At 39.9% G+C, this 61,264-nt stretch overlaps 5 protein-coding genes across 6 annotated transcripts; 1 reads left to right on the top strand and 4 right to left on the bottom strand.

Annotated features, from left to right (window-relative positions):
* The first annotated feature begins 1,136 nt into the window (after positions 1-1,136).
* LOC108674558 lies at positions 1,137-3,890 on the top strand. Its single transcript, XM_018162522.2, has 4 exons — positions 1,137-1,469; positions 1,959-2,052; positions 2,477-2,704; positions 3,236-3,890. The coding sequence occupies exons 1-4, from the start codon at positions 1,243-1,245 to the stop codon at positions 3,359-3,361; spliced, it is 675 nt and encodes a 224-aa protein (XP_018018011.1). The 5' UTR covers positions 1,137-1,242; the 3' UTR covers positions 3,362-3,890.
* A 540-nt stretch (positions 3,891-4,430) lies between these two features.
* On the bottom strand, positions 4,431-5,989 carry LOC108674557 (rRNA N6-adenosine-methyltransferase METTL5-like). The gene is made up of 4 exons (XM_018162521.2): positions 5,923-5,989; positions 5,349-5,580; positions 4,949-5,153; positions 4,431-4,655 (listed from the first exon to the last, which is right to left on the bottom strand). Exons 2-4 carry the CDS (start codon positions 5,573-5,575, stop codon positions 4,446-4,448), a joined length of 642 nt encoding a protein of 213 aa, XP_018018010.1. The 5' UTR covers positions 5,576-5,580; positions 5,923-5,989; the 3' UTR covers positions 4,431-4,445.
* Positions 5,914-7,545, bottom strand: LOC108674535 (SOSS complex subunit C homolog). The gene is made up of 3 exons (XM_018162496.1): positions 7,518-7,545; positions 6,872-7,005; positions 5,914-6,096 (listed from the first exon to the last, which is right to left on the bottom strand). Exons 1-3 carry the CDS (start codon positions 7,543-7,545, stop codon positions 5,914-5,916), a joined length of 345 nt encoding a protein of 114 aa, XP_018017985.1.
* Positions 7,546-8,700: 1,155 nt separating this feature from the next.
* Positions 8,701-25,726, bottom strand: LOC108674534. The gene is made up of 21 exons (XM_018162495.2): positions 25,394-25,726; positions 23,707-23,832; positions 23,003-23,212; positions 22,730-22,825; positions 22,175-22,339; positions 21,601-21,756; positions 19,609-21,292; positions 19,164-19,257; positions 18,611-18,755; positions 18,015-18,210; positions 17,133-17,221; positions 15,956-16,247; positions 14,137-15,685; positions 13,657-13,883; positions 13,022-13,275; positions 12,208-12,213; positions 11,297-11,942; positions 10,949-11,025; positions 10,625-10,711; positions 9,883-10,246; positions 8,701-9,540 (listed from the first exon to the last, which is right to left on the bottom strand). The coding sequence occupies exons 1-21, from the start codon at positions 25,556-25,558 to the stop codon at positions 9,371-9,373; spliced, it is 6,798 nt and encodes a 2,265-aa protein (XP_018017984.2). The 5' UTR covers positions 25,559-25,726; the 3' UTR covers positions 8,701-9,370.
* Positions 25,727-42,732: 17,006 nt separating this feature from the next.
* On the bottom strand, positions 42,733-55,617 carry LOC108674556 (ubiquitin carboxyl-terminal hydrolase 5). Of its 2 annotated transcripts, none has more exons than XM_018162519.2 (15): positions 55,442-55,617; positions 52,164-52,289; positions 51,605-51,784; positions 49,844-49,990; positions 49,348-49,495; positions 48,785-48,897; positions 47,887-48,034; positions 47,424-47,610; positions 46,812-47,049; positions 46,137-46,300; positions 45,683-45,842; positions 44,939-45,098; positions 44,484-44,669; positions 44,037-44,280; positions 42,733-43,622 (listed from the first exon to the last, which is right to left on the bottom strand). In XM_018162519.2, exons 1-15 carry the CDS (start codon positions 55,535-55,537, stop codon positions 43,445-43,447), a joined length of 2,475 nt encoding a protein of 824 aa, XP_018018008.1. In that variant the 5' UTR covers positions 55,538-55,617; the 3' UTR covers positions 42,733-43,444. The 2 variants fall into 2 exon arrangements, with proteins under 2 accessions (XP_018018008.1, XP_018018009.1); XM_018162520.2 differs by having other exon boundaries at positions 44,037-44,277.
* Positions 55,618-61,264: the final 5,647 nt, after the last annotated feature.

Raw genomic sequence — 61,264 nt, 5'->3', positions numbered from 1 at the left:
ATATTTCAGACAAAAATAGGACTTTTCCAGACTAGCCCCTGGGGCCCTGGTCCATCCACATCTTGATCTTCTCTAGTTGACACTTGACGGCGTGTTCCACGCCACCAGAGGCGATTCTCGCCGTAATCTGGACTGTCCATCCACATTCCACATCACGGACCAATCCGACCAAAGAACCACTCGTCATCAGAGCTCCAAACGGAATCCACACGTCAGACTCAATCACTCAGAGTGACAGACGGTCAGTCGTCAACGTACAGACAGATATACAGAATAGTAAACAATTTTAGGTAAGATTATCACAAATTCCTAAAACACGGATTTATGTAAAATAATTAGAGCATATTTTGACCCACAGGGATTTTTGTCTTTCAGTTCAGCTTTCTTGCTACATCACGTAGATCGAGAAACGTAAACAATACCGTCATTCTCGTGACGGATTGGTTGTCTGGTTTAATAGCATTTTGGGGATTGGTTAACGCCCGTGTCATCACTGAGATCAGTGACGCCAAGGGCGAAAAACCAACTACATCCGCAAAAATGAGCTTCTCAAGGGTCAACCTTATAGAGGAACCATTAGCTCCACAAATATTCGTAAGTGATTACTCTTTCATGTTACTCAATCAAGCAATGAGGCCATTTTAGCATTGATTTTCATTGGAAAATTTGGATATAATTCTTAAAATATGGACAAAATACATATTAAAATTCAGGTTCACAATTTTTCTATACATATTATAAATTTATAATTAATTTAGCCGAGATTGTGAAATCAATCACCTACTATGTAGGTAGATTATTTTTACAGTCTGATAGCGAATAAAATTCTCTTAAAATAATTTTAAAAATAAAAATTTGTGAAATCCCCGTTGAGTCGGGTACCTAATACATATAGCGAGAGGTTTGACTATATTAAGCAGGGTATACTATATCGGTAATCATTTTGGTATGGCAGATAACAGGTTTCATTAGCAATTTCTTTTATACCGTATTTGCATAGAATAAAATATCAAATACTTCAATAAGCGTTGTTAAAAATCTGGCAAAATAGAATTTTAAAACAAAAAATACATTTCCATAAATCTGAATGCAGATACCGATCAATAAGTGCCTTCACGACTCAGTCGAGTCGCAACTCTTGACCGTGGTAGATGTGCAGCGCGTGGTCTCACAGTGAATAACTGGACAAAATTTTTTATCTGAAGTTGCATCGACGAATCAACACCACACCCGTTTCACACAATGTCAGATTTAGATATTTTAAAAAGAGAATGGGATAAGGCCTTGTCAGATTTTTGTAGTGCTGAAGTTTCAGATAAATGGTGGTCTCATGTAGTCGAAAAGTATTCCAGCGAAGACAGAAAGTATCACAATCATGATTATTTATTAAGAACATTTCAATTCGTAAAGGAAAACATAGAAAAATTAAAATCACCGCAAGCAGTTGCCATGGCCATATTTTTCCAGAAGTAAGTACATATTATAATCATTCATGTTTTTTTTAGATTCACAGCAGACGTTTTCATTTATTTATTGAAGTTGAACCATAGATAAACATCACCTTGAATAATTTCAATGGAATATTCAGTGAGCAGGCCGTCGATGAAATAATTTCTACCCATGCATAACGGTTTTATTTATATAAGATAGCTGTGCAACGCTAAATTGTTTCTTACGTCAATGACTTCGAGAGATAAACATCAGAGAAAGGAAAAAACGTACTTACGAACCGCGCACTAATTAGACCGAAAACCATTTATTGAAAATTAAAGCTGAATAAAAACCAAAGTTCACTTAAAGATTAGCGTGTAATTTTGAAGTTACGTTATGAAGGGGGAGTGGGATGTGTTCCTTTCTGTGTGGTTTTGAACATAGGCCATACGATGTGACGTGATGAAAAACATGTATTAATTCATGAATGATTCACTAATCTTGTGTCGCGTCTATCGTTCCCCCAGACTGGAGTACGACCCAAGCTCAGGCGACGGCGACGCTGCCTGCGTGGAGAGATACAAACAATTCCTGCAAGAAGCTCAGATCGACCACGAAGAGGTCGATCAATATTTTTTTTTCCAGATCAATATTCATAAAAAAAATATTCAGCTACGGGATGCCAGCGTTAAATCAGCTTAATACAAATGATACTTCAAAGTTTCTTTTTTAATAAGTACAGTGCAAAATTACTCTTGATTCTGTTAATCGCTCTTCAACTATGTATTACTAATTGTTATTAATGAAAGTGCCTACATTTTGCTAAGATATTTTGTTTCTGCAGTGAAAATGTTTCTTAATATGCAGGAAGTAAAATGTACATTAAACTTTATTTTAAACCTCCCATTCTTCAACTGGAACACTTCAGACCTTTTTTTTGCAAGAATTCAGGTATTATACCATATAAAATTTAATAAGATTCAATTCATGATGAGAAAAATATAGAAAAACCCACAATTTTCATTGGAATCGCGTTCTACTGCAGGACGAGAGAGCGAAATGCACCTTAGAGCTGCTGGAGGCGAGCAAAAGTAACCTGACGGAGGAGCACATGACGGTGGGGAGCAGCGGGGCGGAGGACCGCCACTACCTCCTGGACGCGCTCATCGCCGTGCTGGGGGCGCCGCCCCCCGAGTACGAACTGTATACGGCCAGGGTGCAGGCCGAGTATACCCATCTCTCTGATGCTGCCTACAAACAACTCAGGCTCAAGGTACAGGAACTACTTGCTTCCCTATACGAAATAGGTGTATATAAAGTATTGGCTTAATGTAATGATGTATGAAGAATGTATACAAACCATGAGAAGAGGTTGGAAAAGAAATGCTTATATGCGACTCTAAACTACCGTTTATTATATCAATGAAACATTAATTACATAGGCGCATGATCAAACTTTGCATCGGCAGCTGTTTCATTATTTATAGCCTTGACATGAACTTTCTGGTCCTCTTATTTAATATCTTCAGTGTTATTGGTAGATCAGCAGCTCAGGCGCATTTGCTTTTAATCTGAAGAAATCACAACAACCTGAAGATTATCAAAATTACTTGGCGTTGATAATCCCTGATAAAGAAGCTTGAATACAAATAATTACTGAGCTAACACTGTAATTAATGTAATTTAAAAACTGTCCAGAAAGCAACAATGTCAAAAAGAAATCATGGTGTTTGGATTATCATAAAATTTTCCTGCTTATAAAATAAAAATAACAACTCCTGTAACTGAAATGCTTTCTCCTCAGATTCTGCAATCTTTGCTGCTCATCCCGAATGTTTATGCCACGCGGGAATTCCAAGAGCGCTACGAGAAGCAGGCCCGAGAAAATATACGCAAGGAAATAGAGAAACTGAAGCAATCGCAACATTGAGATCGCAAGCGCAATTCCAGAATTGGAATTCAAGTCAACTGCAACGAACTCTACGCTTGCTATACTACCAATCACTAATTCAGTAGCATAAGTGAAAGAATTTTTATACTACGTTGAAATTTTTTCTAAAGAAGTTCAGATTTATTACCTCGAAAATATAACTGAGAGCATAAAGAGCAAAATTATCCGGCGAGTCAGCAAGCGTTTCGATGTCATTGCAATGAAACTGAATGAGGACTGCGCATGCCAGTCACAAGCGATAGTGAACAGTTTTTATCTGCCTAATCGCTAGGCTGTATTGACAATCCTTTTGATCATTTCTCATTCAGATTGACAGGGCTACATTCTGGGTCTAGCATAATGCAATGCTCCTGATTTCAAAAATTGTTTTTATCTTTACATCAAAGCATTAAAATAACGTTTTTAAACGAAGTGAACACGGTTTGAGCTTATTCTAGTGGTGGAAGGTCGTCTAGAATGATTCACGGAAACTTATTCATTTGAAAGCGCAATAAAAAAAAGAACTAGTTTCTTTACAATAAAAATTTTATTGGAAAAGACATTACCTGAATTTCGTGGTTTGGTGTATGTTGTTCTTCAAATGAAATAGGGTCCTTGGACAGTCATTGTCAACAATTAATTTAAGATAACCCCGTAAAAAATTACATAACGGCATAAAAAATCCAAATCGGGGGATCGGGCCGGCCAAAGAAGGTCATTTTTCAAAAGTGACATTCTTGACCAATACCACACGCGGGCACAGAGCATATGTGCAAGCAGTTGTAAAAACCACTCAATCATCCAGCACACAAATTTGAAAAATGGTGATTAATTCGATTTTTACTCATGGACACATAATAAGAAAATAATGCATAATTACCTAAAAGACGTTTCATATACTAGCCATCAAACCAATTTCGAACCAAAGATATGGATGCATTTCTAAATAATATAATTTATAGCACGTCCGAACCCTTTGTATACAAACGATAAATTGCCCAAAATCATTGCTAATTTTATTTGAAGGCATTATAACGAGAGCGTTCAGGAGGTTGAATGAAAAACGTGACGCAGAAATGTATCCTCAAGAGTTTTTGTGAGTGAACCTAATAAAGTCAACTTGTACATCGACGGAGGTTTTCTTGTGGAAGGCGTAGGTCTTGGGGAGATCGTAGCGCAGTTCCGCGACGACCTCCCCAGCGAGTCCCAGTGTAGAGGCCTTGCGGATGACGTGCTTCCTGGTAGAGCTTTTGTGCAGACTGTACACGGCCCCTTGGGTCAGAGCGCCCGCTACCTGTCCAGGTCAAGTGAGGTTAAATACATGAGGTTCTGGTTAGTGAGGATAAATACTAATGGTCACGTGAGAGCAAATTAGGTGAAGTGAAGAAATGTCCATGACGTAATTGTAATAGTCTGTCAATGCACTTATTCAAACTTTATTATATGATTCAGGAAATTTATTTTCAATTTATTGCTTATTCCAAATGAGTAATTAGGCTTGAGAGTAAGTAGTACGAAATGTTTCATGGCTTATTAAATTAAAAGTCATATGAAACTCATTGAAAATAATGATAGATTCCGACTCACTTCAAGAAATTTGAGATCTGTTCCTTGATTATTTTTGGTACCGAATGGAGGGTTAAGAATGACCGTATCGAAATGATTTCTCCAGCGAGTGCCGGCGTCGGTGAGCAGCTGAAGAACGTCGGTCTGGACGAGCTCGATACATGGCAGCTCGAACTCACTCAGGTTCTCCTGACACACCGCCAGAGCCGCACCGTCGATATCAAAACTGCAGCAAAACCATCAACATTGTAAACCTGGCCCGTAGAATACCGAGCATTATCTACAATTCACTGACATGTTTGACATTGAAACCTGCCCTTCATCGACAATGAGTCTATAATGCGAACAGACTAAAGAGAAATAGTTTTCGTAAAAGCTTAATGTAGGTGCTCGAGGTTGCGGCCATTCAAGAAGAACTAACCCAGTGACGGCAGCAGCTCCCAACATGGCTGCTCCAAGAGCCAGTACGCCGCAGCCACAGCCCAAGTCTGCCACAGTTTTGCGCTCGACGTCACCGTACTGCACGTGAGCAGCATGCAGGAGATGAGCAGCAATATGAGCCGGAGTCACGTACTGCTCCAGAGCCACCTTCGGCTCCTGGAAGCCCTGCACTTCTTGCAGGTGCGCCTCCAACTGCCTCAGCTTCATTGCACCTGATCCAAACAACGACACGAACGCCGTAAGAAGAAACGTTTCCAATATCAATGTAAATTGCCATCCCAATCCAGTGTAGAAACACTCATTAAAAGTCTAATGATAAATTAGCCTAACTATAATTCAGGTATATAGTACATAGAAATAGTTCAGGAATTGAATAAGGAGCGATTTACAGGTCAACCAGCAAGATAAGTAGGTTAAAAATTGGGATTGTGAAGAATTCAGAATATTTTTCTAGCGCGCACGGTACCTCCTTGTCAACTGGTACACGGCACCTCATGTCAACTGGTACACGGCACCTCATGTCAACTGGTACACGGCACCTCATGTCAACTCACCGGCTTGGCGGGTGGGGTAGGATCAAGTCTCGGCAGGACAGGAAGGATGAAGTTGCCGAAGGAGGAGTCCGTAGGAATGAAGTAACCGAAGCTGTGCGTGGTCGCGCTCAGCAGCGTGGGGCGTTGGCTGGTCGCCGTGCCGGCCAAGTGGCCGTCGGTGCCGGACTGCCAGCCCTGAGTTGCCGTATTCTCAGAAATAGTTACGAGTTCGTAACTATGATCACTGACAGCTTTTCAAGTTAAACCTACTAGTATCAGATAAGAAATCGGCCGTTACGAGTACTTAGAGCGCCACGTGTCCCACGTGGACTTGAGCGAGTTTTGATTGTACGGCCTCTGTTCACAAAACGCTATCCTGCGATAATGTAATGAGTAATTTTGTACACGTTCCAGGAAAGTCGTGTGTCATCATTTTTAAACTCGTCGAAGAAAACACACCAACTATACATGGATCATCAGTGCCCTCAATAGAACACGCTGAGACGAGTACAAATGCTGTGCCAGTTACAGACAATTTCATTCATTGCTTTAAATTTTGATTTAACAAATAAGAGATAACTCCAATTAAAACCCATCAATAGTATGGATAAATTATAGTGCATGAGCATAGCAGATTATTTAGTTGAGAATAAAGTCTTAAAGCAAATGTGCTCAATCGAATAAGAAATATAGAAGACTTGGACTTTGGATTTAGTATTAAATTGACATCGACAACAGACTGATTACAAGAGTTATACTATCCATTATCGTATTTTATCGAGTCTTCCATTAATAATTCATATCGAGTCCTCCGTGAAACGTCATCCCTGAATAATTCCTCTCGATTCTTCCACGAAATGTAATTCATGAATAATCCCTATCGATTCCTCATTGAAAAGTCCTGCCTGAATAATTCCTATATATACCCCAATAAATAATTTAAGAGTAAGTGGTAGGCTCACGCCCTAACCGTGCTCTGGTGGACAGTGGTGGCGGGAGCGAGGGCCTGCGACGCGCCCTGCTTCAAGAACATCTGCTTCTTGAACTGCAGGTCCTCTAAGATCTTGCGCTGAGGGTTGCTGGTGCTGCTACTGGTCACGCTGTCTGAAATTTACCAAGTTAGCAATACCAAATATTTCTCATTTACGGATCAATTGAAAATATATTTCAGACCTAAAATTTATTCGAAGTTTTCTAAAATCGCTGTTCAAATTAAAGTTATTCGTCCAAGAAAAGCTGCGTGGATAAAAAACTCATTTTTCGCAGTGGTTGAAGTACAAGATGAACGGCCCAAGCATCGAAGAATAAAAAGTGTCGAGTTTACTAAAACAGCAAATAATATTTGAATGAATGTGTTATTTCAAGATCGTAGACGCGTATGGTACCAGAAATAAATAATTTCTCCTTATCAGCTGGCATTGTAAACCGGTGAGAAATGAAAGCACCCTTGAAAAAATAAATCAGTTCGATGTTTCAAATTTCTTCAACTATCGACATTCAGACAAGGAGCCGAACCATGAACAGTTCTAAGGAGAAGCAAGATTAATATATCTGATCTTAATATTTAAGCATATATCCTGGGAGATTAGCAACGTATTTAGTCTGCATTTTCGTACCTCTGGGAGGGACGGTTGGGGCTGCCATATCAGTACGTGCGTCTCATGCTCGCAACACTAATTATAATATGTCGCTAAGAACACTATTTTTTGTGCTACTAAATAGACTTAATGTAATTTAAACGAGCAATGCAAATAATATAAGCAATGAAACCTAATTTATATGAGAAAATATCAATGTAATTTAATCAATTTAAGAAAATACCAAAGTAATTTAATCAATTTAAGAAAATATCAAAGTAATTAAATCAATTTAAGAAAATAGCAATGTAATTTTATATTAATCCAGCCAAAATTACAAACTTTGCACTCAAACGAGGAAAAATAGCATTAAAAACAGTAAAACAGACTCATTCATAATACGGTGCTCACAAAAAGTGACATCTTGGATAATTGTCTTGTACTGTACTAATAAAGTCGATTACAGTGATATGCTGTTTATGAGATCTTATAGGAAATCTTTCGCAGCGAGTCACTATCTCATCAAAAAAGAAATCGGTGGCTCAACAAACCATGTACTGTATGTTGCATTTCAACGGCACGCAAGTTACCTCGCCAAAAGTTAGCTTCTATCGACAGGCGAAGCTGATTCCTAGCAGCTCTTGGCAGTATGACAGGCAGAAAATTATACGAAATGAGTTTAGAGGAGATTTAAAAAAAAATTTATATCGCGCGGATAGCCCCAGTTTAACCGTCGCAATTGATCAAAGCTGATCGTCACTAGCAAATTGGCGCTCCGACCGCATCACTTGAATCAACTAGCGTGAACATTTACCTGGCATGAAATTTTACTCCGATTAATGAAGATTAGGCAATTGAACCTTGGGGTCTCCAAATCTGGGCAAAGAATAGAATAAACAACAATATCAAACTAATTCCTACGTTTGAGTCTTGATATATTAGTAAATATATTGATATACGTTGGAAATATTAAGGAGGCGACTCAGGACCGGGGGAAACGCCACGAACTTCCCCAAGCGAAAGCCGGTTTGCAGGCCTTCACATCGTTAGTGGAAGTTTAAAAAAATATGGTGAATTTTAAGAATTTAATTACAAATAAACCAAATTGCTTTAGTTCCAAAGTTACCGAGCTTCCACTAACGAGAAGACCATTGAACGGCCTTCACCCCATACGGAATGAACCAATTTCTTACAGATACTAATAGGTTAGTAAAAACGCTCAGAAGGCGAGTACTTTATTGATCACTCAATACAGGAAAATATGTACATATTAGGAACAGGAATGATTGCTGGTTTTTCAGAGCGACTTCTGATGGTGAAACAAAACAATGGAGGTCTGGTTTCTGGTAGCAGTCCGCCGCTTGAGGGCCAACTTGCTTCTAAATCAAGTGCAGTAGGGCAATGAAACGAACCAACGTAAGAAAATATGTCTTTAGTTGTGAGCAAATGTCGCAGATGTAAAATAACAATAAAATAAGCTGGTGGCCGGTCACAACTTCTAGAATTAAAATTAGGCAACATCTTCCCACGCTATAATACTGAAATTAATTCTGGTGTTACTTCTACTTTGATAAATGAAATTAGTCAAAAATGAAGAAACACCAATTTGTTTAGACAAAGTAAGATCATCAAGTTAAATTACTGGATGATTAAGATCAGCGGTAAAGAAGAAAGATGCTCAAATGGTTCGGAGTAGTAGATGAATGTTTATATACTCGCCTATATTTTACAACATTATTACAATTATTTCAATATTACACCAAACCAAAAGCTTTAATGATAAGCTAAAATCGATTATTTCAACCGATTCTCCGAGGACTACAGTTACAACGATGTACTCGAATAATTTGTACACTGAATCGCAGCTTTCGAGGCTCTTCATCTCACAGTCTTCACATAACAGAACAAAGACCTGACATTTCAAGCCCAGCGCGTCTGATGCCCTGGTCGTCAAGCTGCGCGTTTTCGAAGCGCGGATGCAACTTCAGGTCCGGCGTGAAGGGCGGCGGGATAAATTCGTCCCACTCGATGATGTCATCATCTGAATCGACGCCTTCAACACCTGAAACAAAATTAACGTCTTTTAATTTTAAATAAATCAATCTCTTATAATAATCAGAGCCCTGATATTTTTAATGAGATTTCATGACCGAATCGAATAGACGTTTCTTATCAATTCATATAAGTGTAGAACAAGAGTATGGAATGTGGTCATGTAAGTTCAAGATGTATCAAGACTAGTAATTAGTCAACAAAAATATATCGGAAGTTTAGAAAAATGTTCATGAAATCTATAACTAGGATTTTAAAACTGAACACACACAACTCGGGACTGGAAGAAATTCACGCCACTTAGCGCTGTCAATGATTTAAAAAATAGTTAAGTTAGCTAATTGTTACTAGCCTTCATCCTCCGCAACGCCGTTCTCATTTGCATTTGTGCTGCTATCTTTTCCGTCATTCGTTTTCTCTTGGGAAGTAGGGGAAGATGTGCCATCAGTGGCAAGATTGCTGTCATCCCCTATGACGGTGATAGCGGATTTTTCAGCAGAGTCGGCAGGGATGTCTTTGTTGGTGGCCTTGGCAAGCAGCCCTCCCAGGGCGCCACTGAGCCTGATGCGAGGTAGGGGCGCCGTCGCAGGGTTGGTGTCAGGAGCTTCGTTCTCTTCGACGTTGCCGTCTATGGTGGACGTGAGAAGTGTGCTACGGGACGCTGACATGTCCCCTGTAGTGTCGAGGATCATGCTCGCCTCGTCCTCTGCCGCACTCTGAAGTGAAATAAAACATCCAGGTGAATAATAGCTATCTGCTCGACGGCGAAATTTGTAAAATAGTCAGATTTATATCCATAATGATATTACATAAAGGGAAAAAGACAAATAATTTTTTATTGGAATTAAACATATTGGCAGTTAGTCGTAGTGGTGGTGCCGGCACAACCACTACAGCCAAACTAATAAATACCATATGCATTTTCTAGAATAAATAGCGACAGATAAGAAAAAAATGAGTAAAAAAACAGATGAAATATCACTGAAAAATGATTAAATTAGAGAAAATTAGGTGAAAAGATCAACAAAGAACATTTCCCAGAGTCATGGCGAGTAAATAGAGGAATTGTACGCAGAAACGACGGTCAACTGTACCTGGTCCATCACCTCGATTCCTTCATCCAGAGGATGCTCCTCGATCTCAGGCTCGTCGGGCTTCTCTTGCTTCACGAAGACACCGTCCTGCAAATCATCACAAGCTCTGTAGTCAATACGCTAAAAATACATCTATAAATAAGGCAAGCAAAAAGGTGAGGAGGTCGTGAGTTGGCAAATGAATGCACGTTGTACAATTTTAATAATATTAATCATTATTACTAACAAAAATAAATAAACCTTTGTGGCAAGAATAACTCACTACATATTTGAATTCTGGTTAATGTGTACGTGCAGATAGATTCAAGTGATTCAGTAACATACCACAAAAGATCCCGACTGCGTGATTTCTATGGCGTCCAACGGTTCTTCTTTGATGCGGACGGCCGGCACGTGCATTTCTGAAATTTATTCAATATAATTTTAAAATAAAACAATATTTGGTCGGTCATTAAAACTAGAAACCTCAACAGACATTTACAAACGACAAATAAATGCATATCAATGAGGCAACTACACTGAAGCTGAGATACAGTATGTGCCTCGAGCTAAGGTAGATCGAGAATTTTTGCAATCAAAATTCAATTAGAATCACAAATTCTACAACACTAAAATAGTGGCTAACAGAAATAACTTCGGCCTAGTATACTCTTATTAAAAGGATCCACTTACGAACAACAGGCTTCTTCTTCTTTTTCTTCTTCTTCTTCTTTGGCTGTGCCGAAGAATTTGCAGATTGCAATGAGTCGCCCTCAGCGTCTGCAGGAGTGGCAGGCGCCGCTACCGCGTCAGCTGATGCCGGGGTGCTGGCGGCGACACAATCAGCAGGAGACGTCGTGGAGTCGGTAGGAGGCATTGCAGGATCAGGGACAGGCGAATCAATGGCAGGCTCTGCAGGATCCTTAGGTGCTGGGAGATCAGGAGCAGCCACTGTAGGATCAGTGCTAAGTGATACAGGAGCAGGAACATTCGCAGCAGGATCAGTGACAGTCTTTGTCGGATCCAAGTCAGTTTTTGCAGGATCAGCCTCAGGTGCAGCCGATGACGCAGCGACTGCAGCAGAAACTATTCCATCTCCTGAGCCAGCCGAGGTGCCAATCAGGTCAGCAGCAGCAGCAGCAGCAGCAGCAGTAGTAGTAACAGGTTCAGAGTTAGAAGAAACTTCTTCTTGAGCTGAAACATCTGCCGGCACAACAACCTCCTTATCGTCGTCTTTAACGTCCTTCATCTCGTTCTCTTGCTTTTGTTGGGCTTCAAGTCTTTCCTTTTCCTCGGCCTCTTCCTTCGCCCTTTTTGCATTTTCTTCCCTCTCTTTTTGCTGCTCACAAAACGCGTTCATGGATAATTATATAAGTTTAAGTTGGATACAAATTCTTGAAAACTAACATATAACGTCGCATAAAACAATCCATTTAAATTCACAAATATGAAATAATCAAAATTCCAAATCGTTGAACAAAAATGCTCAGCCTTCAGCAGTCTTGATATACAAAACCCATAGACTAACTCTGACACGTCCAAATCATTAGAAATAAAGTAAAGGACAAATTTGAGTTTGCAAAGTTCAACGACAATCCACTTACCGTATCCTAGAACAGACATGAAAACGAAAAAATTATTATATGAATTCGCTTGAGCTTTACTAAGCAAAAAAATCATCACTAGCATATTGTAGTGGTTGATATGACATTAGTTAAGCCCCAGCAGCCAGGTGATCACCTCAAACTAAGATATATAAGGTATTCTTAATTATTAGCACATAACATGAAGTTCCAGTAACCAAAATATACCAAAAGCGCATTTAATGAACAGCGATTTTTCATGAAATTGGCGATTAACAGACTATAATCACTGACAAAAACGGACTCTATGGTAAAAGTCTCAGAATCAGAATATAGTAATTATCTTAGATTTTAACATCGAAGAATTTTGTTTGAGTCTAAATTCTAGGATTGCAGTGATGACCTTCAAATTCGGTAAGAAAACTTAATTTTCTACTAATATAGAATAAAAGTTCCTGGTGAACATTAATGGATACAGCCTAATTGGCGGGTAAAATCGATTTGCATTTACGTGAAATATGAAGTATTATTGCTTCTTGAAATTTTTCTGAATTTGACAACATCAATCTCAGTGTATAGAAGTCGAGCAAGGACAATTCCTACTAGAAGAACTCTCAAGAAACAGGATAAAACATGAAAACTGCCGTTGAGTTATTCCTTGCAATAATGTAAACACTAAACCCGAGTAGAATTCAAAACACGAAAAAGAACCTGAGAAGAATACGAGCCACGAAAAATGATGCAATGGTAAAATCAAAATAGTAAGAAGAGTTCAAGCAATTTTATATGCGGAATGAAAGCAGTTTAACTTAGTGAAGAGTTCCTCATATGTCACCTTGACGAGGTCCTGATAGCAGCTGGGATGGTAGTTGGCACCGTCCCTGGCGACGGCGTTCCTGTAGTGCCACTCGTCCGTGTGGTGCTGGAAGAACTGACTGAAGGTGTCGCGGCACACAGGGCACACACCCAGACCAGGCTCTTCACTGTCCACTGGCACACTGGCTTCAGTTTCCTCGTCCTCGTCCCTCGAAGTGTCGCGTAGCAATCCTGCACCACCAGCGCCACTCTCATTCTCGAACATACTAGGCACTGCAATGTAAACGAAGAAATTAATTTCAAAGGTTTGGCTAATATTTTGGGAAGCAACTGTAATGTTTTCAATTCATAAAAGGCAGTGTTGACTATAACGTTGATACAAACAGCAATACATTAGTAGTAGAACAATTAAAAATTTACACAGCAAGCGAGGAAATCATTGAAATTTAATCATATATACAAATTTGTGTAACATTAGTACAAATTTAGCAGATGTAATATTTATCTTATATTTATTAATCAGCATAGAGAATGAGCCTGAACTGGCCTAATTAAACAAAGTAGGAATTTGTTCACACTTATGATGGGGCAATCGTGCGCATACATGACAAATAATTAAAATATAATTCAACGGAAATGAACAAAGTAGCTTGCCTCTTTCATCGACGTCTTCGATTTCCTCATATTGCATCCAGTCGTCCAGTGGAATGTACATTTTCCTGGTATTGGCCTTCTTGGTGCTCTCTTGCTCACGCTTGTTTTGCCTGAAGTGCCAGTCTAGATGCTGCGAATAATGCACCGTCTGCTCAGCGGGGTACCGCATGCCGCATGACGAACATTGCATGCCACGGTACAAATATGCCACTAGGGGGCTGCTGCGCCTGCACAAACAATATTTCATTTTAACATAAACATCACATGACATAGCAGGATTAATGGCTGTTACGACGACTGATTGGGAATTATTTCAGAATTCGAAAATGTTCACGCAAATTCAAATGAATAAGAGTTCAAAGTGTGAACACTGGTCAATTCTAGAATTGAAGGAATGTTTCTAAATCAGTAAGTTAGTGAAGTATTAATAAGAAATTATCACTAAAGAAATCTAAAATTTAAATTTAGTGCGTGTATTACCTTCTTAATTGTTGTGATTTGAACAGGGAATCCATCTTAGCGACACTACTAGGTTTTGGCTCTGCTCCTTCTTCAGGCTCCAGCCAATCTTCATCGTTAACATCGATGGCAACAGGTTTCTTTGGCTTGGCCTTAAGGTCTTCCATCTTCTTTACTTGAATGCTTGGAGTTATACTAGTTTCCTTAGCAGAGCTAACTTCAGTAACGGAGCTGTCTTGGGTGGCCTTGCTCACACTAGTGACGGAGCTTTCTTTTGCGTCGGATGAAGCGTCTTTAGGAGGTTCAGTGGCGTTGGGCTTACCGATGATACCGACTTTGATGAGCGTCTGCAGCAGAGAAGACACATCTAGAGAAGGCAAGCCTGAAGAGGGTGCTGGCGAGGGTGTCACGGCTCTAGGGGTGACTGAACGCGGAGGCGGCGATTGGGAAGGTCCTTCGTTGGTGATGTAAGCGCCAGGGACGACTGCGGATGTTTTTGCTTCAGTCGCAGCTCCTTTGGGGCTCGGCGAAAGCGTGGGGAATGGTGGGGGTGCTGACATAGGTATGGAGGTTTTAGTCACGGGGACTTCAGGTGCGACGGGGAATGGAGGTTGAGGAGTCGAGGGAAGTTTAGAGAATGCAGCAAGGCTTGATGGAGGTGTTGGTGGTGGTTGTAAAGCACCTTTGTTGTACTTATTTGCGAGACGACCTGTCGTTTGATAAAGTGACCGCGTGAGGGCAGGGTAATTGGGAATGAGCACGTCACAGTCCATACCGATGACGGTTGTCTCGCCAGGTATGATATCGGGAGGCAAGGCAGAGAAGCTCAGGTACTTGCGAATCTGGCGCACACTAACACTTGTGGGTAGCCCGCCATAAGAGACGGGGAAATTCACTGTGTTGATATTGACGGTTAAAAATTTATTTACAAACTTCAACACGTGAATTTTTCCGTCAATAGTGATTCGTTGAGGCTTTGCGTCCAAGTACACAGGCATCATGCGTTTCGTGTTAGCATTAACCACAAGCGAGATTTTGCCAAGAAGGAAATCTCGATTGGTTTCTTTCCCAATTGTAACGCTGGGAGGTCTGCCATCCAAGCGGATAGTGCGGACGCGGCCAGCAAGGTGGATGGTAATGGGTTTGCCTCCAAAGAAGCACTGATAACCTCGGCCGTCGAGGAAAAGTTCTGCCGTCGGTACGCCCAATTTGACGCGATGAGTCTCACCCTCAATTGTAAATTCTTTATAATCGTCATTAGTATTCATGGGAATGACGAATTCGCCGCCATCGAATACGATGTTGCAGTGGCCCTCCTCAAACGCGACGGTCCTCGGGTCGAAGGCATCCATGAGGAGGATGGCGGTCTCGCCGTACGTGCGGATATCGCGAGAATATCCGTCAATATCAATCTTGCGAGTTTCCGACTCTCTGGTAACCTGCCGTAAAACTTCTTCAGGCACAACAGGCAAGTCCGGCTCTCCAGTCCATTCATCGTGGGCATAATAGTCAGGCCTGAAGCTGCCATCAACCGGGGGTAAGTCGCGGTGATAACTTCCACGATCTAAGTCTGCAAGAACAACACACACTGTGACTAGAAGAATTTGAAAGATGCCATGGCATTTCATTTCAAGACACATGCACAGGTGCATATAAGACGACAGTTCACCTGATGAAAATTTTCAAGCATCAATACGATGAAAATTTGTTGAGCAGTGTGTATTTTTTTAGTATTTCAATTGCATATCTTGTATATCACCCTTTTCCCACGCGTAGAACATAAAGAAATCAAAGCAGAACAAAAAACAAATATTCTAAAGAGGGCTTCAACTGTACTGACCAGGTCTGGGAGGCGGAGGCAAAGGACTTCTTCCCTTGTCAAGAGGTCCCCGCAGTTGAGGAGGCAGAGGTGGGGGTGGCAGGAGATTCGATTTCTCTGCAGGTGATCTGATGTGAGGGGACACGGCTTGATGGTCTCTGATGGGGGCAGGGCTGCAGCTCCTGTCTCGGGCCTGAGCGCGCCGCATCTTGTCCCTCTCATAGACAGCAAGCACCTGCTGCAGCGTGTTGTTGTACGCAGCGATGCTGATCTGGCCCAGGCGTAGCTGCTCTTCTGCTTGGGTGATGATCACCTGTGAACACAACCACATTAAAATACCGAGCACATCACACATGAACGTGCTTCACACCTAATTAATATTGATCATTGTCAGCTGGTTCGATTCTACGTAATTTTACTTGAATAGAAGGAAATGAGGTGTTTATAAAAGTTCTAATACTGATAGAATCTATATATAATATGAAACTCATAAATGTCAATACTGTGGGAAGCAAGGTGAAAGTCCTTTTCTCTAGCAAATATAGAGATAGCAGATGAAATTAATTTTCAAAGTCGAATCTTCGTGAAATTGTCCTCCGATTTCGCGGAGAAAAGCCGTCAGATAAATGTTCGGGCTAATAGGGCATCTCCCATGGCGAGCGTTGGTCTCAATATTTTCCGTCAGATTCGTTGGATCATTTGTTAGCAGCAATAAACTTTATCAATTTCTGTGGCTCTGTGAACATTTAATCTCCATTGTATCCTTGCTTTGTGACGTTATTAGTAGTTACTGATTGATGCGTACAGGTAGTTTCGGCATTCTGATCTAGAATTTATTTATGATGCTAATGCCACATACCTCTAGCGATTTGGTTTGTCAGTAGTGAGCAAGCCGGTAGCGACCTGAACAGCTTCGGGCTTGTTACAAAGTTATCTGATTGCCTAAACAAGTTCAAAATCACTTACCTAATTCCTAATCACTTATTCTACGGCTTGCATCATGCCAGGCTATTTCCCACTGTCGGTGACACTCCTCGTCATCTTAGTTCTACTGTCTCATGCATTCATTCGCCCGTTAAAACTCAATTGATTGAGCTCTGTTTTTAAAATAAAAAAACTAATTTTCTCTAGAGCTCGGTTAGTATTATCTTACTACGTTTGAATGCCAGGCACAATGACATTGAAGAATATTACTAACCTTGAGTCCGGCTGAATCAGCCAGCATGGCCTCGTTGGAGAGAAGTTGTCCGTCGTCATCTCCAAAAAGACTTTTCTTGATCGCGCGCGCTGATAGAGGCCAAAAAACACAGAGTAACCAGCGTTAGTTACATGAATATTAGGAAATAATAACCACATGTATATTTCCTAACAGAGGTTCGAAAATATATTTCCTAACCCGATGTATATTTGATGGAAATTTCCTAAATTTCCTGATGAAAATTTCCTAACCAGATGTATACTTCTTAATTATACATCCTAAGATGTATATTTCCTAGCAGAGTTCCAGTGTTAGTTACATGAATATAGTTTAAACAAATAAAATATAAATAATAGGCGAGTCATGAAAAATTCATGACCACAATTCATCACAAAGGATTCCACTGGTAAATGGGAAAGCTCCTTGCCGAACACTGAATGGTGGATTAATTATTAATCAAGTTCAATTTATTAGATTAAATACCTAAGTTGATGCTTAGGCGACGTTGTTATACAAATGTCATTCAATAACGTACGTCATAGTTTAGTCATGGTGATAGTTTGCTACAGTGGAGACAAGACCCACCTCTGGAGAAGCAGTAGTGCAGACAAGTCTCACCTCTGGAGAGGCAGTAGTGCAGACAAGTCTCACCTCTGGAGAAGCAGTAGTGCAGACAAGGCTTACCTCTGGAGAAGCAGTAGTGCAGACAAGGCTCACCTCTGGAGAGGCAGTAGTGCAGACAAGGCTTACCTCTGGAGAAGCAGTAGTGCAGACAAGACTCACCTCTGGAGAGGCTATGGTACAGACAAGGCTTACCTCTGGATAGGCTATGGTACAGACAAGTCTCACCTCTGGAGAGGCTGTGCTGCAGACAAGACTCACCTCTGGAGAGGCTGTGCTGCATGGCTGGAACACTTGTGTCAGGGAGAGAAGGAGTGCTGCACGAGCGCTGGAATTGCTTGAATTCTGGGTTCTTTTCTCTGAACTTGGCCCAGTTTGAAGGATGTGTCTTGTGCTCCACGATGAGAATTTCTGGGTCATCAGGAGCTTCTTTTGTAACATCGTTTACTGGTAGATCCTGTGAACAAGGCTCATTTATTTCAACAGACCACAGTCGGGTAAAGGAACTGAGACTCCGAGTAAACCTTCACTAAATTTAATGTATGAATAATGATGTAAATTCATGCAAAGAGTAGCTACAGGATACCAATCAACACAAAAAAAATAACCATTCATGACAGGAGCATCAGTTTGTCGGCGCTACATCTATACGTTATGATGGAAGATGTAGCAGTCACTTATTTCAGGCATCTGTTTTTTAGTGATGGAGGGCTGAATGAATAAGTGAAGCATCTGTTTTTTAGTGATGGAGGGCTGAATGAATAAGTGAAGCATCTGTTAGTTGATGAAGGAGGGCTGTATAAATAAGTACAGCATCTGTTAGTAGATGAAGGAGGGCTGAATGATTGTATACACACCGGCTTTACGACGGCAGGCCCTGGCTTACGAAGGTCCTGGTCCTCCCTGGCGACGGACAGCCCACCAGCAGTGACTGCGGCGCCCTCTTGGAAGGCCGCGGGCAGCACCTGCGTCCGCAAGTCCACGTCCGTTGAGCCGAACAAACTGACCATAAAAAAAATAACAGTTATCAACGTGGAGGCGAAAAATTTATTAGGTATGTCAAGCATATAAAAATATTATTTATACAGTGCAAGCTTTATACAACTGAATTTAAAAACACAAAATTAATAAATAACGTCAATCTTACAAGAATTGAATGCAACACACGTATAAATAGTGTTCACATTATCTGTGGAACAAAAACTCAACAGACGCAATTTGCACTCTGATAGTTATTCATGACATGGCAGAAAAAATTTATCACCATCTCAGTGTTATTGGACTGCAGGAAACGTGCACACTCTCTGGTGCTTGTTCATTATATTGCTGAAAAATTAAGCAACTCAAAGCTGTACTGCAGAAAATACAGATCAAAATACTGCAAATTGGCGCATCTGGAATGAAACTTACTCGTCGTCGGGTTCAGGGCCAGCCGCTGACGTGTCAGCGGGAGGCAAGCTTTTACCAGGAGCACACGCGCCCATCAGCCTCAAGTCGACGTCACCTGAGAAAAAATAATTTGCCATTACAATTCATTTAATTCATCGCAGTGGGTCATTACTGGAACATCTTTGTGCTTCCAACAAGCTGGGAACAAAAGAGGCAGAGCATAAAAATGTAATGTGATGCACAACTATGAAATTCCCATCTATTTCGACGATAACATTAATAATAATAATTCAATACCAAAAGGGAACAAGGTACAATGTATTGGCCCATGAAAGTTTTATAGATTTAAAGATGCATATTCGAAACTATAATAAAACTTCTAAATTAATTCAAAATGATTCTACTCGATGTTTGCACGAACTCTAATACACTAAGATTAAACTGATTAAAAGCACAATACAATTACCTTTTTTATCCATGTAAATCAGCGGGTTTGGTTTGTTGGCTTCATAGTGGTCACTCTCGTCAGAGTCAGTCCCATCTTCAGGATTTTCCTTCTTTTTCTCTTGGTTTTCTTTTGAAAAAATTTCAGGAGGTGGAGAGATTTCCATGGGTTCGGGACTGGGAGTAGCGCGTTTCCTGAGATGCTGCCGGTGACGCGACAAGGAACGGTCAACGTTGCGGAAAGAGTCTTTAGCGCTTGAGGTGGTAGATGGTTCATCAGGAATTGCTTTATTATCAGTGGACAACGCTGGTTTAGACTCCTCATTTGGTCCCGGACCAGAGGTGGTGGTGGTGGTGATACTTGCCTTGAGGTCCTCTGACTTGGAGGACCCTGCGTCGGACTGAACAGAGACATTCGACGCCTCGGCCGGCGTGACGTGTGTACTGGATGTTTTCAATGCAGAAGTTTTTTGAGAGTCCTTAGGAGGTCCTGTTTTGGAGTCATTGGTATCAACAAATGAGTTTGATTTAATCAATGATCCTACATTAGGGGAGTCTCGTTTCTTTTGTTCGTGGGTACTGGACTTGGAACTAGATCGTCCATCTTTACTTCTGTGCGCACTTGATTCACGGTGCTTCGTCGGAGACTGACTTCGTTCCACTTTATTAGATGAACGAGGAGAAGAAGAGCGGTTTTCAACACGTTGTTTTTCTTTCCTGTCAACTTTCTTCAGCTCACGCTGAATTTCTTCCCTACGGTCATTTGACTTATCCCGCATTTTTGAAGTATCCTTAGTAGCAGAAGCACTGGGCTCTTTTTTAGATGGCGCCTCTGAAGTGCTAGACGACGCTGGAACAGAGCTACTGGGTGGAAGGGTAGCGACCTCCGACGGCTTGATCTCGTCTTTGGGTGCTAGACGAGGATCCCGGGACATTATTCGAGGGTCTCTGTTCGAAGTCACCGGCACCTGAGGCTTACTTTTACTAGCATCAAAAACTTTCAGATCGATTTTTATTTTCGTGGGAACCTTAGTGAGGACATCAGGTTTGAAAAGCTGATTAGCTTCTTCAGCAATTTCTTTAGAGAGAGACCGCGAGGAAATATTGCGGCTTTTGCCTACAACGCGAGGGTCTCTGGATGAATTAGAAGATCTGGCAGTCGCCGACTTGAGCGGATGAATGGCGTGCATGCTAGAGGGACGCTCCACAGGCCGGGCAGTCCCCAAACGAGGGTCTCGACTGCTGGTGGCTGCAGGAATAGCGCAATGTGATGAGGCTCGAGGGTCTTGAGATGAGGCTCGAGGGTCTTGAGATGAGGCTCGAGGGTCATGAGATTGGGCTCGGGGGTCGCGAGATGGAGCATGTTTCTCGGCGGTAGTTGCGGGTGAGGCGTGGGGAGAGGCTCGAGGGTCTTGAGATGAGGCTCGAGAATCTTGAGATGAGGCTCGAGAGTCTTGAGATGAGGCTCGAGGGACTTGAGATGAGGCTCGACTGTCTTGAGATGAGGCTCGAGGGTCTTGAGATGAGGCTCTGGGGTCATGAGATTGGGCTCGGGGGTCGCGAGATGGAGCATGTTTCTCGGCGGTAGTTGCGGGTGAGGCGTGGGGAGCTAAGGTCGGGGTGGGGACTCGCTGAGGCTTGACTGGCGGTGTGGCTTGCGGGGGGCGCCGAGGCTCAGGGAGAGTCGCTAGGGGAGACTGGCTCGGCTGCAGAGACAAACATTGAAACAAGCACGAGGAAAAAACTATAAGCAATGATGCTAAGGGTGAGCTAACCTTGTAACAACATTAATATATTTTTGATATAATCTTGATTAGCAAATGATCACCGGAGATAAATCAGGTAACTGGATTAATTAATGCCCAAAAATTGAATTATAATAATCACAAATATAAAAATATAAATTGATTTAAATAGTACTTATGGAAGGTCTTTCATAAACTTCATGTATACCGCAACAGGGCCCATTAACTGATATTCTCGAAATGAATAGAACTATAATCTTTTAATTCACCTTTTGGGAGCTAGAAGAAGGCTTTTGTGAGGAGCTAGATGCATCGGAGTCGGTTGATTTCTTTTTAATTTTGTAACTTTTGAGCCAATGCTCACGGCTGGAGCTTTTGTCCGTACTGCGGGAGCTACTACCGCTACTGCTGCTGCTGCCAGTGGGCTAGAATGATGCAAAATAAGCATTAGGGAAAAAATGGGGAAGACTGAGCTAGAAGCCCAGTGAGGGCCTTACTACAGTGGTAGATTAAGGGAAAAAGCCATATTTAAAATTAAACAATTGATGCTAACGCCGCTCAAAGTTAGGACAATAAAGTCAGTTGCGCTATTGTGGTTTGTAATTAACATGAGCTTGTCAACTAACTGTTGAGTTTGCACTCTTATAAATGGCAACACATGTTGCCATTTATATTTTATGAAAATATAAATGGCAACACATGTTACCATTTATATTTTATGAAAATATATACATGTTTATATTTTTAAAGCTTAGTTCCTGAATTGCAATTCCCTTCTCGAATAATAATGTAGAAGGTTCACTACCACATTCTGGTCCATACAAACTGCAGCTACAATACTACCTTCCGGTCTATACGAACAGAAGCTTTAGCCGTATCAGGAACAGCAGGAGGAAACGCTTCAGAAGCTTCACTTGGCCAGGCAGTTGGCTTAGATAAGCTGCTGCTGCTGCTGCTGCTGATGCCAGAGCTCTGCTTCTCAGCAGGCTTCTCTACAGTTGCCATAGCCTGAAAAAATGAAAACACTTTTAATGTAAATATGATCAAAAGATTGATGAGGTAGTAAAAGTGCAACAAATTTACTCATTTTCCATTCATCCGTTAATTGAATGTTAACTTCTTGATGAAAAATTTACATATTCCCATTCTGAAGAAATGTTGCAATTTTTCAATTAAGATAAAATATACCTATAAATAATTCATGTTACTGGGATTAGAAAAAGAATGGTTTGCTTGAAATACTCAAATTTTGAAATTTTTCTGAAAAAATTCATAACACTCGAAAGTGAGGTAAAAAATTTTTGACAAAGATACAAGCTTAGAAATTATGGTGTCGAAGAGAATACCTACATAATTCAAATTGATCAAAGGAATGCAATGGGCAATCACTTCACAAACCTGTTTTTTTTCCAGGGCAAGCTTTTTCTTCAATTCCATGTCCAGCTCCTTTGGGAGCGCACCAACCTCAGCTCCTGAGGCAGACAAGCCCCGGCTCTGTAAAAATAATGAACTTTAAATATTCTTCTCACAAAAATAAATACAATTTTGCAAAGTGCTAAGTGCTAAGGTTAATCAAACTTTCAAAAGTGCTTTACAAACAAGCATTAATTAAATTAAAACTAGCAAAATTTGAATGCACTGTTTAGAAAATTTGTATTGCAAGCAGCCCACCTTAAGAAGGGTAGGGTTCACAAAAATAGTGCTTGGTTTAGCACGAGAAGATTGACTAGGGACTGAAGCTGAAGGAGTGGGAGCAGTGACTGGCCATGCCGGGTCCAGGGCCTGGACCTTCACATCTAATCCATAGAGAGTAGACTTGCGGAATATATCATTCCAAGTCTGGCGCAGTTCATACATCTTGCGACGAGTTCTTTCATCCACCTTGTAGAATGAGATACCATTAAATATACAAACAATCGTGGCCACAGATCATAATAATCATCAATGACAACAGCGTACTTTACATTCAGATATTTGCTTTACTGATCCTTCTGGACACTAGGTACCTATGGCAGTTTTCAATGCCAACAATTAGAGGAGTTTCTAAAAAGAAGAAAAATTAAAACTCATTTTAACACTATTACTGCAGAGTCATTATTTATGATGATATAGTGAATGATGAAGTATATCTCAATGGCTTTCCATTGTCATGAACAAAAATGTCAAAGGGTAAGCCAGTTTACATTATTAATAATGTCTTACCAAGTCCCTCAACTTCTGAGTAGTGTGACACAGGTATTCCTTGTGAATACTCTTATAAGACGAACAATGATAGGATACAATCCCTAAAATCCAACTCAATTATGTAGCAATAGATAACATTGTTACTAGACTGATGACCAACTGTAAACATTAAAATTATAGAAAACACTCACTTTTTCAAAAATGTGAGCAAAAAGATGATGCACTTTCAGCTGGAAGAGTTTGATGTAGTCTTCTTTAACATTTTTGATGATAGAGTCCACCAGGTATAAGCAAGGCAACTTCTGCACCTGGGGACACTGAAAAAAAAAAATGATGAGTTTCAGTGCTAGAGTGAATATTCATTAATCCTTTAGCAGGTGATTTAGCCTAAACAACAACTAAAAATCATAGAACTAGCTTTAAAATAGCATAATTAATCACATTGAAGTTAGATACTTTACCTTTACATTTGCAAGTTCAATATAACATTACATGAAATCTTTTAGGACAGTCACCATATTTGATAAATTTTTCAAATGTGATTTGTGCCTTTGATATGCAAAATATTTAAAGTGTTCATGAGACAGACCTCTCTGTCTCATGTAATTTATGTAATTTAAAGTAATTTTTAAACTTGGCCATACTTTCTAATAGTTAATACAATGTTCTTATAAAATAAATCATAACATAGTTTATAAACACACATTGCAGCATCTTAGCATCTACTGAACCAATAACAAGGCAGATAACCCCAATTATGTTCAGGAATGAAAATACTCAAATTTGAAAAGTTTTTGCTCAGATATCTGTATTAAAAATTTGTGCAATATAACCAAGTAATGTAACACAATAATACTAATTAATGTTAAGTATACAGGGGTTGGACAATATAAGGGAAAAGCCCAAAATTTTGAGATCACAATTTTTTATTTTTTGAACATGTTTTTAGCAATAAACTTGACATATTTAATGTTTATTGTTAATGTACTATCGCTGCTAATTGATATTTTATGCTATTATATATTTTTCAATAAAATTTCTGTGGCTAAAACCTAATAGAAATGGCAAGCCTCTCCAAGTTTCAAAGAGGCCAAATTGTTATGCCTGTATGGCAGGCGCTAGTGCATCAGAAACTTCCTAAATGATTGACTTGTCAAAAGGCACTCTGTCTTAAAAGTAATGACTGCTATCAGAAGAGATGGAAAAAAACATCCTAAGCAAAGCCTGGGTCTGGCCATAAGTCAAATTTGTGTGAAAGAGGTCTGTCTAAAACCAATTATTTGGCAAAATCAAATGACACTGGCTCTTAAAATTATAGCAAACAACTATCGACACCTACAGAACCCAGTGCAAATAAAAACTGTTTGGCAGGAGCTTCAAAAATCTGTATTCTAAGGAAAAGCTGTGCTTAGAAAACCTCCAGAATTGGTTGCTACAAGCAGTGGAAAACTGTGATAGGTACTCTCTGACAAATATTTGTTTGCCTTATACCGACCTCTGACCAAGAGTATGTTATGAGAAGGTTAAAAAAAGCTTGAAAGAGGGTTAAACTGGGTTTAGCTGAAAGAAGTTAAAGAGGGTTCAACTGAAGAATGGGTTAAATATTTTTTTTTGCAAGAATTGGCATTTCCTACCAATTGATAGTTGCCTATAACACTTTCAGATTCAATTTAAAAATGTGCAATATAGTTGCCTATAATACTTACAGATTAAATTCAGAAAGGTACAATATAGTTGCCTATAATAATTACAGATTTAATATAGAACAGTAAGAATTTTTTTCATTTAGTGACCAAACATGATAAGAAAATGAAGGACACTATACATTAACAAGAGCTAATTGAAATTAACTGGGATTAATTAAAACACTACACTTACCGAATGAGCATATTCTTGAATGGCAGAGACAATTACAGCTGCATGTTCCTTGTTCTCATCAGCCAGCATTGTCAAGAATGTTATTTGAGGCTTGGAGCTGTTCAGGTCAGCCAGAGCTTCTTTGTAGTCATGTGCTACTTCTGAGGCCTCAGGGTGGCTATCCATGACACCATTCATGATTGATACGAAATAATAACTAGACCAATCCTTAATGTATCAATATGTAAATTTGCAGTATTCACAAACACTCATCATAAGAGGCACACAAAATTCTAATTGGTTGGTATTCTAATTCTATCTGATTTGACAGTTTCAAATGTAGAACTGTTTCTGAAATTAAGAATTGATTGAAAAATTTCAAAGAGTGTCAACAAATCACACTGTACAGTGTTATGAATAGAATTAAATTTTTTCTAGAAACATTATAGAATAAAATATATGCTATCATGCTAGCATACATGTCAAGTGTACATCTAATAGAGGAAATATCTTAATAACCAGCTAAATGGTTTGGCAAGATTCTTTCTTTCTGCCAATTTTGTCTCTTGGACTAACAAGCCATGAATTTGTGTCTGATGGGCCTGCTCCCGGGTCCAGGGCCAGGGTGCACAGCAGGATAGAAATTTTTTTACTTATCTATGGAATATCCTGGCTCCAAAGGGACACATGTTCAATAAGCTTTGAATCTTGAAGTGTCATTGTACACTTTAGTCAACGATTTGATAGGAGATAATTCTTTGTTACTAATCTTTTTTTTTAGTGAATTCACTTGACCCAATTAATTGGTCTGAAATCCGTGTGGAATTCTGTATAGGTAATATATTCGCAAGTTAACATAAGAAAATGTATCGAAAAACCTACCACATTACACCTTCCACTGCAGTGAAAATTGATACACTGAGCTCATCAGAAACTGCCACGCTTCCGAAATATTGCGTGGTTTAAAATCCAATACCGTGTTGGCTACGCCTCTCTCAATCAAGTTTACTAGTTGTTTATCTGTAGTTGACAAATTTTTGCAATGAATATGTTCTAAAATAAAAAAAATTCATATCCACCTTTGCAAAAAATTTTCACGATTTGGTCAATACAATACTGTAACTCTTTCACTGCGTACGAGCACAGTGTGCTTCCATGAAAACATTTGACATGGCGGGGTCACACACTTCTGTTTTAGTTCTGTCTAGTTTAATTTCACAACAAATGGATTTGATCCACATTCCATACTGAGATTTAAATGATGGAAAGTTGTTTTAAACTATAAACAACCATTGGTATGCAACCAGATATGAATCTTTTCACATTTTTACCCTATTTTGTAGATATTGTCTAAATAACTTCACTTCATATTCCAGATGATTTCATCTCCCATCACGAGTTTTCAAACGTCTCATATCTTTTAGAACATGTTGGTTGTTTAGAAGCAGTAATTATTTTATTTTTTAAATCGAAAAGCATTTAGTCATGTAACATGTGGCGTATTTAAATTCAACAGCGGTGACGCTATTTAATCACAAAAATTTGTGTACAAGTATTTAAAATTCATAATTTGATATATGAACAATTTAATAGATAATTAGTTTTATCTATCATTTAATAAGATGCAAAGTTAATGATCAGTTATGGATACCAGGAAAAATTATTTTAACGGTTTCACAACTTAAAGGGAGAAAGTCAGTTGCGTTCACGGCGGAAGCACGTGTGTTATTTGAGCTCTCTAAAGAACCGGTGAATTTATTGTCGAAGGATAAGCATTTGTATTTACTTAAAATAATAATAATTTAAAGTTTGATACCTTATAAACACAACTGGCTTTCTCCCTCAGGGGTTTGCCATTCTGATTTGCTGAATTTTTTTTTTCTTTTCTTCTACCTAATTTATTTTGAGTTTATTTTATATTTTTCTTTTCTTTCTTTATCTGTATTAAAATTGTTATTTCTTTTATTAGTTTACTTTTTTGTGTTTTGTGCATTTGGCTTTGTCCTTTCCACAAGGAGTTGGAGTTTGGCTAAACATGGCGGATCCCAGCTACCTTGCTGGGTCTGGATTTGGTCCTCCAGGGTCATCTGGATCTGGAGTGGTGGAGACAGATGAGTCAGTTGCAATGGTGGAGAGGGGTGGTGCAGATTCTGGCAACCTTGTTATTGAAAACTCAGACCCTGACAGTGACAGTATCATTGAGGCTACCCCTGCTAATTCTGCTCGTGCTCGAAAGCGTAGGAACCGTAACTCAGACAGTTCAAGTGAGAGTCTTCCTGGCAGTATGGTGAAACGTGCAGCTGTGAATAGCAGAAAATTATCAGGTGCACCAGTAAATGGACATTCATATGGCAGCCAATGTCAAGTAAAGGCAAAGCAAACACTACCATCTAATTCAACTTTGCAAAGTGCTGGTTCTGGCCAGACCATCTTGGTGAAGCCTCAGGGACCCAATGCTCTGAGCTTTCTGAAGGACCCAATTGGCCTTGCCCAGGGTATCAAGAACTCAATTTTTGGTAAAATAGTGATTTGAATGTGCGCACTAATCCTCGGCGCCAGCTGATTGCCTTGGAATCACCCTCTTTTAGAGGAAATCAGATGTCCAACTTTCTAGCTGTGTGCACGATTGGAAAATGGGCAGTCCGATGCTACCAGCCTGGATCAGATATCCGTGTGTGTGGAGTTGTGGGTCCAATCGATCTCAGTGTGGTCATTGAAGATATATTGGAAATTGCTAACGCTGGAGACTCTGTCATCACTGGCATCACTAGGCTCACCAGAACTCGAAATGGAAAACGTGAGCCATCAGCTACTCTGAAGTTAACATTTGAGGGACAGACATTGCCTAGTCAGGTCAGAATTGGATATGTATCCTACCCAGTAAGACCATTTGTGGCTGCTCCTTTGAGATGTTACAGATGCCAAAGATTGGGACATTTAGCAGAGGGTTGTAATTCTCCTGGAAGGTGTCTTCTATGTGCTGGACCACATGAGCACACAGTTTGTAAATCAGATGAGAAGCACTGTGCCAACTGTAAAGGATCCCATGCTGCAAATTCCCGAGAGTGCCCATTTATTGTGAAAGCCATTGCAGTAGAAAAGCTGCGTGCCACTGGTTACACTTATGCTCAGGCTGCTAAGGAAGTAGAGTTGTCAGCACAAAGACAATCTCCTGGTCCAGTTGTTCCACGCTCACCTGCTTCCTATGCTTCTATTGTGGCAAACTCAAGCCCTCTTTATCCATCACCATTGGCTCTTACCACTGTGGAAATCCCAGTTGATGTTCATCAATCCCAAGGCAGCTGCTCAGGTGTTCATACCAAGCAGTCTCAGCCTCTTGTGAGTCAACAAGCTCAATCTGGTTCCACAGTTATTGCTACAGAACAGCAGGGGAGTGAGAGTGCCTTTGCAGACCTTAGAGGGATCATGAAGGAGGAGCTGGCCTCTAGTGAGAAATGACTGGATGACAGTATTCGTGCATCACTCACTGGGTTTTTCCATTTGTCTCTTGAATGATGGTAGCTTCCCCACTTACATTGACAATCGCTGTGGTACCACCTCTTGCCTGGACTTGGTCATCCTCAGTTCTAATATGTCTACCAGAGCCATCTTAACAAAAGGGCCAGACTTAGGCAGTGATAATTTCCCAATCTTTTGTAAGATTGGAACCAGGCTTGTTAAATCTTCTGAAAATGTCCCAGTGAGGTGGAAATTATATGAAGCTAACTGGACCCTGTATCAACAAGCCCTTGATGATGCACTGATCTCCTCTGAGAGTGGTACTAGGGATGCAGACAGTGGTAGCAGGGTGGCAATCTAGGATTATGGCAAGTCCTTCTTTAGACGCATTCAAAATTTCTCATACACTCATTCACATTTCCTCACAATCTCGTTCACATTTCATCATTTAAAAACCCACTTCCATAGTATTGAATTTGTTAGCAAGCGAATTCGAATGGAATAGTTCATTATTAAATTAGACACTGAACGACAGTCGGACAGCATATTCTTAAACTAGTCCATATCAAAGTGCCCGGTACGTATGTGGGAGCAGAATTAAAATCTCGGATTACATTTTTCACTTCCCGCGCTGCGGATGAAACTACGAAATTAATTATGATTTTTCAATATATAATTATAATTTCATTTGTCTTTTTATTTCTTTTTTCATTGCCTGGTAGACAAAAAAATTGTTTGAAAATTTTATTTATTTTTATTTTTAGAGGCTTCCTTTTCATTATGTCAGAACCCGGAACTACCTACATGGGTAACCGCAAAAATAAATTGAATATGAATAGATGTTTAATTTTAGGATTAACTTACAGGCAGATTTCTGAACAAAAGTTCTAACATTTTTTTTATTCACAGGCATTCCAGTGGACAAGATTGGCCGTCCATCAAGGTAGTGGCAATGGACATTCTTGCGGCACTCTTGACAACACTGTGCAGAGAGTGGATGAATATAGCTAGATCTTTGGCCACGTTTCAGTAGCAAAATTTATGCCTTCAGAAGATCTTGCCGACACATTTAGATTGAAATTCTTGCATTCAATATATTTGTCAGTCTTCGGCCACTGCAGCCAACTATTTAAAAAAAGTAAGGTTTCCGATATGTTGGATTGATCAGGATGCAGATGCAGTGAAGCACTGAAGCTTGTCTGGAAATCAGTTGCAATGAGTTCCTGCCCAAAAAAATGTAAACATCAAGCTTATGATTATGTAGTTGTGGTCACATTAGAGCAGTCAGACTGCCACTGCATTATCACATGTTCAGCTCAATCAATTGACACTCAGACACTTGCTGTACAATCAGACTGATTTTAGGGTAAAATTAGTTATTTGGGGTAACACGTGCATGCAACCTTGTAAATAAGTTTGTGGCTTGTAAATTGCTTTTCATTACTCAGCGTAAATGGCTTTTCATTGAAAACTACCTGGCAACGCATCTTAAAATTACACGGCGACTATGACAGTGGTACAGTGCGATCTCAAATAAACGTTTAGTTGATTTGTTTACATTACAAGGTTTAGGTATGTTTTTTCTGCAGGATATTTTGGCTGGTTACGGCAAAGCAATGCGGATTGTGCAAGTTGAAAATTTTATGAAATGACATGTTTGCGAAGTGCAAACAGCGATTTTTTCAATCAAACAAAAATTTGTGACATTCGAGCCGCGAGATTTCATACCTACTGAAATTATGATATTAGAGCCACAATATTTCAGACAAAAATAGGTCTTTTCCAGCCCTGGCCACATAGGCAGCAAAGCCTGTCAGCAGCCACTGAAGCTGCCAGCCTCAGCCTGGGCCAGCTTCTTGAAAACAAGTTGGTAAAGCCAGTAAATGAGTAATGACTAAGTAACTGTTGTGTTGAGAAGAGAAGCTTCAAGATGAAACAAAACTTCTGTGGGGTGTGCCGCACCGGTCATGGGCGTGTGCTTTACTCTGCTTCTGAATGGTCTGAACTCTGAGACTCAGAGACTGAAGCAGGACTTGGACTGGAGCGTTCAGCGTTACTATGCAATGCCGCAATGGCAGCAAATCCAGCAATGCAATATCAAAATTTAGCGTTTCAGTATCGGAAATTAATTATAATTAAAATCTGCCAATATTTTCTTTGAAACATTTTATCACTTTATTTAATACCGTCCAACAGAGGCAATACGCGCAGTCCGGTATAGAAGTCAGAACGAACAAATTTCACGCTTGTGGTGGTTTGGGCGGGTTATAGGTGCAGAGATGACCTCACTTCAGGCCAGCCGTTGCACCTGGACATGGCAGAGGTTGATGAAGTTTCTAGATTGTTTTCTTCACTTTACTTTATTTCTTCTGGTTCTTGTACAGCATACATGTCCACCACTGACATGATTCTTCTCGCGTTTTGTTGATCTTCTTCTGTTCTTCAGTTTCATAGGTTCTCCAGCCGCTTTGTACTTGTGAGATATGTGCCAACTGCTTTCATGATGTGGTGTTGTCTCCATTTTGGGTAGTCGCCTCCACCAAGCAGTATGCGAACTGTCAGGGTCTGTCTCATGCTCAGCAGGGTCTGTCTCAGTTGTTGGCGTGCTATGGTATATTGGCTGCACTCAAGCAGGTAGTGTTCGATAGTTTCTTCAACATTGCAAGCAGCACACAATGATGAAGGAGACATGGAGAATCAGTGTAGATATGTACCCACGCCTACGTGTCCCATTCGCAGGCATGCCAGTACAACCGAGATGCGTCGAGATCGTGTGTGTAGCCGTGGGAAAGGAAGTAAGTCATCTCGCACTGTGGCGAGGTGTCAACCCTTCCCAGAGTCTGCCACACTCTGTTGCCAATCAGCCTGCCATCTGGCAATGAGCCTCTTATGGAGTCGGTGTGCATGATCTGAGTATTCAACTGGATGTAGGGAGCTGTGGTCCAGATCGTGTCCCAACTTGGCTGCACGATCTGCCAACTCATTTCCTCGTATCCCAGCGTGTGCTTTCACCCACTGGAGAACCACTTGTCTATGAAGGTTTAGCTTTCTTAGCATCTCTCTTATACTTAGGACAACCAAAGAGCACTTGTAGAAGCCCCATGCAGATAGTATTAGGAGCAATGCTGAGCGTGAATCTGAGCATATGACCCAATTTGGGTGTGGATCCTCTTCAACTAAGATCAGTGAGTGGTAAATGGCGTATAGCTCTGTAGTCAGGGTGCTGCTTGCCGGGTGGAGACGCCAAGTGACTGCTTTATTTTGTGATGGGATGTAAATACCGCAAGCGCTGGCTTCCAGGTCTGGCAAGCGGTAGCCATCGCAATAAATAGTATTAAAATCGGGATAATTCTCCCCTATGGTAGCATTGAATTGTAGTATAGCATCCACTCCTGAGGCTGAATCCATACTGGCTTTAATGTTGTTATCCATTGTTTCCCACGGAGGAACTGGGTCCACCACAGGCACAGGCCATCAGCCATATAGATCATAAAATGCGTGCATCCATGTCAATCATGCTGCATCGTTCATGAAGCGAGTGTGTCGGCCACATCAATCGTAAAATGCGTGCATCCATGTCAATCATGCCGCATCGTTCGTAAAGCGTGAACGTTGGAATCGATCATTGGGCATCAGCCATATCGATTGTTAATTGCGTAAATTGCATGCATCCATGTCAATCATGCCGCATTCACTGAGAGAAAAAGGCCCCCCGTTTTGAAACACTTGGGTGTTTCAAAACCTCTCGAGTTTGACGCGCATATACAGTATTTGTGCGGCAAGCGTCGCATGGTCAGTGCGCTGAATGCTGTCAGAGGAGGTGGTTGTGTGGAGCCGCCGCTCATGAATGCCACAAATCTATACTGCTTACGGTTAATTGGCCCAACTCAATTCGGTTAATTGTTTCAACTCACTGCTGTTCTTTTGGCAATAGTAATGTTAACGAGCGACATCTATACCATTCAATCGCACAAGAAGTTGATCATAAAATCAAAGATTTATTCTGGTAGTACCGCGCGCAAGACAAAACAAACACGGCAGCTCTATTAGTATTAGGAGCAATGCTGAGCGTGAATCTGAGCATATGACCCAATTTGGGTGTGGATCCTCTTCAACTAAGATCAGTGAGTGGTAAATGGCGTATAGCTCTGTAGTCAGGGTGCTGCTTGCCGGGTGGAGACGCCAAGTGACTGCTTTATTTTGTGATGGGATGTAAATACCGCAAGCGCTGGCTTCCAGGTCTGGCAAGCGGTAGCCATCGCAATAAATAGTATTAAAATCGGGATAATTCTCCCCTATGGTAGCATTGAATTGTAGTATAGCATCCACTCCTGAGGCTGAATCCATACTGGCTTTAATGTTGTTATCCATTGTTTCCCACGGAGGAACTGGGTCCACCACAGGCACAGGCCATCAGCCATATAGATCATAAAATGCGTGCATCCATGTCAATCATGCTGCATCGTTCATGAAGCGAGTGTGTCGGCCACATCAATCGTAAAATGCGTGCATCCATGTCAATCATGCCGCATCGTTCGTAAAGCGTGAACGTTGGAATCGATCATTGGGCATCAGCCATATCGATTGTTAATTGCGTAAATTGCATGCATCCATGTCAATCATGCCGCATTCACTGAGAGAAAAAGGCCCCCCGTTTTGAAACACTTGGGTGTTTCAAAACCTCTCGAGTTTGACGCGCATATACAGTATTTGTGCGGCAAGCGTCGCATGGTCAGTGCGCTGAATGCTGTCAGAGGAGGTGGTTGTGTGGAGCCGCCGCTCATGAATGCCACAAATCTATACTGCTTACGGTTAATTGGCCCAACTCAATTCGGTTAATTGTTTCAACTCACTGCTGTTCTTTTGGCAATAGTAATGTTAACGAGCGACATCTATACCATTCAATCGCACAAGAAGTTGATCATAAAATCGAAGATTTATTCTGGTAGTACCGCGCGCAAGACAAAACAAACACGGCAGCTCTATGTAGTTGCCGTCTCCATAGCTGAGTGGACTAAGGCGCCTGCTTGCGAGCGTTTGGTTGCAGTCTTGGCAGAGGTTCGAATCTCGGCGGGCGACTCATAGTTTCTTCAACCAGAGTTCGATAGAGGTGAGAGCAAAGAGTGTAGTTTCATGCTGATTGTACATACCAATGTAAATTGTGTAATAAATATGTGCATAAAAGAAGTAATATGTGACTAATATCGCTGTGAAGGAGAAAAGCATTGAAATCAGATAGAGACGGAGAAATATAGTTTTCATTATTTTGGTATGGAGGCGGCCATGGATTAAACTGGGATCGACCGGAGGTGTAGAATATTAAAATAATTTCATCAGGCGCTGGAAGCTGGACAAGGATTTTGCATAAATTCTGAAAAGAAGGTTTCATTCTCCGTAGACTTCTTTCGGTGTTCTAACGTTGAAATACCTAGGTGTTTCAAAATCGCAAATTTTGAAACACCTGAACGTTTTTGAAACACACGGGTGTTTTGCTTTGGGCATGATCGCTCGGGGAGAATTTGAAACACCCAAGTGTTTCAAAACAGGGGGCCTTTTTCACTCAGTGTTGTTCGTGAAGCGAGAGGATCGGCCACATGGATCGTAAAATGCGTGCATCCGTGTTGATCATGCCGCATCGTTCATGAAGCAAGAGCGTCGGCCACATTGATCGTAAAATGCGTGCATCCGTATTGATCATGCCGAATCGTTCACGAAGCGTGAGATTCGGAATTGATCATAGGGCATCGGCCACATCAATCGTAAAATGCTTGCATCCTTGTCAATCATGCCGCACCGTTCGCGAATCGTGAACATCGGAATCGATCATTGGGCATTGGCCATATCGATCGTAAAATGCGTGCATCCATGTCAATCATGCCGCATTGTTCGCGAAGCAAGAGCGTTCACTGAGAGAAAAAGGCCCCCTGTTTTGAAACACTTGAGTGTTTCAAATCCTTACCGAGCGATCGGGCCCAAAGCGAAACACCCGTGTGTTTCAAAAACGTTCAGGTGTTTCAAAATTTGCGATTTTGAAACACCTAGGTGTTTCAACGTTAGAACACTGAAAGAAGTCTACAGAGAATGAAACCTTCTTTTCAGAATTTATGCAATATCCTTGTCCAGCTTCCAGCGCCTGATGAAATTATTTTAACATATTCTACTCCTCTGGTCGATCCCAGTTTAATCCATGGCCGCCTCCATACCAAAATTATGAAAACTACATTTCTCCATCTCTACCTGATTTCAACGCTTTTCTCCTTCACAGCAAAATTAGTCACATATTCATTCTTTTATAGACATATTTATTACACAATTTATATCGGTATGTACAATCATCATGAAAGTACACTCTTTGTTCCTACCTCTATCGAACTTTGGTTGAAGAAACTATGAGTCGCCCGCCGAGATTCGAACCTCTGCCAAGACTGCAACCAAACGCTCGCGAGCAGGCGCCGTAGTCCACTCAGCTATGGAGACGGCAACTACATAGAGCTGCCGTGTTTGTTTTGTCTTGCGCGCGGTACTACCAGAATAAATCTTTGATTTTATGATCAACTTCTTGTGCGATTGAATGGTAAAGACATCGCTCGTTAACATTACTATTGACAAAAGAACAGCAGTGAGTTGAAACAATTATGATCGTTCCAAGCTGTGTACAAAAATTAAAATTTGCTTAATTAAAAGCTTAATAGTTGTTAATTAAAAGCGTAATTAAGTAGTGTTCAATATTCATTAGTGTTCTAATTCAAAGCCATGTTGTATTCCAATACAGCTCACACAGCAAATGGAATTCGAACATGTGGATGACGGCATTACGTATCAGTAGAATTTGAAGCACGGACGGAATACGCCTTACCACGTGCCGAATATTGCCACACACAGTGACGGAATATAGGGATTTGGTAGGTTTGCATTCTAAAGGCTTTTAAATAAATATGGCAACATTTTGTGACGTTTCGTTGTTACTGACACATAGTGTGGTGTTTTGAGAGTCACATAAAGCAAACAGAACTTGAGTAATGCATACAGTTATTTTTTTATAGTTTTTCATTTCTCAATGCGTCCTTAATGTGACGGAATATACGCGTTTACCCTAACCCTTTCCCGGGCGGACATAGAAATACGATGAAATTGCAATATTTGATGATTGTACTTAAAAGTACGACCAATTCTAAGATATATCTACTCGTAAGCATTTTCAAAAAATTCCATATATAATTAAAAATCACAATTAATGAAGTGATCATATATGGGGCCTTGCCGGCTTAAGGTACAAAAAATTTGTGGATTTTGACATAGAAAGTTTACTGTTTAGATGGTAAAAAACATTTTGATTGCTCTTTTATACATGTATTATAACACATACAAAGGAAGAAATCAAGATGAAAAAAAATTATAGGTACATTTAGTATTTTATGGCAAGATATTTCCAGACCATCTATATAATGAGACATCCATGCCGTATGTAAAGATTCACATTCATATAGGGTAAACGTGGTATATTCCATCACATTGAGGACGCATCGAGAAATGAAAAACTATAAAAAATAATTGTATGCATTACTCGAGTTCTGTTTGCTTTACATGACTCTCAAAACACTGCACTACGCGCCAGCAATGATGAAATGTCACAAAGTGTTGCCATATTTATTTAAAAGCCTTTAGAATGCACACCTACCAAATCCCTATATTCCGTCACTGTGTGTGACTAAATTCGGCACGTTGTGAGACAAATTCTGGCACCGGCCGCCACATGGGACCCATAGTCAGGAAGATGTGCCAGGTGCGCGGGAATTTATTTTGTCATTTTAACAACCTGCGCAGTGCGCCGTACTATGCTGGTAAAAAAATGCGCCGTGCGCCGTACTTTAGAAAGCTAAAATAGTTCTACTATTTTAGTCAGAATAGTTCTACTATTTTAGTTGACAATATACGCTGTTGGGGGTCAGCCCCTCTAAAGGTCGACGGTCCGGCCAGTATAGTACCAGCACAGGGAACAGAATAAAAGCAAACTCAGGAGATCAAACAGAGGAAGAACCAGGCAACAATATATTAAATAGAATCAGTGGTACATGAAGGTGAAATATGACGGTCAGTAGGTTAGTGAAGATGGGACAGCCCAGGGCTATAGTCAAATGGGGTAAGACAGGATCGCAGCCTTCATGGGGTAAGAAAGGACCAGCCCATGGCCTGCATTCTAATTGCACTGAATTTAATTTGACAAAAGAATATGTTAGAGCAGTCATTACCTGTCATTTCAGTGCTTGTTTCAACCCTCTTCTGCAAATAATGAATTTCTGGCTAATTTTTAAAGAAAACCTATGTAAAGAAGGGTCACAAAATAGTTAACCCTGTTTGGGAAATAAGCTCTGTCTAATGACAAAAAATGTTTTGGCCAAATTTGTGGATGTAGGCAGGTAACCTCAAGTAATAAGCAACTTTAGAGACATACTAGGCATTCCTACCTGCTACCATTACTGCCTGACATGTATTCTGAAATGGGGTAAAAAAGGACCGGACATGGGGTAAGACAGGATCACTAAATGATCCTGTTTTACCACACAAGTGGTCCTATCTTACCCCACAAATGGTCCTGTCTTCCCCCACAAATAGTCCTCTGTTACCTTAGGTACAGTTTATCAAAAATAGTTTTTAAATTAATATATTATTGTGCAGTACATGGAGTATTTTGGTCAAAATTTTATCTATGGCTCAAACTTCATTATAACTTGTTAGCTTTTTTAATTAGAGAAATTTAGTGCACTATTTTAAATTGCATCAAATGGATATAGAAAATAGGGTTGTCTCTTCCCATTAGTGAGCTGCAGAACTATGTGCAAGATTGGCTGGGGGAAAAATCACTGTGTGAAACATGAAAAATAATTATTATCACAACTCTGTGAGAGGGCATGGGCTACATTAGAAGAAGTGCACCACAAATGCAGTTAGCAAGAAAACACATGACCTCTGACACTTAAGTTATTATCCATTGGTTTTATTACCAATTTGATAAATTTTTCAGACAATGACACTAATGGAATATACATGAAGCATTTAGCAGTGCTCTACAATGAACCAAAGCCAACCCACTATTACTATGCTTAACAAAGTTTTCTCATGACAAAAACTCCAATGTGACTGATATTAGAGTTGACTTCTCGCAACACAAAACAGTAACCAGTGGTTGTTTAATCAAATAATGTGTTTCTAGGTTGATAATATTGAATATCAGATTTGTACTTTTATTTAAAAACCTTGTAACATAAGAATTACCAGTTGGTCCTGTCTTACCCCAGCCCCGGTCCCATCTTACCCCAATGGGGTAAGATGGGACCAGCTCACTTTTTTTAACTTGTACAGAAAACTATGTTAGATGCAAAACGTTTGAGTTGTAGCTTAGAAGCCCATTGCATAGATACACCTTGTGATAGGTTTAGGGTTTTTTAGTTATTCATGGTATAGATGCTACAGGCTTGTTAGTGATTTCGGTCCTGTCTTACCCCATCTGACTATATGAGTGATGGGGTGAACCTAGCATGAGAACATAAATAACCAGCAGCCCACACTGGTTTGAACAGTAAAGAATAAACAAGAATACACAGTAAATAAACTAAACTGGGCCAGAATAATGATCAGTATCCTAAATCTAATCAAGAATAATGAAGCTAAGGAATCAAGAGCTCAGAACAGGCCCTGGGTCAGGCCTGGTCCAACAAGTGGCGTCTGCACCAAAGAAACAAGATGGCGGTGGTCTTACTTGAGAGTAGCAGTGGGGTTACTGGGGTAGACTCAACTGGCACGTTAAGGCAGCTCTGACATGAGTTGCTGGACAGGACTTAAAGAGGCATCAACGCTGGCCTCTAGTGTCAGCTCGAGTAGCTCAAGAGCAGCCCAAGACTCGACTGCAATGTAGCTCAGTGAGCCCAAAGCTTGCCTGTCACTCGTCCAGAACTGGTATCAAACTAGCTCAGTACTTGCCGGAATGCGCTCCAAATTGGTCCAGAATATGCCCCACATTGGCCGCCCTGCAAAAGTGCAGGAACAAGAACACATAAAACCTATCCAACAATAACACTTGGAAGTTGAAACACATAAGTACCCTAGGAACACATAAGAACAAATTGATCTACCTAATGCAAAACTGTAAAACAACTTTAAGGGATGATTGATTATATATGTACAAACATTTACTGATAACATTCAATAATTAAAATTTAGGACTGAGATGCGTGGCGAGAGTGTTCCCTTGACTTACCTATTTAAGAGCCAGGATAATCTTAGTAGGTAAGTGACAGAACAGCAAGGAAGTCTTCATTGCCAGAAAGCAGGCTCATGTACAGTAGGCAGTATGAGTGGTTGGCGAGTCAGTGTAAGCACCAGATAAGCAGGAACCCAGAAAATTGACTCGCTTCAACAATACTTATTCACATCATCACATGCATTAATTTAACTTTAACTTGCAGTCACTTTATTAGTTTTAAAGCACTGGGGACACAAAAGAGAGAATTAATTGAAACACAATAAATAATTCATTTGCCTAAATGCAGCCCCTAACATTCCTCCCCACCAAGTGTCTTTCACATACTGAAAGCACTTAAGTTAAGAAAAAATCGGGACTCCGCCATGCATCCCGCAAGTCCTTTACAATTCCTAACAAGCAAATGGCCCAGTTTTTCTCTATAACAATCCTAAAACGACAAGATGGATGTATTAAAATTTTACTTTTATTTCAGGTTGCATTAAAATTGACAAGCAAGTACAATAATGACAACACAACAACAAACAAAACAATGACAACAACAATCACAGTTACGACTCACGCCCACGAAAGCCAGGTACACTTCGACGCAGTGAAGCATTAGACTGATTACTTGAGGCGCCAGTACTGCTGGCCACTTCTCTGAACCGAGTCAGACTATTACGTCTATTTTCCTCAATAGACAACCGGGCGCTCTGTATAATGCGTCGTAAGTCCGCGAGATGATTGACTGCAGCACGTGGCTGGAAACCCTCGAAAATCGAGTCGGCACTACAAGAACGTTGTAGACCACTAAACCAACTCAGGCTACCTTGCAAACCATCTACATCGAAACCGGAAAATCGAAACTCATCAACCCGGGAAGAATCACACCTCACTTCATCAGCTACAGTGACACTCTCATCAAATAGGTTCAAACAAAGATCTGCCATGCTCTCAAGTTCCTCTAAAAGCCCACCTGCCTCCAACAACGCACGATTAAAGGTCTCCATCCCTTCTTCATCAAAGGCCAACACGGCGCTCTCAGGAAAAAAAACTGAAATCTTAGATCCATTGAGCGAAACTACTGGAGGAAGCACTTTGAACACTTCAGCAGAACCCACATCAGACGCGTCAGGAACAGCAATACTGGATGCATCAGGAAGAGCAGGACCATCAAAAACGTGAGGTATTGGAGGCTCAGGAACTGTAGAGGACAATGGGGCTCTCCTAGACCCATGAACAACATCATCGGTGTTCTCGTCAACACGGCTTGGAGCTAGCTCAGAACAAGGAAGCAACTCAAGCTCTTTTGCAACACTGGGCTCCCTCACAGGTGCAGTACGTGTCGGAAGGACAAGGCTGGTATATGGGCTTCAACTTGCAGAGATATGATTGGAGTTGTGCGTCGTGCGGTCGTGCCCCCAAGATTAGGCGCAGGCAGGCGTTCTGCAGTACATCCAGCTTAGTGAGCAGTGAACGTGAGGCAGACTGATACAAGATGGAGCCATAATCAAGTTTTGCTCTGATATAGGCGCAATAGAAAGTCTGCAAGAAGGATCTGGATGCGCCCCAGTTTGGAGATGCCATGTGCACACATTCCGTTTCTCCACCAGGGGGCCCTGGCGCTTGAAAATCTTTCTTTTTATGCTTGTTCATTTAAATCGGCAAGATTGAGCTGTTTTAAGATTTGGCTAACTGTTAAACAGATTGTTTACGCTAGACTGTCTTATACGTCTTTCTAGCACAAGAGACAAATCGAAACTCATTTCACGCTTGTACTTTCTCACATTTCAGCTGGAGCCTGGACCCAATCTGAACTTCACTTCAGCGGATGTCCCGCGGACGCGGTGCGGAACTGCTACGAAGACGAATGCGATTTTTTCCAATATAACAATTTTTTTGAAATATAACAAAATGTTGCAAATTTTAATCTGGGTCCTGATGCATATAGTTTTTATTGCAAAGAAATAGGCTAGTTTTCAATCCTTGATTCAATTAGCCAATCTTGCTACAAAGACGTTGTTGTCAATGGCGAATTTCAGTCTCATTAGTTGCAATACAAGTCAATCCGCAGAGGTGGGCAGGGCAGTAGCGCGCTACATGTAGCGGCCGCTACATTTTCAGTAGCGGTAGCGGCGCTATATATAAGCAATTGTAGCGGTAGCGCCCGCTACATATTTAAGTAGCGATACGAGGTTTTGCCGCTACATTTATAGATAAAGCCTTTAGATTTTACTTAATAGGATTAAATATTATTTAAAAACCAGGATGATACATGCATAAAATGAATTACAGAATAAAACTGTACGAAAGATTTCGGTGTAATGTTGTCAACCTCAGCCTGTTACTAGCGTCAACATAGTTGTTACCAGAGGTGGGCAGTAGCGCGTTACATTTAAGCAATTGTAGCGGTAGCAGTAGCGCCCGCTACATTTAGAGCACGTAGCGGTAACGATAACGGCCGCTACATTTCAAAGTAGCGCTGCCCAGCTCTGTCAATCCGTCATTATTGGATTCCATAACTTGTTCAATATATAAATAATTGTAAATTACCTGATTAAAAGCATTATGATCGGAAAAGATTGAATAGACTTGCCATATGACAAACTTCTCCAGCATCGACTGTTCCGTTAGAAAATGGATCCGACCGATTAACACAAGTCTGCCATTACTTTAGGCTCTTACCATTCCGATACCCATTTCCCCTATAATTTTCGTCTATGGGTAACGGAAATTAGAAACTGTTATACAAAATAGCCTAATACCTTCAGATTTCAGACCACCTCGAATTTAATTTAGCAACTAAACATTTAATTTCGATTGCTACTATCGTAGCAACGGGAGCGCAGCCGTGGGTAAAAAAATTGACTCGTAAACAGGCCCTGGGCCCAACGCCAACCATCAGCATGCAATATCTACACATAGCCTCAGATCAATGAGCTGTGGATAACTCCAGCTAACAGTATATTCGCTTTGCAGAACACAGCCACTGCTTCACAGCGCCAGAGCGCAACAGGCCCTACCGCAACAGGCGCAGGTTAGGTTAGGTTACGTTAATGGTGGCTGTTGCGGTATGGCCTGTTGTGCTCCGGCGTTGTGAAACAGTGCCTGTGACTGAACGGCGCTGTTGTGGTGGGCGCTCTGTGTCGAAAGCCGTGAAGATGCCCGGCTGCGTTACGCTCGGGAAGGGTTATGAATCGCACTGTGGACTTGGGCTAGCTAAGCTGACCTCTAGCTGTCCACCCTTAGCAACTTTTCACCCAAAAAAGAAATGATGTAAAATTAGAGCATGAAATTGATTCATCATAATCAGAATTACCTCTCAAAAAGCAAAATAAAAATTTTGAGAACGATAGAACTTCATCGTCTTTTGAAGACCCAAGTAAAGCGTTCCTAGCTAACATTCTCATCAGAAAGATTTTATATCCATAATGAAGGAATTTGTCATTAATGGATAAAACGACGACAGACGTGAAAATTAAAGCAAGGGCTCTTTATGCTAATTAGATTAAATAATCTATGGAACGACGCTACCAGTACAAATAAGGATTTCTCTAAAATAGTTTGATTATACGAGCAGAGACTGAAAGATCCGTGGCAATCAATTCCACGCTGATATAATATTATTTTTCTCCCTGAAAGGACAGACTAATTTAGATAAGAAGGCAAACATACCATTTATTAATAATTAAAAAATGAATAGTTAACATCCAAACGCGATGCTCATTTGTTTAGTAATGATTGTGAGGTGCTCTCTCGTTGCACGGGTGATTATTTTCCAAGCTGAAAACGTTTACAAAACGTGCAATGCAAACATGTGCCCAGGTTAATTTATTAATGATCAATACCTGTTTGCTATTCATATTTTCGGCAAAGATTAAACGGCTGTAACCACGACAATGCTAGCACGTTATTCAATAAAACTTCTCTATTTTGTCATGAGCTCTTCTTTAACTTACCTCATCGCAAGAAAAGAATACCTGCATGAGGATGAAGAAGTTCCCACACTGAATACAATAATGAAAAATTAGCCAAAATAGAAAAATCAGAGAAACTATAATTGCAAAATCTGAACAAACCTGTTTAGAAAAGCAAAATTTCGTCAATTTAGAAGCTGAAGGCACAACTTGGAATCTAGACTACGTGCTGCTAACGTTGCCGCGCCATGTAGCTCTATTTTCAACTTGCTCAAGCTGCTGTAAATTAGGATGGCTCCAAGCCATCCCTCGAGCGATGCGAAATGTGAAGTACATCGGTAAACTGTTAATCAGCATAGTATAGTAGTCTGAAATGACCCTGCTATTTAGGAATCTAACTTATCGTTTTCAAATAAATGATTTCCAGAAAATGTGCTTTTGCTAGGCCGGTATAAGCTAAGATGCCGCTCGTTTGTACAAATAAAGGTAACCGAGATCAATGGGTGGGTCTACAGACTTAGAGACTTTGTTATCATTGAAAATAGTCCATTGGCCGTCCTTCTTGATGTGGCAAACATAATGACCGACGTGGATTGACGTCCCCATATGGCTTATGAAAGCAACCAGCTCGTACCTGCACGATGGCATACAAAGTTAGTGAGAAATTTTACTTAATTCCTATTTTCTGTTGAAATTTGTCGGCGCTCAGATATTTGATGAGGCGGCAATTAAAACAAAATAATCTTAAAGAAATAGCGCAATACGGATAAGAACTGGAATAATTAGCTTTTTACATTTTGAACTTGATTTAAAATAACATTGTCATTTATTTAATATATAAATTTGCCTGCAAGTCATGGGAGTAATAATATGTGAGGTAGGTTAATTAGTTGCCAAGAATAAACAAACTACGTAGGTTTTCGAAGGAGATGTTTTATACTGCGAATCTTATAAAAAAAAGTACAATATATATGTAGGTGCAAGCTATTGAATAATTTGAATCACATATATATACTTATCTTTGAATCCAAACTTCCCACAAACTCACTTAGAGGAGCCGTCAGTAAAGTTGGGCATATGAGCATGAGTCGGTAGAGCAGCAGCAGCGGCAGCGCCCTGCTCATGCCTGGCGACGAGCTGCTCGAGCTCAGGCTGGTGCGAGAAGAGCCAGTCGGCGGCGCGCTCCAAGTTGTTCTGGGTCTCCCTGAGGGCGAGGCGAGCTTGCGGCTCTGTGAAACCCATGCTCTCCAGCATCATCAGACCCTCAGCACTCGCAGTGAAGCTATCACCTGCCACAAGTTATAAGAAAAAATTAGTTTTTGAGCAATAATAATTTTTAATAATAGTAATTACGGTATAATCATTACATGTGAGGACAAATATTTATTAGAAGCGGAAATCAAAAGTGATTTTCCACTGAGATCTATTATTATTTGTACAGTTGTAGATGGGTTAGTTATGTTTCCAGAAGTTCTACATTGACTTGCTAAGTCACCTGTGGACTGCGTCGAGGTAACCAAGGGCAGGCTGAAGTCAGGGTCATTCATATGTTCCATGATCCAATTCATGGCGGCGTCGGCACCACAGTTGCCGGTGAAATGAACAGCTTTCTTGCACGCCTCGACAGGGAAGCCCATATCACAGAGCTGCTTCACTACAGCTTCGTCTATCACTGGTGCAGCTGCTCGTGGCGATGATGCAAAATAATAAATCTGTTCTTATGATCTACTCAAATTATGATAAAGCAATTTTAAATTGGGATATTTTAAGGAACATATATAATATATGCGATAGGTACTCTTTTGGCTACAAATACCACTATTGTTTTCAGTAGGAAAAAACGGTTGTCCATTGCTAAAAAGTGACTTTTTAAATAAACTCGTTTAACTTATCATAAAATAATGAACAAATTCACTTATGACATGTGACATAGTGCTTATTTTCCCTTGCCTGCAGGGGTCGGCTGATCGGCTGAGTCGTCTGGCAAGGTCTTCTCCCCTTCAGGTCGCCCGGCGCTGCGCAAGACGGAGAGGTGCAGTGTGTCTGGCATCCTCACCGACACGTCCAACTTTACCGGCTCCCAGGTCTCCGTCACGTCAAACTTCACCAGCTACACAATTAAAAAGTGTAAGGTTTCAATTGCCGGATAATAAGAATTGAAGGAAAACTGGAGTGCGGGTGCTCTTAATTGCGGAAGCACTAGTATCATCTTCTTGAACTTTACTCTTAACAATTCTTTAGCGTAACTCCTGAGAAATTCCTACAGGTTTACACGCACTGAAGGAAATGGATGTTGACTAATCTAGCACAAATGTCATTCGATGATCAATCAACTGGAACTACCACCCTTGAGTTCACACTTAAGGGTGGGATGGTATCATTCATAGGATGATATTAATCATCCCTGATGAAGAGTCACCTTCATCTACAAGGAATGGAATTTCTATCCAGGCCTTGCCAATATACAAATTTTTTACAGCATGAGCGGTCGTAGAAGCAATTCATGCAATCGCAGCCTCAGCCTAGCAATCAAAAACATGATAATGGTCATAAATTTCACTGCAAAATAATACGTGAAGTGAAATTGATTAGCCGAGAAACAAAATCAAAGAAGGGCTAAACTGATACAGCAGATGATGTTTCTCTCAACTACTGTAACGGGTATGAAGTTTTGGGTTAGGAGATCAGACTTACTTGAATGAACAGATAGTCAGGGCACGTGGTAATCCTGGTGGTTTTGGTCATAGGCACAGACGCCTTAGCTGCAGAACTGTAGGCCGTCAGCACTTCAGGTGCGACCATCTTCGAGATGCAAGCTTCGTATGGGATGCTGGAACGCACAGCATCTTCGGTGCTGCAAACAATTAGAATCATCAACAAAGTGTTTTACAAGTAGATTCTTTGATGAAAGCACAATCATTCCGTGCTTTGGACGATGAACTTTTCTATTTTATTCAAAAACAATTTTATCATGGGCGAACAATTTCAGACATTGTCACAAAGAATATAGCTTAACTCTCAAGCAATCTCTAACTTCATTCCAGAACATTTTTATTACGGTTGATATCATAGTACATAAATAAAATCAGAAACGTCCTATGACTACCAATAATCTTAAAACACGAGACAATAATAATATGCAACGTACAATCTGTTGCCAAGTTTCTCGGCGTCTAGTTTGCGTTGGTTGTATTCCTGAACCTGCAGCTTGTTGGTCGCGGCCTCCAGCGGCACCGGCAGAGGCAGGTACAGGTCGCTCCGTTCAACGTACCGCACGCAACCGCTCGCACTGCACACAAACTTGTCCTCCACCTGACAAAAAAAATGCATCATTGAGGCGGAATACTATCAGAATTTGCTCAAGTACACGTAGCGGCCTAAGTACACGTAGTGGTCTAAATATACGAAGCGGTCTAAGTACACATAGCGGTCTAAGTACACGTAGCGGCCTAAGTACACGTAGCGGTCTAAATATACGAAGCGGTCTAAATACACGTAGCGGTCTAAGTACACGTGGCGGTCGATTTTTCGTCTGAGATCTTTGGCTTTAGGGTGCCAAGAAGTTAATAATTGGCTGACGTTGTTCAATGCTTGTAACTATTTTTGATTATACGGCCTCGGGCCTCCCGTATCTTTAATTTTTTGTCGGACGTAGCAGTTCAGTTTTTCTTTCTGACGCTGGACGGCCGCTTCAGTACACCACGAACACCGACGGAATTGTCAAATGAACAGTTTGGAATAAAAAGCCTTTGTAAAGTATACAAATAAAAAAAACCGTCTGAATTGCAGGTTTGAGTTAGAAAAAAATATGCATTGCACCCACCCCAAACCTAAAGCAGTGTCCAGGATCAGGCAATCCAGCTTTAAGCGAGCTCCTCTCCATGAGTTTGAGCACGTGCTCCAAATACTCCATGGCGTCCTGCTGCTTCTTGGTGCTGAATTCGGGGTGTTGGCTGCCCACCACGGACCTGAAGAAGCCAGGGGCGATGCCAGGCTGCAGCTCATCGATATCCACCTCAGCCGCGGAGGAAGGGTCGTAGTCTGCGGGCGCTTTTGAATACCTGTACCAGATAAACACTCGTTTTGTCAGGAGTAAAAATTGTAATATAGCGGTTAAAAATTGTAATACTACTTGATCGGCGAGAGTGGCGGATTTCGCTCAGACCAAAAGCAAGCTGCCCAGCTATACTGTTTACGTTTAACGGCTCAGCTTTCATAGTAACCAAGATCGAGATTTATCACAAATACTGCTTCAGTTTGAATACGTTGATGACTCCTTTACAAAGAAAGTTACCTAACTGTATAGTTGCCAGACGCAAAATTTAGAACAATGATCACCATTTCTGCATTTCATCAATGATCCCTAAACTAGCCAAGTGTGTTGAAAAGCCTAATGATTTGAACTTTTAATCAAATAATTGCATCTCCAACTTACTCGCCAGATAGCAGGCCAATGGCCAGTTTAGCCATTTGAGCGTCGAAATCCTGAGGTATTCTTTTAGGCTCGACAGCAGCAAGGCGTTCTGGGCCGCTGATATAGTAACGCTCCGCGAGGGGCGGAACTGTCAGCAGCACCTGCATCACTGAGTTCACGTAGCAAGAGTTGCCCAAGTTGCGCAGTCCTGTGTTCAACAAACCGAAGAAGATCAGCGCGAGAAAGCTGGTATTTTATTGAAAGTTTATAGGTAGCTAGAAAAAAATCGTGTATCTGTCACCTAATGGGCATGGAAGAAAACCTTCAACCATGATATCGTAAATTCGGGAATTCTTGAGTTAAGGCTTAAGCCAGTTCAGAATAGAACGTATGGCAAACAGTAAAAAGATTTACTATATACTATACTATACCCACCCACCAAACTCCCTCACTTGACCCACCACACTCGCATCCCAGCACCCACCCGTGTAACCAGGTCCGAACATAGGCACGAGCTTCTGGCCGCTCTCTGTGAGGCGCGAGTACTCCCACACGCGTTGGTTGAAGTCGATCTCGAGCTCAGCCATGGTCTTCTCGGTCTTCTCCATCACTGACACGTTGATGCCAAAGTGCTGAAACGCAACATAGGCAATACATTGAAAACGACGCCATATCCGGACATCATCATTATGGAAATAAAAAAAAATGAATACACAAGGCAATAAACATGTATATACATACGTACAATACTTGATATCAGCAGAGAAAGCAACTACGGCAATACAGTGGAACTGACGTTAAACCGCGGTATTAGCATCGTGGAAACAAAAACAATAGAAAATATTAGAATGTAGACTATTTGATCTCGGCAGAAACCAATTTTATTTTTTCAATAGATAGACGAGTTGCTTGCTCATTAAACCATAGTAAGCGAGACAATTAATCGGATAACAAGAAGAACAAACATTACTGTGAAATTTTCCAGGAGCGATAACAATGAAAGTATAAAATCTGCTTGTTTCCGGACTGCAAGTATGAACTTATACCTTAAGACCTTCAGCAAACATGTGCAAAGATTTCAAGTTTCTTTTTAGCAAATATCCCAACTTCCCAACAGTACTGCCTCTTGTTCACGGACACAAAAAAAATCGTATCATATACCGTATACTATATATTGTTAAATATAAATGCAGTACAAAAATGCTTGTAACTGCTAGTAGCGATTTGGACTCGGAATAGTGAGAACAGAACTAGGTATAGAAACTGTTACTAATGTCAAATTGGAACGGATGGATGTTTATCATTATTTATAACTCATGCTAAGAAGATTATTATGGATTGAAGGACTATTGGTGTTCAGTAAACACATAGCAGGCACTCACGGCGAGATGTTTGACAAGGTGCGGATCAATGACCATGTCATCCTCAGCGTAGCTGTACACATCAGCCTTGCCGTCAGCCGTGATTGTGCCTAGCTTCACCGCCAGTGGATATTCTGCAGAAATATGGATAATTAGCCCTAATCTATCTATGGTAATTTAGGTTTTTTTCGGGCAAATGATGACATAAGACCATTCAACCTAAGAAATTTAAAAGAAAACATACATTGTACAATTTTAAAGAAGGAATTGAGATGAACTTGAACTGTAATGATTGTTGAAGATGCTGCTGTTGCATTATCAATATTTATTAGTTGATTCTTTTCAAGATAGCATTACATCGTGAAAGTAATATACAAATGAACTTTAATAATATTAATGATTGAAAATCTTCAGAATTTCGAATTCAAACTTAGAGCATTTATGCTGCATTAAACTTACATTAAGAAGAAACTGTCCAGTGGGATTGACGGAGCATGAATAATATTCAATAAAGAATTGATTGGCACTTTTACTGAAAGGTCTAATTGCTGGAAGAATTGCAGAAGAAGGATAACTGGACTAACTGGTTTGGTCGTAGTGCTCCACGGCATGGTTGTTGCCACCAGAGCCGTCCAGTTGCCGTCTGCCGCAGTGTATGGCCCCGTCAGTCAGGTTCATCCACAAGTTGTCCGTGAGGTCGCACTGGCTGCACTGCCAGCCTTTAGGCGGCACCTGATCATCATATTGAATTACGCAACACGTCATAAATGTACAAACTTCCTGGTGTAGCAGGCACACTGAATAGGTGGTGATCTGATGAAATAAACAACCAGGCTCCGAGTTGCTTGCTTATTTCAATTTATAAAGAACGCAAATACACTATTGTTAAAATTCAAGTAAGTTAGAGTTACGTTAGCTAAATTCTAGAAAGTTATATACATACTTTTACATTACTATTGTCGAGCTGTTTCGAACAATCAACTTAACAGGAACGCCAAACATAAAGTTATTATCAGTTAAATTCAAGCAATTATGTGATTATACCTAATACTCTCTAATTCTATCAGGTTATATGCATACCTTAACACCATTGTCAAGCTGCTGAATACTGTCTGCATGACGGGAAATCTGGCGCACTTCTCCGTCCCAAGAACCGCCACCGCAGTTTGCTGCTGCCTGCTGCAATGCACCTTCAGCCTTTTCCACACCTAACACGCTCTCTAGGACCTAAAAAATACAAAGTCAATTATTGCTTCAAGTAAATAGGCAACAGATCAACATAATAAGCTCAATGGTTAAATAGCACAGACAATTTGCTAACAACCACTTTGTATGGGACTGTCCAGTCCCGGCTCTCAGAATGGCTACCCATCCTGAATGACATCACCATCTTTGTCACCTTCCCGGAGTTCAAAGCCGCGGGCTGCCAAGTTTTCTAGGAGTCTCTACCTAATCCACACAAAAGAAGTTGGCTACGGCAACGTAGCTACTGAAAAATCGTCCGTCAAGATTCTGACCTTTGAAACCACTCAACAAAGGAGCTACTTTTCAGCATTGATCTGTGACAGCTTCATCTTTTCTGAAAAGCTGAGTAAACACCCAATTTTTTAAGGCATGAGAGGCACCAGCGACTCAGCCTTCCCTAGCGTAAAACATCTGAGCTGCTGACACTTAAAGCACCCTGAAAGAGTAGCTAAACCTGAGTTTCTTTAATGCTCTGAAGCTTCTCTAAGGAGTATCATTCATCATTGCAACTATAAAACTATAAGAACTAGGCAGCCAAAAACAACAATGTCTCTGTTGACCCACGCTTTATTATTGCTTCAAATGAATCTTTGCTTCCTGCCAGGCCCTGGCTCACTAGCCTCTCCTCTCCTGCCCTGAGTATGAAGATCTCCAATCAGCTCCCTCCCTGCCAGCTGCTCTACTTTGTGCTATAACATGGGCGTCAATGCCACAGACAAGAAATTTCTTACTTTAATTCTGTATGAGATTGCTTCACAGAAATTTAAAATCCATTCAGTTATTCAAGTTGAATTTAAAACCACAATTACCAGGCAGACCTTAACTCTATATCGTACCTGTACCTGCACCCCAATATGTGAATGAATGCAGACAATAAATTAAAAAATGTTCAGGCAGTAACTTAATCTGTAATAATCTCTTATAATCTCATCAACAAATATTCAATATACACCAATATTTACAGTTATAATTCAAGTTAACACTATATTCAGCTTAAAACCTTAAGTTTGAGCAACACAGGTAAAATACAATTAGCAAAATGAGTAGAGAATTGGTAGTAGTGAAAATAACATTTATTCAATATATACATGCCATCCAATAAAATCAAAAGCAGCCCGGAGACATCAGAAAAATCAACGAGAGTCAAAAATCACAGGCTGGTGTATTCACTGAAATTTGCTAGCAGCAGCGTGCATAACAGTCATGAAAAACCTGGAAAGTCAAATACGACTTGTAATTTTCCAGACGTGAATACAACTTTCCAGGTTTTCCATGACTGGTACGCACCCTGCAGCAGCACATTTTTTAACAATTGCTAATAGTTAATTTCTCATATTAGCTATAGTTCAATTCAAATTTTTGAAAATATACCTATATAATGATTCATTATGAAATTTTACAAGTTATGTTAAAATGGAAGAATGGAGAAAATACTCAATATGAAAGTGATTGTAATAATAAATACTGATTAATAAATAAAAGTATTAATTCTTAGTATTATTAATTATTAATAATTATTATTATTACCTTATGAGACATTGGAAATTAAATAAGAAAGCATATCTTTACACCTTAATAAACATGTAAATAACAAACCAGTTGTGGTAGGTCATCGTTTGGTAAGGTAATGACTTCAAAATCCGGTAGTATAACCACAGCCAAAGTAGTACTATACTCGTATTTCTTGGCCCCAACATCAGGATTGAAGCCGCCTTCTACACCTATTGCAAGCCGAGCAATCTTCTTGTCAGGTTCAGCTTCTTTTTCTGATGGCACCTGAAATAAATGAAATTAGATTAAAAGTTACTTAAATTTTGAAGCTTAATATCATGATGGCATATGAAGAATGTCCAGAAATTTAATATAAAGCTATTAGCATCACTGAATATGAAGAATAAGGTCATGAAAGTTAATATAAAGCTCCAAAGAGGCTTAATGTATAAATACCTGAATATATTTGATCTGTGATAGACAATAAAATTGTAAAAAATATAAATTCCAGATACATGGCAATGTATAATATTATTCCTTAAGGAGAGAGTGATGACACCATTTTTACTAATGTATCAATATATACAAACAAGTGTACCATTAAGGCAAAACTTAATACCTATGTAATTGCTGGTCAATAAAAGTAAGGAGCAATATTATTGACCTCTCTTCTAGTCCTGGTGCGGTGCAAGAAGACACAGTTGCCAGACTTGTTGCTGTAGTCCAACACATACTTCCGTCCAAATCCAAGGAATGTATTGAGACACACATATAGACCAGTGATGGAGTCCTGTTTAAAGAAATTGATTTTATAACCAGCTCAGAACATGCATAGTATGGTATAACAAAGGATCTCTTCAGACCAAAAAATCCAGGCTTATCTATCCAGAATAGCTCTACCTCTAAACAAATAGCTGAAGAATAATCTTTTATCATACAACCAACATTAATAAATGGCAACTGTAACATGTTGCCTTCAAAGAACATATCTATAGTGAGTATATATAAATAGAGGAAACAAGTACTCGTGAATTGGTATACATGATACATGTCAAAGTATAGTTCCAACCATCAGTCAATAGCCAGACAAGATTGGTAGTAACATTGCCAAACGGGGGTTAGAAATCCAGAAAAAATTGTGTTAAGTAATGTACTCTGTAACTAATTCGTAAATAAAAACCAGATGCATAAATAAATGAACTACATTACTGGACATTCTAGAAAAAGCCAACCTTGTTAGGTTAGGTTTAGAGTTAGTTGTGTATATAATGCTCCTTCACTTTGCTAGACACTTTTCTAGAGGGGTTAGGTCCAGCCAGTTCAAGTTCTTTTTACTTTTTTATAATTTACAAAAGCCATTGGGTACTAAAATAATAATAGTCTGGATTGGTGGAAATATATTTATATTGGTGTAGTTCGGCAGAAGCTTCTCTTTTATGCAAGTTTGATTGAAGACCAGAGCATGTTTTTTATTAATAATCTTCTTGTTCATCTTTCCATTGAGTTAAACCAAATTTCTTGCTGACGCCGGGAGATCAAAAAGCAGGTTTCCAAATGATATTTTAATAGATTGCAACATTTAAAAAATACAATTTTCATTATCAAGCTGTGAAGGTTTAAAACCACCAGCTTGATAATGAAAATTGTATTTTTGAAACATCACAATCTATTAAAATGTCATTTGGAAACCTGCTTTTTGATCTCACAGTGCAAGCAAGAAATTTGGTTTGACTTATTGAAAAGACGAACAAGAAGATTACCGTAAAATGGGGTAACTTAGACCACTTTTTTCTTTATAAATGATGCCATTTTTTAACTAAATTAAACTTGAATTGAAACATGCAAAATACAGGTCTATACTCTAGCTTTACTCACCATAAATTGCTGGCTCCTACCTCTCATAGTCTTTACGTAATTTCAAAAAAAGTGATGGTCTTTGTTACCCCAGCTCTTGGGGTAACTTAGACCGGGTGGTAAAATCAATTATATTTTTTGGTAAAATAACTCCAAATAACTCCAGGTTTTGGTGCATTGTAGAAAAACTCTTCTAGTTACATATGCAAATGACAAACTTGAGGAAAGTGTCATAGTTTGCAAATGGGGGGCACCGCCCCATAATGAGGGAAATGTGACTACCTAATGGCAGCCCTGATGGGGTAATATTGACTGGCTTGGAAATTAAGTTAAATTACCATATATAAGACTCTGTAGAGTCTGAAACACAAAGAAAAAACATAAATAGGCTGTCAGACATAAAATATGTTATATATGGTAATTTTATATTAACTTCCAAACCGGTCTATGTTACCCCATCAGGGCTGACATTAGGTGGTCTAAGTTACCCCAATTGGGGGTGGCGCCCCCATTTGCAAACTATGACACTTTCCTAAAATTTGTCATTTGCATATGTAACTAGAAGAGTTCTACTACAATGCATCAAAACCTGGAGTTATTTAACCAAAAAATAAAAAAATTGGAGGGGGTAGCGGTAGTCTGACAGGCTTTAAATAATAGCTTTTTTTCGTGGGTCACATTTTTCATGTTTTAACCTATTAGATATGCAAACTTTTTAAATCTTTCTATTGTGTTATGTAGCCTCAGTATTAGGCCTTAAATGCCCATTCGCCCCATTGACAAAATTTTTCTATGTCAAATAGTTTTTGAGTTGTGGGGGTTTTTGTTAAAAAAACGAAAAGTGGTCTAAGTTACCCCGCCGGTCTAAGTTACCCCATTTTTCGGTATTAATAAAAAGCATGCTCTGGTCTTCAATCAAATGTGCATATATTTATATGTACATAAAGCTTTATATGTGTTCAATTAATGACCAGAGAATGCATTTTCAAGGAGTCAAACAGTTCTATAGATGAAGTTGATAGATCAAAAGGCAGCTTTGGCAAGTAATAATAGTATCATTACTATTAATACTTTTACTATTATTATTATTTAATACTATACTATCAATATTTTGAATGTAACAACATTCATTTTCAAGTTAAGAAGGAGGGCAGAGGAGGGCAGAAGAGCCTCTTGACCAATGCTTGCTGGAACCCTCGTTATTTTGGATTGGACCCCAACTATCTATTTCCAAACTATACCAGATTTATTTAAACATTGAAATTATTTGCAGAGGGACTTTTTGGCTTAAAATTTTAATGATGTATTCTATTTACCTGTATTATGTACTTATGTCAAACAAAATTTCATTATTCAATGCTTCTCTCAACTTATAAAATGAAGGTTGTTACATTTGAAACATTGTTAACATATTATTATTACTTGTTAAACCTGCTTTTTGATCTATCAACATCATCTAAAGACTTTTTCGGCTCCATGAAAATTGTACTAATGCATTCTGTGGTCAATAATTGCATGCATATAAACAAGAAAATTCTGCCATCTAATACAAATATATAAATGTATATATAGTTTACATGCCAAATGTAAGCAGCACATTGCCAAGCAATGTGGTAATTGGTCATAATTATGATTATGTTTAGATTTAGAAACTGAAAACATTGATCATATTTGAAATATAACATGTGCAATGGGTAATGAGAACTGTAAGAAGAAGTCAGTATCACACAAATAAATGAAATGAAACCATCCTGTAAAAAAGTGATACAAGCTGGAATGATTTCATTACTTATATCAGAGCAAATTAAAAAAAAAATCACCATTCCTGTAACAAAAAAATGGCAATATGGTTTTAACATTTTTATACAATTTATACAAGGTAAATCTGCCAGCTATAATACACAGCTGTTATTTCATCATGAATGCACATGGTTCAGCTTACAAATCAAACCATGCTATGAGCTGTCTATGTATACTTTGTAGAGGATAAGGGATTTCTAATTAGGTTTTAAAATATGTACAGCCTAATACTAGATATTTTTAGGTATCTTGTAAACCTAATTCACTTAAAGGTAATTAACAACTTACCGGAGAGTCAAAGGAGTACATGCACTCATCCTTATATACAGCATCACTAGGCTGAGGGATCTTTATCCTGCTAAAATGCTGTCTCAACTTCTCCATGCTTTTGAGTGTCTAACCTCAAGTCGGGACTTAAGTGTTGAAAATGGACTAGACTTTATTTTCAAAGTATGACTTCAACTGCAAAAAGATACAAAATAAACATTAAAATTATTCTATACATTCACTTAGCTGGGAAAGGTTTGAAAGGTGTTCACATTGGCAAAGTTAGCCCAAATTGCCTTGGGTTATTGTGTCACACTGCAACCTTGTGTGCAATGATTTCTGTCCAGCATTCTGTTAAGTATTTTTTTCCATCTTAAATACACCGCGACTATTTTACCAGGCATCAATACACTGAACTTACATGTATCCTAATAAATGCAGTCTTCAAATAGACAATTCTGAACTTGAAACCATTTTTAGGAATTTTAAGAATGAAAAGACCAAATTTCAGGTTTCAATAGATCCATTTCTGTGTATGACAACTCCCACTGATCTATATTGTGTTGATGTTGCCAATGGTGAGATTCTAATGCATTTAAAGGTAGTTTCTTTCTCAAAGTTAATTTTTTCAAATAGTTTTTTGATCTCATTGGCTGTGAGTTCATTGCCCACTATTGCAAAAATGACATGAAATGAGATGAATGAGCGAGAAAGCTTGAGTACCTGCCACCTCTGTAGCTTGTGGAACACTTAGGTCATGAGACTGACAAAGTTCCACTGCTGACTTGCAGAGCAGTTCTCTCCAAGGTAAGTGTTAATACATAGTTTGCTAAATAGCCTACCAGGCCTACATAATTGTTCTAGAACAAAACAGCAAAAATATTATTGATCAAACACCAAGAATAGATGTGTTGGGAGAGTATCTCAACACTTGATGGGCAAGACTATGAGATTTGTGGTTATTTTTTTACGGAAGTTATTAGGAATGAAGGGCATGTTGATTAAACAAAACAGGATGAAGCATGAAATGGATTCATTATGCATGTTTATTTTTGGATTGAGGGTAGCATTTCGATTTAACTACAAGGAGTAATGACTCCACATCATCACTGAAATTTTAAATATTAAAAGAAGGTAATTAATATATTAATATAAATAAAATATGAAATAACATGAGGTATCCATGGTTTTAGTGCATTTTCTTATTTATGGAAAAAATGCCCTATTGTGCTTGTCATGTCCGTCCGTTGGTCTGTCCGTGACTTCACATTTTCGTCAACAAGAAAATGAGCACTCTATCACTCACTGTATGAGTACAGAGTTATATTTTTTAAACTCTATCAAATTACAACTAAAAAGTTTTAAATTGACCTTGAATTTGCATGAAATTCAACCAATGGCTATTATTGGTGGTTTGCTAGGGTGCAGAGTTTGCAAGCAGCATCGCCAATGATGCCGAGATATTTATTTTTAGCCCAAAACGTTGATAGTCGTTTTCAAGATGCGTCGCAATGTAATTTTTTATAAGAAATACTGCAGGCAACTTTGATAGTATATCCCTTACTCTCCATGCACTGCGACACTTACACTCATCGCAACTGATTTCCAGACAAGCTTCACTGCATCCTGATCCATCCAACTTGCCGGAAACCTTACTGTGTGCATTTGCGGTCTTTCAGATTTGCAGTAATTACAAAATAATTTCTAAAATGCAATTATTTCAATCCCAATGTGTTGGCAAGCTCTTCTGAAGGTGTAAATTTTGCTGCTGATGGATCACCACAGATCTTTCAATATTCACCCACTTTCTGCACCCTGGGACTGGTTTGGACTTTTTACTTGGGGCCTGGGGCCCTGGGGGTACATATGATTACCGTACTCAATAATTCACATTGTCATTTGATATATTTTCTAGTTGACTACCTACTAGTACCTAGTTCTATTCTATGCCATTAAGCTGGACTTCAACTTTCAAGTGGGTTGTTGAGAACTTGAGTTTGATTTTTGACACAAATTACTTACATATAATTTGCAATAAATTACAGAAAAAATATTGATTTAGTGCATAAACTGGCTTTTATATTCAAAAGCAATCCAGTTAGAGCCTGAGCTCCAATTTTGGTATATCAGGCAGAAACTGCAGAATGTTCAAAGAATTCTTGGTTAGAATGATTGTTTTACAAGTGATTTTTTATATACTTTGGCAGTTAGGCATGTAGGCCTATGTGTAACTTTTTCAATATATGTTAGCTATTGTGAAGACAGTTATGTTGCTATTTGCTATGGAGTATGGATAGTGGAACTGGACGGGACTATGGACTTACAATTGTACAATAACATTGACAAATCCTAAAAAACAGTAGCAACAGCAAAATAGTGTGAAAATAACACATTAACTTTTACAGGGCAGGGACAAATATTAGGAAAAAACTAAGAACTAGTGGTTCACTGCTCATCAGCTCAAATTTCTTGTGCAAGGCTTTTAAAATTAGCTTGTGCTTTGGGCCTTCAGCTTTATAAGTGTGACACTTAGTCTTACTACACAATTTGCTAGCTCCACAGGCGGCAGCCCACAGCCTTCAGTCATGAGTCAGGGAGGGTGCAGTTGTAGCCCGTAGGCCACAATTACCCACAAATTTACCTCTTAAATCAGCCTTGGAGGCTGAGTTGGAGCAAACACCAATCCAACCCTCTAACTTAGCATACCGAGTCAGGCGAGTCTAACTAAGTGCTACTGCTAATCTGCTATACTTACAGGCTATATAATATAGAATAGATATTGTAACCCTGGTACGCACCTATGGAACTGTACTCAATTGACCACACCAACTTAAAACCAACAATAACATAACATAACATAGTGATGCCGGCACTGAAGTGTAGGCCTCACTGTAGGCCTTATGTGGCAACAGTGGCATGTTGCCGATTCTTTTCCTTTTTGTGCCTTGTTCATAGAAGATCTAAAATTGTGTCATTTGACCGGATCTTTTCATGACTGACGATAGTTTGAAGTAGCTACTAGACTTCCACCGGGTTTGATAAGGAGCTAGGCATTTCAAATCTGAACATATATTTTTCCATAGCTTTATCTAGGTAGTCTGTTCTTGAACGCGTTCATACTTGGAGTGCCAACGATGTCATCGGGGAGGCTGTTCCACATGTCGGTGATTCAAAGCAAGAAGAAATTTTGTCGTGTGGAGAAGTTGCAGCGCAGTTTTTTTAGCTTATAGCCGTGGCCCCTGGTGTTGGTTCTTGTTTCAAATTCTAGTAACCCTTCAGGGACCTTGTATAGACCATGAGTATACTTGTATACTTCAGTGAGGTCCCCATGCAGACGTCAATAACTGAGGCTTGGAAGCTTCATAATCTTCAATCTTTCTTCATAGGACTTGCCCTAAGACAGTAAGACTCAAGCCAGGAATTATCCTTGTTGCATGTCTTTGAACATTCTCTATTAAATTTCTGTCCTTTTCAAATCTCGGTGACCACACAACAATGCCTCAGGTCACAAGCTGCTACTACACATACTACGGTCAATTGCGGATCAAAATGGAATACTTCACTGTATTAAGTATATTTAGTAGTAGTAGTAGTAGTATGTTAAAAAGTGTGGGGGAAAGGATGGCTCCTTGGGGTACTCCTGAGCCTATCCTTCTCATTGAGGAAAGTTCCCCCTCAAAGAAAACTTGAAAGCGTCTGTCTTCTAGGTATGCTTTGAGCCATCTCAACATTACTCCCTGTACACCACATCTGGCAAGCTTGTATAGGATGCCATTGTGCCATACCGTATCAAAAGCGCTAGTAAAATCACAGAATATTGCCACCATGACACCTTTGCTGTTCAGCGTGTCTCGCACCGCTGTAGTCAGTCTGGCCACCTGATCAACAGCAGACATGCAAGATCGGAAGCCTCCTTGACTTGGTCGGAATGCTTTCCTTTCTTCCAGGAAAAAGGTCAGGCGTTTGTTGATCAAGGATTCTAGCAACTTGCCAACGCATGAAAGCAGTGAAATTGGGCGATAAGAAGATACATTTGTCAGAGGCTTGTTTGGTTTTGCAATTGGGATTACAGCAATCCCTTGATTAACACGGTTAATAAATCCCCGAGTTTTACCGTGTTAAGCAAAACCGCGCTAATCAAACTTAAGAATATATGGGAATAATTATAATGAATCCTCAAAAATAGCAAAGTTACATAATAATTTTTTTTCCACTAAAATTCATCATATTTTTTCGTTTCACCATTATCAAAATGCTTAATTATTTCAAGCTTAGTCTCCAAAGTGATATTTTTACGTTTAAGTGTTCCCTTTTTGTCCATAATTATGACGGTAATTTATCAAGGAAAATTATGTAGTTTGATAAAAATGAGCAGTAGATATGGCAGCGATCTTGACCAGTTGAAGGCTAACAAGTAACTAGAGCACCGGCATGGCGCACTTACCGGCAAACGTTGCCGAACTCGACCATTCGAGTTATGAACGAGACAAGGCGCGGTTAAACCGACTCTGTAGTCAGCACAAGTGCCTACAGAATGGGACCTTATTTAAAGAATTATTGGCTGAAATTCATAAAGTAACAACATTTGGCAAATTTTTCCAAAAGTCGTAACAAAAGTAACAACATAAGATCTAATAAGCAATAAGTAACACTTTTGTTCCGAACGTAACACCTCTGGCTAGAGGCGGGAAAATGATGTGTTGTGAAAAAAAGACGCGCTAATCAAAACTGGCACCGCGTAGATTAAGGGTAGGTCACAAATTATTTTTCCGCGTTAATCAAAACCGCGGTATTCAAAACCGTGCTAATCAAGGGATTGCTGTATTAGTGCAGTTTTCCATTCTATGGGCACTGTGTTAGAAGAGAAACTGTCATTGTAGATATTGAGAAGCCATAGTTTGTACTCTAAGGTTAGGTTTGCAAGGTGCTTATTGTGGATGTTATCTAGCCCCGGGGATGAGTTTTTAAGGTTATGCATACTATTTTCTAGCTCATGCAATGTGAATGGCTGGTTTATGGATGAATTATCATCACAGCTAAGTGAAAGAGCCAAAGGAAGCAGTATTGCTTCTGAGATAGAAGCTGGAGTAGGAGAATTCAAGATACTATGGTAGTGTGAAGCCAAAGCATCTGCCTTCATAACTGGATCAGAGATCATGGCATCGTGAGTTATGAAAGGCTGGGATTTTTGATGGAATGGGGTGTGAAGTCGTTTGATGCGTTTCCATAGGAGGCAGATTGGAGTGTCTGATGTCAAAGTGTTGCAGTACTTTTCCCATGATTCTTTTTTGGCTTTCCTGACTACCCACTTAACTTTGGCTTCACTTTTTTTATATTTTATGAGGTTTTCTCTTGAGGGTTGTGTGAGGAGAAGCTGTTTGGCATTTTTCTTCTCTTGGACAGCTGTCATGCATTCTGGGGTCCACCAGGCTTTATTATACTTTGGAGTTATTACTGTCTTTGTTTGGGGGAAAACTGCAGAACTGGTTGATATAATGTTATGGTTGAAGTTGTTGATGCTTATTTCAAGGTCAGGGGACTGATTAGTACCAATTTGACTGATGGCTGCTTGCCACTTTGGCCAGGAGCTCTCCTCAAATTTCCAGGTGGGTCGTCTCTTGTACTGTATGTGTGTGTGTTCTACTCCTATTGTTGTTAGCACTGGGTAGTGATCACTCCCTAGATCTGCTAAGGTTGAGATTGAAGAAATTGGCTGAATGTCAGTAGTAATAATGGTGAGGTCTAGAGTTGAAAAGGAGTTTTGGTATACATTGAAATATGTAGGTAGTGCAGGTGGGGTCAGTAGAGCAAAATTAGGGTACTGTAGTAAAAAGTTATGCAAGT

This window comes from Hyalella azteca, unplaced genomic scaffold, assembly GCF_000764305.2.
Source record: "Hyalella azteca isolate HAZT.00-mixed unplaced genomic scaffold, Hazt_2.0.2 contig11104, whole genome shotgun sequence".
Lineage (NCBI taxonomy): Eukaryota > Metazoa > Arthropoda > Malacostraca > Amphipoda > Hyalellidae > Hyalella > Hyalella azteca.
This window is presented reverse-complemented; position numbering and strand designations above follow the sequence as displayed.

What these genes read in the sequence shown, in the direction of transcription:
- LOC108674558 (XM_018162522.2), top strand. Translation starts at nt 1,243, where the DNA reads ATGTCAGATTTAGATATTTTAAAAAGAGAATGGGATAAGGCCTTGTCA. An exon ending in ATGGCCATATTTTTCCAGAA is followed by an intron (nt 1,470 to 1,958) that starts GTAAGTACATAT and finishes TCGTTCCCCCAG; the next exon opens with ACTGGAGTACGACCCAAGCT. An exon ending in ACAAACAACTCAGGCTCAAG is followed by an intron (nt 2,705 to 3,235) that starts GTACAGGAACTA and finishes CTTTCTCCTCAG; the next exon opens with ATTCTGCAATCTTTGCTGCT.
- LOC108674557 (XM_018162521.2), bottom strand. Translation starts at nt 5,575, where the DNA reads ATGAAGCTGAGGCAGTTGGAGGCGCACCTGCAAGAAGTGCAGGGCTTC. An exon ending in GGAGCTGCTGCCGTCACTGG is followed by an intron (nt 5,154 to 5,348) that starts GTTAGTTCTTCT and finishes GTTTTGCTGCAG; the next exon opens with TTTTGATATCGACGGTGCGG. An exon ending in CAGATCTCAAATTTCTTGAA is followed by an intron (nt 4,656 to 4,948) that starts GTGAGTCGGAAT and finishes TGACCTGGACAG; the next exon opens with GTAGCGGGCGCTCTGACCCA.
- LOC108674535 (XM_018162496.1), bottom strand. Translation starts at nt 7,545, where the DNA reads ATGGCAGCCCCAACCGTCCCTCCCAGAG. An exon ending in CCCAACCGTCCCTCCCAGAG is followed by an intron (nt 7,006 to 7,517) that starts GTACGAAAATGC and finishes GGTAAATTTCAG; the next exon opens with ACAGCGTGACCAGTAGCAGC. An exon ending in CCACTGTCCACCAGAGCACG is followed by an intron (nt 6,097 to 6,871) that starts GTTAGGGCGTGA and finishes ACGGCAACTCAG; the next exon opens with GGCTGGCAGTCCGGCACCGA.
- LOC108674534 (XM_018162495.2), bottom strand. Translation starts at nt 25,558, where the DNA reads ATGGATAGCCACCCTGAGGCCTCAGAAGTAGCACATGACTACAAAGAA. An exon ending in TTGCCCTGGAAAAAAAACAG is followed by an intron (nt 22,340 to 22,729) that starts GTTTGTGAAGTG and finishes TCATTTTTTCAG; the next exon opens with GCTATGGCAACTGTAGAGAA. An exon ending in AAATCACAACAATTAAGAAG is followed by an intron (nt 13,884 to 14,136) that starts GTAATACACGCA and finishes TTGTTTGTGCAG; the next exon opens with GCGCAGCAGCCCCCTAGTGG.
- LOC108674556 (XM_018162519.2), bottom strand. Translation starts at nt 55,537, where the DNA reads ATGGAGAAGTTGAGACAGCATTTTAGCAGGATAAAGATCCCTCAGCCT. An exon ending in ACCTTGTCAAACATCTCGCC is followed by an intron (nt 48,035 to 48,784) that starts GTGAGTGCCTGC and finishes GTTGCGTTTCAG; the next exon opens with CACTTTGGCATCAACGTGTC. An exon ending in CTGACTATCTGTTCATTCAA is followed by an intron (nt 45,099 to 45,682) that starts GTAAGTCTGATC and finishes TTAATTGTGTAG; the next exon opens with CTGGTGAAGTTTGACGTGAC.